Source organism: Callorhinchus milii, unplaced genomic scaffold (assembly GCF_018977255.1).
Source record: "Callorhinchus milii isolate IMCB2004 unplaced genomic scaffold, IMCB_Cmil_1.0 Scaffold13, whole genome shotgun sequence".
Taxonomy (NCBI): domain Eukaryota; kingdom Metazoa; phylum Chordata; class Chondrichthyes; order Chimaeriformes; family Callorhinchidae; genus Callorhinchus; species Callorhinchus milii.
The window spans coordinates 10,425,390-10,485,131 of record NW_024704754.1 but is presented as its reverse complement, the minus strand read 5'-3'; the positions used below and the strand labels follow the sequence as shown (position 1 = coordinate 10,485,131).

The following is a 59,742-nucleotide window of genomic DNA, read 5'->3' as shown; positions in this document are numbered from 1 at the left end:
TTGACAGAGTGAGATAAGCAGCATGCATCCCTCTGGGGAGAGAGTGCCTTTCATTCCAGCCATCTATCCCTGGGATTCCCATGTGTAGATGGGATGCATAGAAATCTCAATTTGCTTTGGATTCTCTTAAGCAGGTGATGGGTTTCCACATGTATCAGACACCTGACTGCCCAAAGAAAAATGCTACACCAGGCGATGGGCTCCCTGCCGGGATTCCCACACCGCACCATGCATCAATTTTCTCCCTCCCCACCCCCGTGTTGCCAGATTGGGTGGATTCATGCACAATTGGTTGGAATTTTTATTGTACTGTCTGAAAAAATAGCTTTTGGCAGGTGCCTAATATTTTCATTTAAACCTGCGAAAGATTTTTTTTCCTTTGAATACTTTTTTAAATCATGGTTTCAAAAGTTGTAAATTGGCAACTCTGCTACCTATAGCAGGCAACGTAATATTGATCTACTTTTGGGCTACTATTTGGTGGACTTTGGGCTACAAATGTATTTTAATTTCTGGCACCCTGGTCAGGCCTCGCACACTCCACCACACTCTAAACCTTGCTGCCAGGATCTCTATGCTCCCCTGTCAAATGTCAGTATTGTCAAATCAAATTTATTTCCAAGGAAGAAGAACCCACTGACTTTTCTGTGACAGTCTTCCTTGGAGCTAAACCTTGGCTCTAAGGTGAGCTACCTGGTAATAGAATGTCAGAATTGAGTCAACCCTCTGACCATCTTGGTTGTCGGTTTCCAGAACCAGGCTGGTCCACAGGGTATTTGGGGCCAGGGATTTTACCCACTTAAGCTCCTTTATTCTGTCTTTCATTCTCCGCAGCCTATTAGGATGTAGGATATGTGGTGCATAGATAAATACTTCTTTTAAATTGAGTATCTTGTTATTGCTTGCAAATCAGAAACATAATATTGCTTTTGAGTCCAACAAACAAGTTGATAAGAAAAGTATTGAACAATTTCAAGAATTTCCTTTATTTCTCAGAAATAAAATGCCCCATTTCCAGGAATTGGTCAATTTATTAACCTTTGTTTAAATATTTTATTACGTGTAATATTTTATCACTACTGTACATTTTTTACAAACAACTACTATATTAAACATTCACAGGTTCAAGTATGATTTAGGATAGAATAAAGATTCAATTCCACAACTTTACAATCAGCAGGCTTAGCATCTGGTCTGTGGCGGTGTCATAAGGTACATGTGGCTGGACATTTCTCATGGGAGGATGGAAAAATTGGCCAGTGAATCACCTTGGCCACTCTTTAATACCCTGAAATACTTGGCTTGATATCATTTGTAGAAGATTTGAACAGAGCATGTATCTTCCCTATTAACTAGAGAATGCTATAGGAAACATGTCGCCAACCTTTCTAGAACAAATTGAAGAAAAATGTAGTTATAACCAAGATGTAATTTTAAGATCTAAAATAAGCTTCCAAATTCTGTTAAAGGTGGTTTTCTGTGCATAATAAGGGAGGAATTTCTGCTTCTGTGATCAAATGGGCTTTGTCTTTGTCATACGAGTCTCTAGAGGTACATTGACTCTTTAAAAAGTCTGGTGTTCTCTTTAGTGTTTTTCCTGAAATACAATATCAATATAGGCAATTACTAATACAAGTAATTAATATACTATAAACAGATTTTTAAATGTGTACTGTGTTATACAGCAGGTTAACAGAAGCAAGATGTTCAGATTGGGTAGCTGTAGGCTCACATCCACAGATTCTCCACACAGATTGTTAATCTGATTTGTATCACTGGAACAAGTGAAAAATTATAATTTATCCCAAGCCTTCTTCATTCTCTGATAGATCAATCTCCACATACAACTGCAAACGCTTATGTATAAAAAAGCTACATTTTAATCATTTTAATTGAACCCTAACTTTCCACAATTCACATTTATTTTGAAAATTGTAACAGTGCAAGATAGGCTCCTTAACTGGATTATTTGGAAGCTTCACCTCAGTTTGTGGAAACAGTTTTGTGTAGCACTAAGATGCTAATGTTGCATTCCTTGTAATCTTCTTCCTCGGAATCCTCTGCCTTGGAATCCTCTCCCTCTTCCTAAGAATCCTCTCCTTGGAAAACCTCTCCCTGGATAATCTCTCCCTGAATAACTTCTTGCTGGGTAGCCTCTCGCTCAAAAGCTGCTAGCCAGAAAGCCTCTTCCCGGTTTGTGGAATCCTTTCAAAGTTGATGCAATTTTCGTTGCTGGGGTGTTGGGGACAGCCTCCACAACTTTACTTGTCTTGATCAAGTATCTACAATTTCAGCACCATGAAGATCTGATGTTACCATATTTGGATGTACTTCTAATTTTGGCAATTGGTGCATCTTGCTAAATTTGAAAAATTTCAACAGATTTTTTGAACGAAGATTGCACTGAATTTGTCCAGCTAATACAACTGATTGATGGTATGTAAGTACTGTTGACTGCAGTCTCTCTTTCAATTGTTCTGTTTTGAAGGTATTTAAACCTCATGATAACTCATCCAATTCATAATTGTGTATGGCAAGCATAAGTTGACTTACAGATTCTGCTATTTTTGACTGGATTTTACACATTTTTTCTGGCTCACCCAATGTGTTATCCAAATCCTCACCTGAACGAGTAACTTTCTTCTGAACTAGGAGTTGAATAAATGCATCATCAATATTTGGTGTTTCTAACACATCAGCACTAGGATGCCCTGTTGCGTTTCGTAATTGCCTTTCATGTTGTTCGATCATTGAAGTTTTTAAAGCATATGGTAACAATCTGTAGCATTCAAGTTGTTTTCCTTCATATGTTTGAGGATCCCATTTCTGATATACTGTAGGAACATTGCCCTCCAGTGGGATTTTGACCCAGCTGAATAGCTTTGCTGCATGACTCTCCCTAAATTCGTCTATATTTAAGGTACTCATTGATGATAAAAGGTCTCGCTGTAATTCGGTGGTATTTTTCTGAGAGACACCAAATTGTTCTTGCTCTCGTACTGCAAAAGGAGGGGCAAGACCGACAGTTGGCTCGCATTCAGGAAACTAATAAATTAAAATGTAATAAGTTATTAATACCAGCAATACTTTTTCATAAAAACATAATACACAGAGTGCAAGTTTCACTACTGCCCTGCTGTTTACTTGACAACTTCATTCTTTCTGACTCAAGGCACTTTGCACAACTGTTACAAAGTTCTGCATCTCCAATCTGGTTTTGCTTGTGCTTTTCTTAACCTTGTTAGAGTCTAAACCAACAGTGAGAAAAAGCAGCTCTTGGCTGCATACACCTTTAAAATTATGAATGAACTGAGTTAACTGATTCAGTTAACTGAATGGCCTCAGGTTTCTTGGGTTAGGGAGGAGAGAAAATAAATGGTCACCTCACAATCGAGAGATTCCTGCTGGAACATCTGCTTGGATGTTGAGTGAGGACAGGTTTGGGTTCGGGTTGAGTTCAACCAAGACTGCAATTCAAAGACTGATGTCTGTCTGCTTGCCTGATATAGAACATTTTGAGGTGGGAAATGTGGGAATTCCTAATGGGATTCCTTATAAAGGAATCCAAGCAGAGGCTTCTTCCAATGGAAGTATACAGCAAGCAGGTTGATAGGCGGTTAGGAGGTCGCAGCAGTAGGGGGGAGCAAGTCAATGGAGGGCTTTGAAGGTGAGGACCAAGATTTTGAACTATATCCTCTGTGATGGGAAGCCAGTGGAGTCGGGTAAGGATGGGGGTGACAGGGTTATGGAACCTGGTGCGGGAGAGGACACGGCTACAGAGTTCTGGATGATCTGCAGCCTGTGGAGGGAGGAGTTGGGGAGGCTGACAAGCAACAATCCTGCACCAGGATGATTACACATTCCAATGAGCTTTGATAAAACAAACAAAACACAGATTATTAGTCAGTGTTCGTGCTTACCTCACACATTGCTTTGATCAGCAAGACATCAGTAATCCCAAAGGGTTCAGCCAACTTGATTAGTTCATCATTCGTACAGTTGGTTTGTGGTAATTCACTCACATGAACTACTTGTCCAGATTCATTATCAGTGCTCTAGGAAAGAAAAATGTCAATAATAATGGTACATCTGGTGCAGTATCGATGCAATCTGCTAATTTTTTTAAATAGAAGAGGAAGTACTGGAAGATGGAAAGAATGGCAACAGGAACATGTTCACACATTCATTTCTAGTCATTGAGATCAAACAGTAAGTTCATCAGATACAGTCAAACCTGTTAAAGCAACCACCTCTATTCAGCAACCACCTGTCTAACCCAACCAATGGGCACTCTTTTTCAGTCCTGCCCATCTACTGACAACCTTTTCAGCAACCAATTCTGGTGCTCAGACAGCTGCTCAGTGCTGAGTCTAGTGGGAATCCACACCCGGCCTGCAGAACTTTTGGATGGCGGAAACAGTAATGATTTGTTATTCTAAAAAGAAAATTAATTACATTCAGTCAGTCAGAAGAACCCAAAATTGTGGATGATTAAAACCCTATGTTTTAAAAAATGTATGTAATAGGTTTATTTTGTGGGTGAAAAATCATATAAGTCTTATATTTACCTGCGTTCTGCTCGGTTTGCTTTTTTCAACATCTCTTTAATCCTTGTACTTGGTTTCTGTAAGAATGATTAACAATGACTGAAAGGTCATTGACTGAAAGTCAGGAAATCTATACAAGAGAAAACTTAGCCTCACTAACTTTTAACTCCAATGTCACGTGTTTGGAATACATCTCTACGATCATTCTTCTAGCACTCATTTTTAAAGGATTCTTCTCATAGTGTTCAATCATGTCCACAGCAGCCTTGGGCTCCATTTCCAGGTAGACCTGGTCATCACAAAATGTACCATCATTAAGAAGCACATCAATTAATCTTTTTCAATTATAACATTAAGGTTAATGACCAATTAATCTGGAGCACTGTTGTCCAGACCACACAGAGAAACTCCTCTTTTCAAAATCATGAAAACATCATCTCACAGAAAATTTCAGCTGTGGTTGCATCTGGCCAAAATAGATATTATACCCGCAAAATATAAAATTTGCATTTGAACCTAATTTTCTCTGCCTGGATTTAGGTCTCTGCTACAAGAAGGTGCATTTGCAACTCATTGTCTTCAACCAGCAGTGTTCAAAATGGAAACTGAGCAGTGGGAAGGTGATCACAACCCACAGCATTTCATCTTATTCCTTAATACACAGAACCAGCATTTCATCCTCCAATCTTGGCTGCCGTGTAAAGTCATTTTGGCTGTGTAATGTAGACATGGTCCTTTTTTGAGATACAGTAAACACCACAAATCCACAGTACAAACTATGTGCATATCTCCTTATCTATTTGTGGCATGGATGCATTGCCACACTGGGGCCTGTCCAAATTTGTGCTGATTTAATTGTCTTTCTACTATACAACAACAACTTGCACTTATATCGCGCCCTCCATGTACGGTAGTGTCTCAGAGCGCTTAACAGTGTTGGAGCCTGACTCCGATCCGGGGTGGGGGAGGTGACCATAAGCACAGTTGAAAAGGAAGGTTTTGAAGCGGGACTTGAAAAAGGGGAGAGAGGGAGCAAAAGGGAGGGATTGAGAGAGAGTGTTCCAGTTTTGGGGCGTAGTGGCTAACTGCGTGACCTCTTTCACGTCAGGAGGCTCACATGACATAGGTCATGTTACATTGGAAAATAATGCACTTCCAAGTCACTGGGATCCCACAGAAGGAATCGTATTTGGGATCTGAATAATCCTAAACTGCAGCCTGAAGCACAATCAATGTCACATGACTGGAGATGTCACTGGTCACACAGACCGCCACTCGCTTCGTCGGTGCCCAAGTGAGACTTTCAGCATTGCTGCACTGAGAAGGGTGACGGCACATTTGCAGTCTGACAAAAGCAATTCCAACTGACATTTCAAGTTCAACGTCCAAATTTTCAATTTTCAGGTAAGAAAATGTCAGGGACACTACCTCAACCTTGTCATATTCAATCCACGACTATTTGTGGGACACTGCTGTACGCAAGTAGCTGCCATGTTTTGAGGACAAATATACAGTAATTCACTTTACAATATATTCTGTGAAGCACTTTGAGATGGCTCAAAGATGTGATAAGGCGCTATATCAAATGCAAGGATTATTATTATTATAATCTGTATTGTATTCATTTCCAGATACCCAGAATGGAACCCAGATGCTTTTCCAACTCAAGTGTAAGTGCACAATCCTTGCATGATGAAGTATTTTTACAAGGATTTATTTGGTTCTATCTAGTGTTTCCTAGTGTTACAGTATATTCCATGAAGCACTTTGAATCGTCTAGAAGACGTAAAAAGCATTAGATCAAGTGCAAGGATTATTATTATTATTCAAACCTGCTATCGTAAAGCACGTTATAACAGGGCTACAAATATATGTAGTACCATATGATGGGTCAAATGTCATGATTCTGTGTTGTAACATCCTAATGTAGCGACTAACCATGGACTTTTCCTTCCAAACAACAGCAACTTATAATAATAATCCTTGCATTTGATATAGCACCTTATCACGTCTTCCAGAAGTTTCAAAGCGCTTCACAGAATATGCTGTAGGATTGGCTATATTTTGTGGGCAAAACACGGCAGCCAATTGCGCACAGTAGTGTCCCACAAACAGTCGTGGATTGAGTGACAAATTTATTATTATTTTTGGAAGGATTTATTACCCCTAGAAAAGCGATCCACCAATATACGTATGATTTAGGTGATCATACGATTGATACAGATCAGACTTATGCGAGTTTTACTGTAATATCGTCCCTGATCTTGTATGTCAATACAATATTTGTATTGTAAATATAATTTACAGCCATTACTCAAAGTACAATTCATATTGCATTCTATTCAGTCCTTCTGTATATTTGCATAATAATCAATCACTTGTGGTAATTTTATATAATGGAAATATTAAAAATGAATATCTGCTTTCACAACATAAAACATTCTACCCATTCCCACCCACATTAATAAAATTGAAATAAATACACTGGTTCAAGCAAGGAAATCCAATTCCAATATAATAGGCGCTTTATAAATGGAATCTTGTTGTTGTTGTTGTAATAGGATTATTATTAAATAACATACACTCTTTGAAGTAGCAGGCAATGTAACTTGTGCAGTGGATCAATCAAATGTTCACTCCAATTCTGCACAATATGAAAAAAAAGCTTTAATAATATAAATTATACAATTGTAAATGTGCATTTTCCCAAAGAGTAAAATAAATGATTGTAATCAATAGCATATTGAGACAGAGGACGTGATGATTTGGTAACAACACTCCGTTAGAATCAATGAACTTGACTCTTCTCAACACCCCACACCAAAATTGTGGAAACAACTGGTGCAATTTTACCTTTTAAAAATTATATCATATTCAACTGAGAAGAGAGAAAATCAAACAGTATGTAACAAAGGGAAAATTATGCAGTTAAGTGAAAATGGAATGAACAAAATCATTTAGGCCCCAGAAATGCCCACAGGTAATTAATTTGGATGTTGCCATAACTCAGAAGAATAATTAGAAGTTTGATAGACACTCGCCTTTTGAAAATGTATTACTCTGCAACATAATCAGCAAATGTGGGGGAATCCTGCTGGCAAGAAACCAAAAAGATCCTTTATATTTTGTACAACTGGAACTTTTTGTTTACTCTGAGGTGGAGATGCTTCTTTTTCTGCCGTTTCATGATCAAAATCACTAAAGTAGTATGAGGATCCTAGCGTAAAATCATCACTTTTCTGTTCGTCATCCTTCTGGTCATATAAGGGGCTCGATTCTGACGACGAATCATGGTCGGCATAACTAACCAATGGTTTCAATATTACTTTGTTTCTGTACATTCTCGCAGTGATTGTGGGAGGATTTGCTGTGTTTCATGGTTTTTCTTTCTTTATGTCTTCTTTTAATCTGTTTAAGAATTTTTGGGAAGTGTTCAAGCATAAGTTTTTCCACAGGATAAAAGCTCAATTCATCCAGATCCCTGGGTGAAAGGCCAAAAGTACCTAAAATGTTACTGATTCCTTTTGAATCAAATGATTTGGGAACATTTGATGACTGTTGCTTTTGATGTGCAATCTCAGTTATATGTATTAGGTCAGTAAAGTGTGGCTTTGAGCTCAAACTTTTATAGGCACTAAGGGCATTAGGAGACAAAGGGTCATGGACCTGAAACGTTGACTCACTTTCCTTTCTCCATTGATGCTGCCTGACCTGCTGAGTGTTTCCAACAACTTCTGTTTTTGTATTAGGATGTTGGTCTGACGCAGAAATTTCAATACAAGTATCATGAAAGTGAACCTTTTTAGTAGAAACATTATTACTAGGGCTTGTGCCAAAGCTTGACGTATTAGTAGAATGTAGTGACTACATCAAGCAGAAATCTTTCATACATAGTAAGGACCAGTCAGTTGCAGAAACTCAAGTTAACTTGATCCAAAAAAACTCCAGGGATTCAATTTCTCCGACAATCTTGCCAAACTGAAAATTAAAGAAATTCAGTTATCCAAGCATACTTTACTGACCTAATACATTTTGGATCCGATTAGAAAATAGTCCAACAAAGCATGAGTACTGAATTTTTCAATGCTTGGGAGTCCTGTAGCTCAGTGGTTAGAGCACTCGCCTTGCAAGCGAGAGACCTGGGTTCAATTCTAGGCAGTGAGAAACCTTGGGCAAGTTTCCTTACTCCACACAGAGCCTAATAATAATCCCTCCAAAACCAAAAACAATAATAAATTGGTCATTTTCAATCCACGACTGTTTATGAGACACTGCTGTGCGCAATTGGCTGCCGCATTTCGCCCACAAATTATACGGTCAATTCACTTTATGGCATATTCTGGAAAGGGGTTTGAGACATTGAGAAGACGTGAAAAGCGCAATAAAGGAAAAAAGGTTAGTTAAAGGTAGAGTGGGGCCAATCAAAGACAATGACGGCAATCTTGTTGTGGAGGCAGAGGGCGTGGCTGATGTACTGAACGAGTACTTTGCATCTGTCATTCACAACGGAAATGGATGCCCCAAATGCCGCAGTATTGGATGAGAGGGTAGAGGACATAGATCAGATTACTATAGACAGAGAGGAAGTTCTGAAAAGATTGACTGGGCTCAAAATTGATAAGTCACCAGGACCAGATGGGTTTCACCCAAGGTTGCTGTGGGAGATACGGGTTCAAATAGCAGAGGCTTTGGCCATTATATTTCAATCTTCATTGGACACAGGAGTGGTGCCAAGAGACTGGAGAGTGGCTAATGTTACCCCACTCTACAAAAAGGGGCAGAAAGACAAACCCGGAAATTACAGGCCAGTCAGCCTAACTTCGGTAATAGGAAAACTACTGGAGACTATAATCCGGGACAGAATAAATCTCTACTTAAAGGAACATGAGGTAATTAGAGACAGCCAACATGGATTTGTTAAAGGCAAATCTTGCCTAACAAATCTAATAGAATTTTTTGAAGAGGTGACTGCGAGGGTTGATGAGGGAAATGCGGTGGACGTTATTTACATGGATTTCAAAAAGGCTTTTGACACAGTACCGCATAAGAGATTAATACAAAAATTAGAGGCCCACGGTATTAAGGGGACAGTGGCAGTTTGGATTAGGAACTGGCTGAGTGACAGAAAGCAGAGGGTGGTGGTTAATGGGTGTTTCTCGAAATGGAAGGAGGTGTGCAGCGGTGTCCCCCAGGGATCGGTATTGGGACCACTGCTCTTTCTAATATATATTAATGATCTGGACTTGGGCATAGAGAGCACTATTTCCAAGTTTGCAGATGATACAAAGTTAGGTAGGGTAGTAAATAGTGAGGAGGACTGTAACCAACTGCAAGCAGACATACACAGAATGGTGGAATGGGCTGACATGTGGCAGATGGATTTCAATGTGGATAAGTGTGAGGTGATACACTTAGGTAGGAAAAATGATAGGAGGCAATATAGACTTGGTAGCTCAATCTTAAGGGGGGTGAACGTACAGAGAGATCTGGGTGTTCAAGTAAGCGAATCATTAAAGGTAGCGGGGCAGGTAGATAAGGCAGTAAAAAAGGCATTTGGTGTACTGAGCTTTATTAGTAGGGACATAGAGTATAAGAGTAGGGAGGTTATGCTTAATCTGTACAAAACACTGGTTAGGCCTCAGCTGGAGTACTGCGTCCAGTTCTGGGCACCTTACTTCAGAAAGGACATTAAGGCACTGGAAAGGGTACAGAGGAGATTCACGAGAATGATACCAGGAATGGGGAACCTTAGCTATGAGGACAGGCTGGAGAAGTTAGGACTTTTCCCATTAGAGCAGAGGTTACTCGGGGACCTGATAGAGGTCTTCAAGATCATGAAAGGTTTCGACAGGCGAGATAGGAAAAAGCTGTTTCCGCTGGTAGGTGTGTCTGTGACTCGTGGTCACAGTCTTAAGATATCTACCAAAAGAAGCAGAGGGGAGGTTAGAAGAAATGTTTTCACTCAGCGAGTTTTATCAAATTTGGAATGATCTGCCCGAAAGGGCAGTGAAGTCCGATTCGATAACAGCTTTTAAGAGAGAACTGGAGAGGTATCTGGGGAAGACGGGTTTGCAGGATTATGGGGAGAAAGCTGGTGATTAGGGTTAGTGAAAGTGACTTGCTCTGTGAAAGAGCCGGCACAGACTCGATGGGCCGAATGGCCTCCTTCTGTGCCATAACATTCTATGAATTTATGAATCAAATGCAAGGATTATTATTATTATATTTTATTTACTTGATTACCCAGCATAAAAATGATGGCCCTCGCACCGATCTTCTGGACATCTAAATAGATAAACGCTTGTTCTGAATACAATTAAGTATTTCCAAATACAATTATCATGATTTTTCCACGTTTCAATTGTTGGGTCAGTGCACTGTAGAGAAGATAACAGGACTTTGTGGACACTCTATACATATGGAGTCCTGTAGCTCAGTGGTTAGAGCACTTGCTTTGCAAGCGAGACTCGAGTTCAATTCCAGACAGGGCGAAACCTTGGGCAAGTTTCCTTACTCCACACAGAGCCTAATAATAATCCCTCCAAAACCAATTGCTGTGCGCAATTGGCTGCAGCGTTTGCCCACAAATATACAGTCAATTCACTTTACAGTGTGTTCTGTGAAGCGCTTTGGGATGTCCAGAAGACGTGAAAAGCGCTATTGGAAATGCAAGGATTATTATTATTATATTGAAATGAGGGAAAAGATGTTGTGAACAGCTGTACCGTGCTCTTGTTCCTGCCCCTAACGATCACTTTATGTTCATGAGCAAAATGGGGAAAACATACATATGGCTGATTTAAATGATGAATTCCTGTGAAGCGGTTGGTGTGTCCCTGGCTGCCAGGCTCACGCCGCATCTCTTCAGATATACCTTCAGTACAAAATGGCGACAGCGCCACGCTCGGATAAAAGTCCCTTAACCGCCACTCTGACACTGTCTCCTGACAGAAACTATGCCCTGATCCGTTGTCGCTCTGGGAATGTAATATTCTAACCGTGACATTCGCCATAAAACACATCCAGTTCCTCGTCCACCGTCACTCGGCTTTCTTACCTTGCGCAGCAAAGGCGTCCCATGACACACCACGCCATCGGCTGCCAGGACTCCCACACTGCACTGCGCGGCCTACCAGCAGCATTGGGGTGCAGTGACACAGAGCCGTACGGTGTGAGGTAAGAGCAGGTCCTCAGCCTCAGTCAGTGGGGATGACAGTGTGAGACCCCCCGCACCATGTTTTCAACGTCGGCGCTGCCAGGATGTGGCTTCACCTACAAATACACATTCAGTGCACTTTTATAGTTTTCACTTTATAGTATAATCTGTGAAGCGATTTGAGATGTCTCAAAGACGTGATAAGGCACTACATCAAATGCAAGGATTATTATTATTGCTGTGAAGCATTTCAAGATGTTTCAACAACCGTAAATAAATAATTATGTTAGATGTGATCTGGTGACCGAGAAGTTTGCCTTTTTTATTACGGGATGTAAGCTGGCTGTGCTCCTAAATCAAACCAGCTCTCATGGCCCATCCCAACCACCACATTACAACAAACATCTGTTTCCATTGCACAAGGTTTTAAGAAAACAAACATTTCTGTAACCAACCAGAAATATGGCAGGTCTGTCAAGTTGGAACCAATCAGAACTACAAAATCCACAGAAAAATACCGTTGGTAGCCTGCAGGGACAACAATCCAATGCAGTTGCACATGTAAAGTACAGTCAATCCACTTTACAATATATTCTGTGAAGACCTTTGAGAAGTCTCAACGACATAAACACTATATTGAATACAAAAATTATTACTGATGAGGATGCATTATATTGTTGGGAGTTACCATCCTTCGATTGAGGCATTAAACCAAAGTTCTATGTGCTGTTCAGGTGGAGGTTAGATTCCATGGCACAATTCAGAAAGAGGAGTTTTTCCTGGTGTCTTGAATAAAATTGCTCATTCACTTTTTGGGTGTTTGTGGGATGTTGCTGTGCACAAATTGATTGCCGAGTTTGCTCACACAATAGTCACTCCACTTTACAGTAAATCCTGTGAAGTGCTTCAAGATAGTCTCCTGACATGGGAAGGCGGTATATCTAATTATTTGATTAAGGATTATTATTGTCTCCCCAGTCTATAAATTATGCTTAACTCTTTATCTTTTGCCTTTTCGTTAAAGACAATAGATATAACAAAGATTCCAATGCAGGTACAACACGTAAATAATCTGAAACGTGGAGCTTTATTTGAACAAAAAGGGTTACAAAACTACTTTTATTTCTACTGAAACTAAAACAGGATAGATGAACAGCAGTTTCCACACTTTACTCCCTCTTGATTAAAGCTGCAGTGCTTCACACAAATTGGTTGGCAAACACACTTGGCTTCATAGGCTGCATTCTTGATACCTTCATTAGCAAACAATTCTCTGGAAGCATCTGTTACTCCACACTCATGCAGGATACACTTGCCAATAAGCACAACTCCCAGTAGGTCACACGTAAAAGGCTACTATCCAAAATACTTCGCCCACACTGCAGGTCACCACATCTAAAAGAGGTTCCAACATTAAAACATACTACCCCAAAAAACATAAAATTGCTGTTATCTGCAAAAGCAAAAGAGGCATTCAACAAATTAAACTCACATTTCCAGTAACAGGACTAACATGAGCACAATATGCCAATACATCCCAGTCCAATATTAATCCTTTGTCATAGTTATCAAAAACACAAATATGGTCTACTAAAATTATTTACAGTAAACTGGGATGGACCAAAAGGATGCATACAACCGCTTACACAACACAAGACTGACTCTATAACATTACAGATTAAGTCAGAGGTCTTATTGGAAATTTTCGCACACTGGATTTCAATAGAAGTGTGTGAAACTGTATTTTACAAAAACGGTTTATATTAGAATGGTGAATACTCTACACGGTCAGTTAAAAGCTCTGAATCAGTTCATGAAATTGTACAATGTAGTATTGATATTGACTACTTTAGGCCGGATCATAAAGAAGAATAAAAATATATAAAGATGATAACTTAACATATTACTCAAGAAGTAAATTCTGTGAATACTCAGCTGGTCGTTATACAATTTTTTTGTTTAATGATGAAAAACATTTTTACTAAATTACGAATGAAAACCTCTAACTTTGCAGTTTTAATTAAAATGTTGGTGATTCTGCAGAGGAATTTTTAAAAACTAAATCTTGACCTATCACCACATCTTGCCACATCTCTGATTATCTCCCCCAGGGCTAGCATGTCCCTTTAGATTAAGACATTAACAGTCACCACTCATGATGATAAAAAGTTGAACTTTCACCAGTTGCATCTCAGACAGTTGTAAGTTGAAGAGAGGGAAACTATTTTTTTGGAAGTACATTTTGCTCATTTCTATTTTTGGGAGTGGGAGAGAAATAGAGCCAAATGGTGAGCTGGACATTGTCATACATCCATTTACTGAAGCATAACTGAAGTGCTATTAAAACAAAGCACAAGTAAAATGGATGTTTCCCATCCCGTGACTCACACTGGCTTTTTTTAAAACAAAGCTTTTAGTGATGGTATCCATTTTCAGTTAACCCATACAACAAATTTAAACATTGAACAAAAAGAAACAAATGGTAAAACTCTTTTTTTAGTCTTTACTAATCAACTGACAGCAAGCATTTGTATCATTACCTGAAATATACTTTACTACTTTAGATTATCAATGAATATTAATATTTACATAATCTTTCAATACTACTTTGACCAAAATAATTGACCGGCACAGCTCTGCTTTCAATAAAGTAGCCCTACAGTAGTGCTGATGATACTTTTTTCAAAAAAAGGTTCTGGACCAAAAGATGTCTTCTCACAATTTTATTTGAGTTGAGTTATATTGCTATTTCCAATAATGCAGGAGGCTGTCAATCTTCATTGCATTATTACTTAACCATCTTGGTCCAATACACTTTCTGCTATTCAACAATTATCGGAAAAGGAAATGTGACAATTCCTGGGCTTCTATGTATGTGTCTGTAAGCTGCAATGTTAAGACATCCCTATAAAACAACATTAAAGGAAAATGAAAACTAAAGACATGAGCTAATAATAAGAATGACCAGCTAGTTAGTTACTGATTTTTGAAAGCTGCTCTTTGGCAATGTTGAAATGTTCATTGCTCGCTTTGTTCTTCAGTCTGTCCTTTTCCGTCTTCTTCTACTTTAACCTTCCGATATTCCTCAGCTTGCTTGTCCAAGATTTTCTTTTAAAATAAAGTTATTGTGGCAATTACCATGATGACTAGAACAAAAGGGTGCAGCATATTTTTAACACAATTGTGAACTGTAAATATTTTAATTCAGGCCAGAAAAGTATCAAACGGAAAGTATGTTGATTTCTCATTTAAAACAGATTTCTTAACTGATCAAATTAGATATGTCAAAAATGTAATTCCCATTCTTAGAATAGAATTCTTTCTCCTACTCTACTATGCACCACATTTAATTTAGTGGAGTAGGAGAAAGAATTCCATAATAAACAATGGGCACTCGGGGAGGGGCAGGAGGAAAGAATGATCATAGAATCAAAGTATTATACAGCACACAAGGAGGCCATTCGGCCCATCGTGTCTGTGCTGGCTCTTTGAAAAGAGCTATCCAATTCAACCCCACTCCCCCGCTCTCTCCCCATAGCCCTGCAAACTTGTCCTCCCCAAATATCTATCTACTTCTCTCTTAAAAGTTATTATCGAATCAGCTTCCACCACCCTTTCAGGCAATGCATTCCAGATCCAAACAACTCGCTGTGTAAAAAAATTTCTTCTCACCTCCCTTCTGTTTCTTTTAAGAACTATTTTAAATCGGTGTCCTCAGGTTACCGACCCACCCGCCAGTGGAAATAGTTTCTCCTTGTTCATCCCATCGAATCTCCTCATAATTTTGAAAAATTCTATTAAGTCTCCTCTTAACCTCCTCTGCTCCAAGCAGAATAATCCTCACTTCTCTAGCCTCTCCCGATAACTGAAGTCCCTCATTCCTGGTACCATCCTGGTAAATCTCATTTGCATCCTCTCCAAAGCCTTAATATCTTTCCTAAAGTGTGGTTCCCAGAACCAAACAGTCTCTAGCTGAGGCCTAACCAGTGTTTTATAAAGGTTCATCATAACTTCCTGACTTTTGTATTCTATGCCCCTATTTATAAAGCCTAGTATCCCGTATGGTTTTTTTTAACAGCTTTATCTGCCTGTCCTGCCACCTTCACATATTGGCTTATATGAACCCCCAGGTCTCTCTGTTCCTTCACCCCCTTTAGGATTCTACCATCAGCTTATATTGCCTCTCCTCATTCTTCCTCCCAAAAAGCATCATTTTGCATTTATCTATGTTAAAGCCACGTGTCTTCCCATTTTACCAGAATGTCTTTGTCCATTTGCAGTCTGCTACTATCCTCCTCACTGTTTACTATTTGTAGCTTAGTATCATTTGCAAACTTGGAGATTGTACTCCCTATACCCAAGTCCAGGTCATTTATATATCAAAAACAGCAGTGGTCCCAATACTGATCCCTGGGGGACACCACTGTACACTTCTCTCTGGTCAGAAAAACAACAGTTCACCACCACTCTCTGCTTTCTGTCTCCCAGCCAGTTCTGTGTCCATGCTGCCACTGTCCCTTAATACCGTGAGCTTCTATTTTGCTTTCAAGTCTCTTACGTGGCACTTTATCAAAAGTCTTTTGAAAATCCATATAAACTACATCAACTGCATTACCTTCACCAACCCTCTCCGTTACTTCATCAAAAAACTATCAGGTTGGTTAGACACAATTTGCCTTTAACAAATCCATGTTGGCTGTCCTTTATTAACCCGTATTTTTCTAAGTGAAAATTTATTTTGTCCCAGATTATAGTCTTTAGAAGTTTCCCTATTACTGACTGGCTGACTGGCCTGTATTTTCCAGGTTTATCTTTCTGCCCCTTTTTGTACAGGGGAATAATAACATGTGCATTTTTTCATTTCATCCAAACCACGGTCAAAGAGATATGGTATATGCCTTAAACTAGGGAAGGAGGGAGCGAGTCCGAGGGGCTCTGAGTTCCAAACACACGAGAAGCTCACCTTCAGCTTCTGGTAATGAGCCAGGCTGCTGCAATGGGTTTTCTTGGCCACTTCCTCCTTCGTATAGAAGAGACAGCACAATGTGCAGTAATACCCGGTCTTTGGAACTATATAATCAAGTCCTGCAACAAATAATTAACATAATATAAAAGTACAACCAAATTTAGCAACAACAATGCAACTAAAGTGTAGGTAATGAATAAAGTGGAACTTAACCTACAGGTAGCATTGTTTAGTCACAACATTAAGTTAAACATCTTCATGGAGGGAGAAAATTAAAGATTCTAATTTCTTCAACAATATTTTGATTAAGCACCACATAGATCCATAATTTCAAAAGACATATACTCAATAGCATATCACAATTCTCTGAACAGAGAACATAGGATAAGATTAATGTGAGGATGCTTGGAATAACCTTGTCCCAAAAGGGCACTCCTCAATCATTCAAGCTTCCAACTGCAAATAACTGGTGCCTGCCCTCCTCACTCCCCCACTGGAGAGTCTTGTCATTTGTTGTAAATAGATGCATCATTGACTGACTTTACTATATACATTCTGAAAAAGGAAATTATAACTCCCCTCAAAAACTGCTATAAACTGCTCCAAAACTGCACTAAATCGGGAGATAAACAACTATGCTATAATGCTAAAATAATAATGTGTGGCACGAACAATAACAGGATCTATTTAAATAACTGCAGCAAAACAAATTATACAACACATGCTCTAAAACCATGAATAAATGTATAACATTTGAAACTGAATAAACCTCAATGGGGTAGAAGCATAGAATAAGCATGTAATACAATTCTGCTTTCTATGGTGACAAATGAACATTCACCCTTTACCTATAGGGTTGTTGAGCTGATATGGGCCAAGTCTATATTCTTCTGGAGTAGGAGATCGAGACCGGGCACGCTTGGCTTCTGGTTCTGTGCAAGCTGAGACAAGCACTTCCTTAATGTCACTCTTTTCATCACAATCCACTTTTACTTCAATCTTTTCATTCACGGCAGGTTCTATGTCAGTTTCTTCAACATCGTCTTTAACTTTATCTGTTTGCTCCACTTTTTTGGCTTTTACAGCCTTTCCCTTCTTTCGACCACGTTTTCTTTTAGGCTTGTCCACATCTTCATCTTTCTGCTCACTGGCTTCATCTTTTTGCTCACCAGCCTCTGGTTTCTCGCTATCCACAGTTGTATCAGCCTCATCATTTGCCACTTTGCTATAGTCTCCACCAGACATCAGATCTTCCAGCTCTAAAATCCCAGCTTCTACATCACCGACCTCATCGACAGTAACAAATTCATCAATGTTCTCTGGGAAACATTCCTCTTTCGACTCCTACAGGGAACCAAACTGAAATTTTAAAGCTCTATTTCTCAAGATTCAAGTACATGTATATTGAATTGGACACAATTCAAACGGATGTGCCAATTCATAGCTTTGACAAACAAGGCTGACTATTACTGCTCTAAAATAATTGAGGTATTGGGTTATTGTTTAGCCAACAATGTAAGTGAGTCCTGTATCCTAATATTATTCATGACCTCCTTATTCTCATGATATAAAGGCTGTGATATACAATACATATTACCCACACAATGATTAATACTTTATTATATCTTACATTTTAAGTATTTCAAATTAATGCACAAGTTAACACAAATGGCTATGTGCTTTGTATGTGGAAAATAAATTTGAGCAACTGCACCTTGCTTAAAAAGTCAATTAAAAGTGCCTCAGCAATGATAAGAGCAGCAATAGATGTGATGTGTTTTTGGCACATGTCTAAACTCTTATAAGAAAGGTATGTTCTCCTAGACAGTTTCCCCATACACATTGAACTGATCAGATACATGAAGATCGAATGTTAGCTGAAGCTGGAATTGAAACTCAAAAACCACTTTAATGGAAGTGTAATACATCACTCTTACAGTCCACAGATACTCAGTGACAAATTTCTGTATTCCAAAGTATCTCAAGGTTGTTATTTTTTTTAACACTTCCACAAACAGCCAAAAATTCAAGAAGCCATTTATAATTACCTGGGATGTTGCTTCTTGGTGTCTTGTACTACTTTGAATATTCTGTACCTGCTTTTTTGTAATAAAATCAGATATTTTCATTTTATAGAAAAGAAAAGCTATTCCTCACTAAAAAAACACTCTGAATGAACGTATGAATGAGGAAGGAAGGCAGGAAAGATTAGGATGGGTGGAAGCTCAGGTGCAGTTTAAACACATTTCAGCCTAGCTGGGCATAATGGCCTGTTTTAGTGGTATAGATTCTATGTAATTCTATGCAAATGCTGAATAAATCTTGCAGAACCTCCATTACATCCCTTACAAGACAAATTAAATCCTGAAAACTTTGGCGATTCTTCTAAAATCACATTGCACAGAATCATAAGCAAATTAACCAAAAACTGAAATCTGCAGTACAAACCAAGTTTTGTCAGTCAAGGTTGGAGGAAATGGACATAAACACAATTTTTGAAAAACATCCCTTTCTTTCACCTTCTGAGACGTTTCCATTGTGCTTTCCACACGTGATGCCACATCAATCTTAGTTGTTGATTCTTTAGAGACTGTGTCAGTTCCCACTATATCCGGCTCCTCCTCCTTCTGCACCGTTTCACAGATAGCCTCGTCATTCTCAGATTCACCACTTTCCAGGCCTTCAACTAGATCTTCAACAAGCTCTGCATCACTTTCGATGACTGCAACAGCTTCCTCTTCTGTAGTTTCCTCTTTCTCCTCACATTTCTCTTCTGTTTCATTCTCTCCTTCAGTTTTGTCAAGCTCATTTGAAGGTGAATCTTCAGATGTTTTCTGCTCTGCCTTTTCACCATCAGCCTTTGGACAAGTCTTGGGCTTGCCGACTGGCTTTTTCTTAGAACTAGGGCTGCGGGATCGTCGTCTCTTCCTGAAAAGGTAAAATAGAAAATTGAGTGTGCAATAAATAAATGACAACATATTGTTTTGGTTGCTGTACATTTATTTTCATTGCTGAGAAGCTAGTTTATTTTATTCTTATAATAATAATACTTCCATTTGGTACAACCCCTTTCATTTCAGGAGGGTGCCTCAAAGCACTTCACAGAATATAATGTGAATATATCTGTATATTGTTCACTGTGTATTTTGTAGGCAAAAATGGAAGCTAATTTACTTATAACAATGCCTATTGTTATAGGTGAATAACCTATTTTATCTGGGGGATTGTTGGCCAGTACTCCTTTCTCTTTTCGAACAGAACCATGGGATCTTTTTAATGTCCATTTGAACAGGCAGATGGGAACCTCGGTTTACAGTCTCATCCAAAGGTCAACACCTCCAACAATGGGGCACTTCCCCAGCACTACACTGGAGTATTAGCCTAGAATGTGTGCTCAAAGTCCCGACTTAGAACTTGAATTCATAACTTTCTGACTCAAGAGGCGAAAATGCGACCAACACACCAGGCAGACACACCAAACCTTATCCACTTATCCTTAGAGAATACACACTTCACTTAAGATTGTGAATGCCACCATGCATTTAGTTCCACTTCCAGCAAGACAAGGTTGTAAGGAAAGTACCAACCAAAGTTCAATTAATAAATTAACTCTTGCTATGGAGTACCACGTGGTTTGAAAATGGCCCTTTTCAAAAAAATGTTGCCAAGTCTTACACATAACTTTAATGAGGGTAAAGCTGGGACACAAAATAGTTTTACAACAAGGCATTACATAGATCTTCCTTCACGTTAGACAAGCATAAAAAATACAACATCCACCTGTTGTCTAGATCATCCTGTTCTTTCAACAGCTCTTGAACTTTTATGCTTGGTTTCTGAAAAAAAAAAAGTGATAATTGAAATGACATGGATAAAGTTCAGTGTAACAATTAAATATTCCAAGGGACACTTTGCTTCCTGCAATGATTATTACATCCCTGGCTATAATCCATTTTTCTCATCTACTCAATTTTGGCTCATTTGCCTGCTTTAAGTCATGCTTCCTATTTGAGTCACACCAGGAAGCATCAAGATGCTCACTGTCAGTATAACCCAGCAGGAGAATGTCTCAATGCATTCAGGTTTCTTACAAATACTACTTCAAGAACGGTGGACCACATTGAACAAAAAATATCACCTGGACTTTCCTTCCTTTTTAGGATACAAGAATGGTACAAACATTTTTCTATTGTAAGAAAGATCTTCATGACATGACTACACAAACATTTTCTTATTATCTACTATTCTATTTCAATCATACGAATGATTAGGATAAATATCATTCAAACATTTGATCACAATATGAGACAATATTAGCAGATTTGTACATACCTTTAATACAAGTGTCTTGTATTTCTGAGATGCATCCACAGTCACTTTCCTACCTCGGAATATCAAAGGTGTTTTTTTGTAGTGTTTAACCATGTCCATCAGAGCTTTCTTTGACTCCATTTCGAGGAATGCCTGACAGTTGTAACATTGACAATAATCAAGGAAAATTCAATGATGGCACAATTTTTTTTTGCTTTAAATGTCGTAGGTGCAATTATTTTTCAAATTTTGCTTCCCACTGGCATACGTCTCTACCAGCTACTTTTGGTGTCCATGCGAGCCAAGTTAAATGTTCTTCACAAGGAGCAGTACCTGAATGTTTTTTTTGTGAACTTAATTACTTTTGTTACATATACACCATATTCAAGGTGAAACGAGAACAGGAATGTTACTTTTATAACCCAAAATAAGGCTACTGATCATCAAGTGCTATTGGGCGACCTCTCGATGTGAAAAGCCCTTTATAAAATGTGATTTGTATTGTACCTCAGAGCAAAAAAAATTTGCACTTTATTTCTACCCTCAGGATAAGTTGCCAGCACAATACTAAATTCATACATTGTAAGACAGACATTTGTAGTTTTTTCTCCTTTTCAAATTGAATAAAAATTCTTCCATAACAATACCTGGTTCCGAAGCCGCATGATTATGTAATTGAGAACTTTTCCAAATCCAGCTCCCATTTTCACAACATCAGCATCAGAATAACCAGAAGGAGGCAGGTTCTGGAAGAGTGCTACCCGGCCACCTGACCGATCTTGTTTTTGTTTCTGAGGAGATGCAAAGTACAACAAAAATTAGAGCAAGTTTCCGATTAACTGCTGAACCTTCCCCATAGATTGTTTCCCACGTACAGATTTTTTAATATTAAGGTTCACAACTCCTTAAGACAACCAGATACAAGTCCACCAATGGTGGAATGGAGGACACGAGGGACATGCAGAAGACTGGAGCCAGTCGAGTGGAGATAGCGGGTTGTGGGTAAGCAGGTCAGAGTGGTAGGGATGTGCCAGGCCATGAAGGGATTTGAAAACAAGTGTGAGGATCTTGAAATCGATCCCTTTGGCTATAACTAGAACTGGTGTGATGGGGGTACGGAGGTTAGTGCAGGTGAGTATGCTAGCAGCGGGGTTTTTGATCAGCTGGATCCTGTGCATGGCGGAGCTGGGGAGACCTGCAAAGAGGACGTTTGAAAAGTTGAGTCGGGAGGTGAGTAAAGCATGGATGAGTGTTTCAGCTGCGCCTGGGGTAAGGTACGGTCAGAGGCAGGCAATGTAGCGGAGGTGGAGGAAGGCGGTCCTGGTTAGGAAGGACAGCTGTAGTTCGAACCTGACGCCGAGATTGCGCACCAGTTCGGTGAGTTTGAGGGATAGGCCGGGCAGGTTGAAGGGATCAGAGATGCAGGATAGAATACTTTGATGGGAGCCAATGAGTATGGCTTCTTCTTGTCAACATTGAGTTGTAGGAAGTACTCGCTCATCCAGGCCCTGATGTCCGCCACACAAGCCGATAAACATTGGTGGATGTGCAGCTGGAGAAGTAGATTTGTGTATCATCTGCACACATGCGAATGTTTACCTCATGTCTGCGGATGACATCTCCAAGAGGGAGCTTATAGATGAGGAAGAAGAGGGGGCCCTGGAGTACACCACAAGTGACCAGCAGGGGTAGAAGGAGAAACCATTTGATGAGGTAAAGTGAAGGCGGTTTGTTAGGTAGGACTCAAACCAGGCTAGTGCAGTCCCACTGAGGTGGATGAGGGAAGGTGAGGCGGTGGATGAGGATGGTATAGTCGACTGTTCAGGAGAACAAGGAGGCAGAGGGAGCCCTGGTCACAGAGAGAGAGGACGTCGTTTATGACCGTGACAAGTCCCATCTCTGAGCTATGGGCAAGGCGGAAACCAGACTGGATGGAGAGGTGAGAGCAAAGCTGGTTAGCGACAACTCATTCCAGTGCTTTGACAAGGAAGGGCAGGTTGGAAATGCGACAGTAACTTGTGAGGTTGGAAGGGTCAAGGGCAGGATTTTTAAGGTGGGGAGTGATGACAGCGGTTTTCAACACCCGTCTAAAGACCCTCCTCTTCGACCATAGCTTCAGTTATCCTCCTTTCCCATCTGCCCTCCACGATCCTGACCCACAGCTCGGGTCCGAAACACTGATTGTCCAGCGCCTTGGGACATCCTCCTGACATGAAAGGGGCTATACAAATGTAATTTTGTTGTTGTTGTTTTAAGGGGGAGAGGAACGGAACCCGAGGAGAGCAACTGGTTGACTGTGTAGGGCAGCAGCGAGGAGGGGGGGGGGGGGGGGGGGAGTTGGGTGACTAGCAGCTGGGTGAAGAAGGGGTTGAGGCAGCAGCTGGTGGGCTTCATCTGGGAGATGGTGGTTGAGAGGGAAGTTGAAGTAATCGGGGCAAATGAGTGTAGGGAGGGGGAAGTGGTAGGGGCCATGGTGGAACGAGGGGTTGGTGTAAACGGTCTGTGGGGTGCGCAAGATGACGTGGGGGAGGAGGATGCTGCCAAGCAGATATTTTTGATCTTTGACACAAAGATGTCTAGGAACTCTTCACTCTTGGCGTTAGAAGTGAGGATGGAGGCAATGCGTGGAGGAGGTGATGGATGGTGCAGAACAGTGCGGTTGGGTTATATTTGGCATCCAAAATGGTTTTGGAGTAAAAGGCAATCTAGGCCTGTGAGAGTGAGAGGCGGGAGTTGTGGAGATCCTTGAGCCACAGCTGGCAGTGGATTGTGAGGCCAGATTTGTGCCATCTGCGCTCCAGAGTCCGGGTTTTAGTTTTGAGGGAGTGGAGGTGACTGTTATACCAGGGGAAGCAGATAGATTTGGAGCTAGACCTGGATTTCAGGGGCACAGAGGGAATTGAAGATTACAGAGAGGTGATTGTTCAGCAGCTTGATGGCTGCATCAGGACGCTGCATGTGGAAGTCCAGAGGGAGAAGAGATCTGAGGAAGAGAGGACAGGGCGTTTGTGAGGGACTCGGGTGGAAGCTTTTTCCAAGATCATAAAAAGATGGTGGAGGGAAATGAGGAAATGGTCTGAGGTTGACAGGTCAGAGATGTCAAGGTTGTGAGTGATAACGAGGTCCAGGGGATGGCCACCGTTGTGGGTTGGGGAGTTTATGTGTTTATGCCCATTATATTTACTGCTTATATTTGAAAACTGCAGCATAATAGGAAGAAACTCTAAAGCATTAACCAATTCATATTTAATATACATTCAACATCAGACCCCATACCTAGTTCTATTTTGGGCACTTCATTACATGTCTCAGATAATTTATGCACAAAGTATTTGCACTTGAAAACAACTGCAAAATTGTAAATACTGCCTTCACAATCAGCTCTAATAATTAGCAAAATGGTTTTATGGAATTCAGCTACAAACACGAAGGCGAATAAACTCCAAGTGGGTCTATATTTACTCTATTTTATTAGCATAAAAAATTGCAAACTGTTGAATTGAATTTTGTCTTTGAACCCAGCTTGCTATTGTGCTTAAGAAAATTTACAGAAAACCAGTTTGAAGATTAAGGAGATATTTAAGAATTTTTAAATGCTGATGCTTTGAAATGCTAAGAAAATATAGAGTAAATCTCAATCTATGTGGGATTTCTACCCAAAACATAATTTTCTCATCACTCTTCCAACAAATTGGTGAAGTGATTGGCTCAGTTTGCAGGCTTGGATAACAACTCTTTAACAAGCTGAAAGACTGTTAAAATCAGTACATGTTAACAAATGGGAAAACGCACTGAATATCAGTAGCACTCTGTAGGTTGAAGACTTGAAATTCTCTTAAATGAATGCTTTCCTTTTAGTTACCTTCAGATCAATCTCCTTGTATTTTTGAGACATATCCACTCGTACCCTTTTGCCATAAAGGATGGCTGGTTTCATACTGTAAAACGACACTGCTGTCTGTGCTTGGTCACTTGTGGCCATTTCTACAAATCCCTAGATTTTTTTGGGGGGGAAAAAACATTTTGAATCAATAAGCATACCATTATATAGAAGATATACTTGCTTCAAATATCCAAATCATGTGCTGGAACTGTTAAAAGCATTCAAACTGAATTACATCAGCAAAAGTGTGCAACTAACAGGTTCATTCAATGTTAATAATGATAAGAGTATACTCTCACCCCTCCCCACTCCATTCAACGTGAAAAAAACTCAGAGAGAGAAACTGAAACTCAAATTACAGTTCAAGTTTCTTCCCAAAAAGGAAGAAATTAGTGCTGGATCTTGTCATGGGGAATTAAGTGGGGCAAGTGGAGCAGGTTTCAGTGGGAGAGCATCTGAATAACAACGATCATATCATTAGGTTTAGAGTAGTTCTGGAAAGGGAGAGGGAACAATCAAAGGTGAAGATACTCAACTTTGATTGTAGAGCAGTTGTTTCTCTGGCTGGAGGGAAGTGTGCAGTGGTGTCTCCCAGGAGTCAGTATTAGGACCACTGCTCTTTTTAACCTGTATAAATGACCTGGACTTGGGTATAGGGAGTACAATTTCCAAGTTTGCAGATGATGCAAAGCTAGGAAAAGTAGCAAACAGTGAGGAGGATAGTAGCAGACTGCAAGAGGACATAGAAAGATTGGTAACATGGGCCGACACGTGGCAGATGAAGTTTAATGTGGAGAAATGCGAAGTGATGCATTTTGAGAGGAAGAATGGGGAGAGGCAATATAAGATGATGGTACAATCTTAGAGTGGGAGAAGGAACAGAGAAACCTGGGGGTTCCCATAAGCAAATCCTTGAAGGTGGCAGGAGAGGCAGATAAAGCAGTTAAAAAAGCATACAGAATACAAGGCTTTACAAATAGGAGCATAGAATACAAAAGTAAGGAGGTTATGATGAACCTTTATAAAACACTGGTTAGGCCTCAGCTAGAGTACTGTGTTCAGTTCCAAAAGAACAAGTGGGGAGGTGAGGAGAAATGTTTTCATACAGCGGATCTGGAATGCATTGCCTTAAAGGGTGGTGGAAGCCAACTTGATAACAACTTTCAAGAGAGAAGTTGATACATATTTGGGGAAGACAAATATGCAGAGCTATGGGGACAGAGCAGGCGATTGGGATTAATTTGGACAGCTCTTTCAAAGAGCCAGCATAGCCATGATAGGCTGAATGGCCTCCTTCGGTGCTGGATAATTCTATGATTCAACTGGAAAAGGGCTAATTTCAGTAAGTTGAAAAAATGGATCTGGCCCAAGTGGATTTGAAACAAAGATTGATGGGTTAAACAGTAACATTTGTGTAGCGCCTTTCACGTCGGGTGGACGTCCCGAAGTGCTGGACAATCAGTGTGGGAGGAGATTGTTAGGGTACAGACCAAACACATTCCCATGAGGGAGAAAAGTAGAGCATCCAAAGCTCGAGCTCCTTGGATGACTAAAGAAATTGGGAATAAAATGAAACAGAAAAAAGAGGCTTATGATAAATGTCAGGTTCAAAATACATTAGAGAATTAAGCGGAGTGCAGAGGAGAACTGAAAAAGGAAATAAGAGAGGCGAAGAGAGTCTTGAAGACGTGATAAAGTACTATATCAAATGCAAGGATTATTATTATTATCGTGAGAAAAGATTAGCAGGTAACATGAAAGGGAACACTAAAGTCTTCTATAAACACATAGAGTAAAAGGATGGCCAAAGGAAGGTAGGGTCAATTAGGGACGAAAAAGAAAAATTCATATGGAGGCAGAGTGCATAGCTGAGGTATAGAATAATGACTTTACACCTGTCTTCACAAAAGAGGATGCTGCCAATGTCACAGTAATGGAGGAGCAGGTAGAAAAATTGGATAGGATAAAAATAGAAGAGAGGAGATACTTAAAAGGTCGGCAGTGCTCAAAGTAGAAAAGTCACTCAGTCCAGATGGGATGCATCCTAGGTTGCTGAAGGAAGTTAGGGTGGAAATAGTGGAGGCTTTGGCCACAATCTTTCAACCCTCCTAGGATTTGGGAATAGTGCCTGAGCACTGGAGGATTGCAAATGTTACACCGCTGTCAAAAATGGGGAGAGGGATAAACCTGATAACTGCAGGCCAGTCAGCCTAACGTCGGTGGTAGAGAAATTTCTAGAGATCATAATCCAGGACAAAATTAATTTTCACTTAGAAAAACATAAGTTAATTAATGACAGTCAACACGTATTTGTTAAAGGCAAATTGTGTCTGACAAATTTAATTGAGTTCTTTGATGATATAACAGAGACGATTGATGAAGGTAGTGCAGTTGATGTAACGTATATGGACTTTCAGAAGGCGCTTGATAAGGTGCCAATTAATAGACTAGTTAGCAAAATTGAAGCCCGTGGGAAAAAAGGGACAGTGGCAGCATGGATACAAAATTGGCTGAGAGACAGAAAGCAGAGGGTAGTGGTGAATGGTTGTTTTTCAGACTGGAGGGAAATATACAGTGGTGTCCCCCAGGGTCGGTATTAGGTCTACTGCTCTTTTTGATATACATAAATAACTTGGACTTAGCTATACAGAACAAAACTTTAAAGTTTGCAGATGACGCAAAACTTGGGAACATAGTAAACAGTGAGGAATATGGTAGCAGACTGAACTAGGACATAGACAGACTGGTGAAATGGGCAGACACATGGTGGATGAAGTTTAATGCAGAAAAGTGTGAGGTGATGCATTCTGGGAGGAAGAATAAGGAAAGGTAATATATACTAAATGGTTTTGATGGGAGTAGATAGGGAGAAACTCTTTCCATTGGCAGGTGGGTCAGTTTTAAAAGGTGTACAGTAGCAGAGACCTGGGGTTCACATACACAGGTCTTTGAAGGTGGCAGGACAGGTTGATAAGAGTTGTTAAAAAAGCAAATAGGATCCTTGGCTTTATAAACAGAGGCATAGATACAAAAGCAAGGAAGTTCTGCTATCCCTTTATAAGTCACTGGTTAGGCCCCAGCTGGAGCATTGTGTTCAATTCTGGGCACCACACTTTAGGAAGGATATCAAGGCCTTGGAGAGGGTGCAGAGGAGATTTACCAGAATCGTACCAGGGATGAGAAACTTTAGTTATGTGGCGAGATTAGATAAACTGGGATTGTTCTCCTTAGAGCAGAGAAGGTTAAGGGGAGATTTATTAAAGGTGCTTAAAATTATGAGCTGTTTTGATAGAGTAGATAGGGAGAAACTGTTTCCATTGGCAGGGAATTAGATAGGTACTTGAAAAGGAAAATTTTGCAAGGATATGGGGAAAGAGCAGGCACAGGCACGGTGGGCGGAATGGCCTCCTTCTGTGCGGTAATATTCTCTGATTCTCTCACCTTTTGACACAGTGATCCCTTCTCTAGCTCCAAGCAACCTTATTTCTACTTATCACAACTCATCTAAAATCTGTCAAAATTCAACTCGCATGCAATGCAGTTGGTAAATTTGAAAGTCAGCCAGCATAACAAATCAATCTGCCTGTGCTGTAAAATGAAAACCTTAGCAACTCCTTCAACAAGTAATTTTCAAAAAAGATAAAATTTCTCTTCTTTACCTCACTCTTTGTGTTTAAAAGTAAGTACTTGGTAATGATTCCAAATGGCTGAGCCAGTTTGAGGATATCTCTCACTTTGCATTTTCCTTTTGGCAATTCAGTCATGTGAAGTACCCGGCCAGGATCATCTCCTGATTTCTAAAATGATGAAAAATAGCATAAAATTTCAACGGCAAATCAGTAACAAGGGAAACAATTTTTTCTTAAATGTTCATCCTCATTCAACTGATTAATCCAACGCAAGCCAAGGCAATTTTTTTAAAAAACAGATGATTTTTTAAATTCACCTACAAATACACAATTACTACACTTTAGAGTAAAATCTTCTGAAGTGCTTTGAGACATTTCAACAACATTATAAGGCACTATATCGAAAGCAGCAGCAAAATTTACACTCACCATGTTTCTTCGTTTGTTTTCTATAAAACCTTTTCTGTTGCCTGAAAAACAAAACATTTCAGTAAGGTCATCACAGCAGACAATTAACTCTGGGTACCTAGGACAAGTAATAAACTTCAATATTTACAGTTTCACATCCCTTTTGTCTCTATGCATTCCCAGTTCCTGCAAGAAGCCACTGAGTAAAAGGAACTGTAAAGCTCCAAATATTAGGCAGGTAAGAGAATTGTAGCCTTGACATTTCAGACACAAAACTGCAGCAATAGTGCTGCAAAAGATTAAAAATATATTAATTCTTAACCATAACAGATTATCAAGACATCACCGTGATACTCCTCTTATGAGTAATGGCATAGAGAGAAAAATAACTGCAGGAGTTCACAAACAAAAAACAGAATCAATTAAAAATTACTATCATGTAAATGTAATCCTGACCTCCATGACCATCCAATGCATCCAGTTGCCTGATGGCTGCAAGGAGGGCTGAGGCAGCATCTGGAGCAAGGTTAGACTGTCGTCCAGGTGGATTGTTCCTATTTTAAACCAAACAACAATTATTATAATTATATAGTTATGGTACAATCAATATACACGTTTACTAGCTCAGTAGCTCAGCACCACTCTTTCATTTACTATCATTCTCCAACGAGGTCATAAATCATGTATACACCAGGGAGGCCCCTTGTACCATTAACAAGAGGCAACTGGAATTTACATATCCAAACTCCAATCTTCTAAACAGAGCTTCATTTTATTAGAACCTTAGCACATTTAAACTGTCTTCACAGGATGGTTAAACCCGTGCAAAGTGCTTAACAAAATACCTGCAGCTCAAGCAGACCGGCAACAAATATGGCATGTCATTTTATTAATAAGCCACTCATGAAGTTCATAGAATCATACAGTACAGAAAGAGGCAATTCGGCTCATCGTGTCTGCGCCGGCTCCGAAAAGAGCAATCCAACTTAATCCCACTGTCCTGGTGCTATACAAATGTAATCTTGTTGTTGTTTCTTTTAACAACTAACTTAAATCGGTGTCCTCGGGTTACTGACCCACATGCCAGTGGAAACAGGTTTTTCCGGTTCAACCTATCAAATCCTCTCATGAGCTTGAAAACCTCTATTAAATCTTCTCTGCTCTAGGGAGAATAATACAAGTTTCGCTAACCTCTCCTCATAACTAAGGTCCTTCATTCCTGATACCATCCTGGTAAACCTCCTTTGCACCCTCTCCAATGCCCTAACATCTAAAGTGCGATGCCCAGAACTAAATGCAGTACTCCAACTGAGGCCTAACCAGCATTTTATAAATATTCAACATAACCTCCTGACTTTTGTATGCTATGCCCCTATTTATTAAACCTAGTATCCCGTATGCTTTTTTAATAGCTGTATCTACCTGTCCTGCCACCTTCAGAGATTTGCTTATGTGGACCCCCAGGTCTCTCTGTTCCTTCACCCCTTTATGATTGTACCATCAGCTTATACTGCCTCTCCTCATTCTTCCTACCAAAATGCAACACTTCACATTTCTCCACACTAAACCTCATCTATCACGTTTCTGCCCATTTTACCAATCTGTCTAAGTCCTCTTGGAGTCTGGTGCTATCCTCCTCACCATTAACTACTTTTCCTAGCTTAGTATCGTCTGCAAATTTGGAAATTGTGCTCCCTATATCCAGGTCCAGATCATTCATATAGATCAGAAAGAGCAGTTTCTGAGGGACACCACTACACACCTCCCTCCAGTCAGAAAAGCAATCGTTTACTACCACTCTCTGCTTTCTGTCTCCAGTTCTGGATCTATCTATCACAGTCCCTTTAATATCGTGGGCTTCTATTTTGTTTATAAGTCTCTTTGTCAAATGTCTTTTGAAAATCTAGATAAACTAAGTCTACTGCACTACCTTCATCCACCCTCTCAGTCACTTCATCAAAAAATTCTATTAGGTTTGTCAGACACGATCTGGCTTTAACAAATCCGTGTTGATTGTCCTTTATTAAACCATATTTTTCTAAATGAGAATTTATATTGTCCCGGATTATAGTCTCCAGAAGTTTCCCTACTACTGATGTTGGGCTGATTGTCCTGTAGTTCTCAGATTTATCTTTCTGCCCCTTTTTGTACAGAGGAATAACATTTGCAACCTTCCAGTCCTCTGGCACCACTCCAGTGTCCAAAGAGGATTGAAAAATTGTGGCCAAAGACTCCACTATTTCCACCCTTGCTTCCCTCAGTAACCTAGGATGCATCCTGTCTGGACCAGGTGACTTATCTATGTTGAGCACCAACAGCCTTTTTAGTACCTCCTCTCCGTTGATTTTTATCATATCCAATTTCTGTTCACACACTTGCGATATTGTGGCATTGGTTTCATCGTCTTCTTTTGTGAAGATTGTTGCAAAGTGCTTATTTAGTACATCAGCCTCCTCTGCCTCAACAAGAAGATTTCCACTTGGGTCCCTAATTGGACCCACCCTACCTTTGACTAACCTTTTCCTCTTGATATGTTATAAAATACCTTAGGGTTCCCTTTTATGTTTCCTGCTAATCTTTTCTCGTACAATCTGTTTGCCCTTCTTATTTCCCTTTTCACTTCTCCTCCTATATTCTATTTGATTATCTTGTGTGTTTTGGACCTGACATTTGTCATAAGCCTCCTTTTTCTGTTTTATTTTAATCCCAATTTCCTTAGTCATCCAGGGAGGTTTGACTGTCCTCCCTTTCCCCTTTATCACCAGGGGATGGGATTGAGAAGGAAATGGGAAAAAGGACCCAACAGGAAGGTTCATACTGGGACTCATACCAGACTCCAATACTTTTGTAGCAATTCCTATGAGCAGAACTGCTTTGAAGCACAAGGCACCAGGTATGTTACACGCAAACTCAAACTTCACAAACTGCTATTAGCATATGGACCATACCTTGGAGGTGGCACATCTTCAGGAACCCATTGTGGGTAACTAGAAACAACCAAAAACAATCTTTAATCATAACAATCACCTTCATCAATTCTTGGCATCAAAGAAGCAGTAAATTGGGACAATACACATTAAACAAAGGGTATTCTTCCCAAGCACAACATGTTTAAACCATTTACACTGTGATGCCTTGTTATAACACAGTAAATGCATGCGATCCATAATATCCAAACAGTACGATGAGTTGCGATTACACTGAAGGCACATAGCCTCTCAGCTCATTTCCCTCATGCCAGCGGGTCAGATGGAGGTAAAGCGCAAGGTTGGAGATGAAAGAGAGAAAAAAAAGAGATTCAGAGACGCAGTGAGAAATGAGAATAGGCAGAGTGTGTGAGAGCAACAGAGATAGCAGTAGCGATAGTCATATGCAAAAGTCGGAATAAGTGACACAGAGAAAGAGTGGCATTGTGGTATTGTAATCATCATATAACTACTGGTGGAAGAAGTTTTGGTTCAAACTGTAATTGAATTTTGTGTGATGTCCTCATTCTGGAGTAATATAAAATAAAATTAAAATGAATAAAATAATATTAGTAATAATAAAATTGGTCACTTCAATCCACTACTGTTTGTGGGACATTGCTGTGCGCAATTGGCTGCCGCGTTTCTTCCACAAATATGCAGTCAATTCACTTTACAGTATATTCTGTGAAGCGCTTTGAGACATCTAGAAGATGTGAAAAGCCCTATATCAAATGCAAGATTATTATTATTAATATATCATATCTATGATGGGGACAGTCCCAATTCTTCAAAATTGTTGTTTGAACAAAGGTAAACCAAGTTGACCTAACCCACAAATTAAGACTCAATGTTGCGGTTCATGCAAACCTCACATGTCGAACCATAGATGTTGAACCAAATCTTTTTCGAAATACACTTCAATAATATCACATATGAACGAATCTACTGAAAACTATTTAATTTTTTGATGGTAAATCAAGATAAATTGCATACATTTCCAGAAGTAGCAGGCACCGTCGCTTGTGTGCTGGCTCATTCTTATGCTGGTGCCAATCCTGCATTGGGGGGGGGGGGGGGGGGGGAGGGGTGAATCACAAAAGCCATTAACAAATGTGTGAAGCTAAGTTTTCTGCAATCATGTGAAACCATAAATGTAGCACATTACTGCTTTATGAAGCAGAAAGATGTGAAAATACAGCATCAATTAGATACATGGAAAATGGATACAGCAATGGATACAAAAACAGCAAATCTTATCCAATTTACAAATGAGCATTTTAATAATTACAGTAATAAATATTAATTACCTACCATAGGCATAGGAAGCAATTCTTCTAACATAGTAGTCTTCACTCTTCCAATTAAGCTTTCCCAATATAATGAGTATTTACTCATGCCAATACAACATATAAACTGAACTTTCTTTTTAGACATTTGGCTCTTTAAGAGTTCATCACACAATCTCATTAAGTGACTCTCCACATCCTAAAAGTACTTCAATCCCAACCAACTCTTCAGTTATTTTCTTCCATTATGCATCTAACAAATCTATATTAATAAAGACGAAATGTCTGTCTGTGTGTGTGTGTGTCTGTCCACGAAGAACGCAATAACTGATTGACGTAGAGACATGATTTATACTTCATCGGAAAGGTCTTGCATGGGGGAGCGTCATGGGCATTGTTTTTCGGAGATCTTCTATCGTTAATGAAGTATATTACAAAATATATTTAAAAATGCTTTAAAAGGTATGCATGGTATTAGAGATACTCTTCTAGAGAGATACATCTATACTAATAAAGACAAAATGTCTGTCGGTGTATCTGTCTAACCGATTGACGTAGAGACATCAACAGGAGTCCTCCCACTGACTCCTCCCGACAGGAGTCCTCCCGACAGGATATGTGTCTATCTGTCTATCCGCCAAGAACGCAATAACCCTGTGACATAAGGACATGATTTATACCTTATTTGAAAGGCCCTGTATGGGGGAGCGTCATGGGCTTATTTTTTTTCGGAATCTCCTATAGTTGAGCTATATTAAAAAAAACAAAATATGAGGCACTAGCTGTACCTGATGCATGGTATTCTGCAAAAAAGTAGCGAGAGAGGAAATCACACATCCTTCTAGAGAGATTCATCAGGAGAGTGACAGAGAGGAAAGGAGGGAAGTGGTGAAAAAAAATTCAATACTACATTTTTAATATTAAATCTCTCCCCCCACCCATAAAAAACCACGCTGAGTCCCATAATCTCTCGAGGGACAGAGTGAGGAGGTGAGAGAGGGTTTTTGGGGGGAGGGAGGGGGGAGCGCGGAAAGGTTATATGAGTGTGTGAGTGAGTGAGGGAGTGAGCGAGTGAGTGAGTGTACCAGGAGGGAGGGGAGAGGATTAAAGTAAAGCCTTAGGCTTGCTCAGACTGACTGAGCCGAGAGAGAGAGATCCCAGTACAGCTCACAAACTGCATGTGTGTCTACCCACCAATAACCCAATAACCGATTGATGTCGAGACATGATTTATACCTCATCGGAAAGGTCCTGCATGGGGGAGTGTCATGACCATATTTTGGGGGGAATCTGCTATCGTTGATGAACTATGACCTAAACAAGCTCATCACACATATATGGCAGTTTTGATTAAGGTGTACACACAGTGATTATGGCATGTTAAATGGTTTGTGAGTGGTATCACTGAAATCTACATTCTATATTGGATCCTTTGGTTGCAAGCATAGATGCAATGGGTACAGCTAGTAATTAATAAATGAACAGCATTGACTATTATCAGTAACATACTGGGCAAATATTTTAATTTTAGAATATTTATTTTTGGTAAATCATTTTTGCTTGAAGTTTGATTTGGAAACACAGAACTCCGCTATCTCAAACTGGACTATGATCTAAGAGTAACACTTGTGAATGTGTTATGTGAATAATAACAAATTTTGCGCTTTGCATAATAAGTCAACTTTGTAGGAAGCAAAATTTGGGAAGTGAAAGGGTAAGAAAGAGAGGATTGTTATATTAAAAAATCAGCCTGGCTAAAAACAGTGAATCATCAATGGTAGCCAAATCCAAATAGTAGTCATTCAGCAATATAGATTACTGCATTTGGGCACTGCAATAGGATTCTCAAAGTAATGAAAACTTAAAACTAATCCACACCCAGGTATTGTTCATGACAGACGGCCTTTAACAGTTTCTATTCAACTGTTCTGCTCAGTCGGAATTTTCCATCATATCTTAAGCAGAAACTTGAAATCAGTGCTCCTCCAGTTAATACTCTTCAGTCTTTCCTCATTACAAATTCACTATGGCAGATTTTTGTACTGGGCAATTCTGGAAAACTAACACAATTTCCTCCACTCACAAACTGTGAAGGATTAATATTCTATTTGTACTATGAGAATTTGCTGCTGTCCAGGGCAGACCACTCAGCAGAAGTTGTCAAGAGGCCCCTTTTTAATTTTAAAATCAGAGAAAGATGTAATCTGAGTAAAATATACCCATTTTAAAAAACACATTCAAGTGTCTTCTTTAAGGGGATAGACACTCTCAAAAATGAGCTCTGCTAATTTCTGGCATTTGAAGCAAAGGCTCCTTCATTTTCTGCTACAACAGAGATCTGTGTGTGAATATAACCCTCTGTAGAGTACAAGACCATTACCTGCTTCAACAACAACAAATTACATTTTGTATAGCGTCTTGCACATCAGGAGGATGTCTGCAGCTTAGGATATCCACAAGTTTCCCCTCTTCAAACTAGATGTGCTTTTATGACCTTCCCCTTAAAATGGTCAGTTTTGCAGAGAGCTACAAAAATGCTTTTGAGTACCAGCTCCAAATCTTTTGCATATCATTTCATACTTTTTTCCCCACCACTATTTTTTACTTAAACTGGACATAAATTTGTTTTTTTATTAGGACCGAAATGTAAGCACTATTGATTCAAGTATTTTTCCTTTTACCCTCCTCATACATTGTTCCCATCGTCAGTTATACCCAGCCCCTGGTGATCTTTCCTCTCACTAATATTCAACACATTTCACTTTATTTTCCTCAATACTGCATATCATTTACTTTAATATATTCCTGTCTTTTAAACATTGTTGGCACCCCAATGATTTTTCTAATAGCATGCAATTTGTTTCTACTCATTAGTGCTACCCAAGGTTTACAAGTTTTAAACGAATCAGCTATATTTTACTGAGTTTATTCATAAATGTAAACCTTCTATCAATCTGACCTTTTATAAAATTGCAAAGCTGATTTGTTCAAGCAATGTCTCTAGTGCAAAACATGTTTTGCAGTCACAATTGGGTCATCTGCAGAATGTACCCCACTGAAACAATCTTATTGTTGTCTATAATGGGACTCATTATAGTGGTGTTATCTATATCAGATTAATTGTAGTGGTGCTGAAAGAAGTAGAACTAACCAAATAGCTTCCCAGATTAACTCAACCCAAGTAGATAATGAAAGAAGCTGGCACAACAAGATAACTTTCTGAATACTGATTTCATTCCACTCACTGAGAAACACGAGTATTTGCACCATCTATCAGGGTTGAATCAGGGTTGAATGTTTGGAATCAGCAAACTGTTGGGATGAAAATTTAGCTCTTCCTGATTTAAACTGGAAGACATTTTGCACAGTGACATTTTTAAAACTTTGTTGTGAACCCTACTTTACACTTACAACAACAACAAAATTACATTTGTATAGTGCCTTTCACATCGGGAGGACGTCCCAAGGCGCTGGACAGACAAAGTTATGGACCCGAGCTGGAGTTCAGGGTGGGGGATGGGGGAGGGCAGGGGGGGGGAAGCAGGGAGATCGAAAGCACGGTCGAAGAGGAAGGTCTTGAGGTGGCCTCGAGGGTGGCGAGGTGGTGGGACTGCGGGATGGAGTTCCAGAGGGCGGGTGCAGAGTGGCGGAGGGCCCGAGCAAGACAGGCCGGAGCTCGCTGAGCGGAGGGAGCGAACAGGGTGGTAGTTGGGAGTGAGATCGTGGAGGGCTTTGAGGCTGCGGACCAGGATCTTGAACTGTATCATCTGTGTGATGGGCAGCCAGTGGAGTTGGGCAAGGATGGGGGTGATAGAGTTGCGAAGCCTAGTGCGGGAGAGGACATGGGCTGCAGAGTTCTGGATGATCTGCAGCCTGTGGAGGGAGGAGTTGGGGAGGCCGACAAGCAGTGAGTTTGCATAGTCGAGCCTCGATGTAATGAAGGCGTGTACGAGGGTTTTGACGCCCTGGGGTGTGAGACAGTTGCTGAGCCTGGCGACGTTGCGGAGGTGGGGGAAGGCAGAGCGAGTCATGGCACAGATATGGGGTAGAAAGGATAGTTGAGGGTCAAATAAGACCCCAAGGTTCTGGATTGGCTTAGCAAGATGAAGTGTGCAACCATGGATGGTGATGCTGTCAGCGTCTGAGGTGAGGAGGCGCTTACGGGAGCCAATCAGGGGAGCCTCGGTCTGGTTGACGTTCAACTGAAGAAAGTTAACTCTCATCCAGGACTTGATGTCAACACAGCAGTGGTCCTAGAGTCAAGGGTGGAGGCACAGAGGTAGAGTTGGGTGTCATGTTAAAGTTGATCCCATGTCTGCGGATGATGTCACCAAGAGGGAGCAAATAGATATTGAAGAGAGGGGGACAGCCCTGAGGAACGCCACACGAGATGGTCCGGGGGCTAGAGGAGAAGCCGTTTGAGGAGATGAAGAGCAGGCGGTGTGAGAGGTACGATCTGAACCAATCAAGGACAGCACTGTGGAAGTTGAGGTGAGAGGAAAGGCAGTGGATGAGGATAGCGTGGTCGATGGGGTCGAAAGCAGCAGAGAGGTCAAGGAGGATGAGGTGGCAGAGGGAGCCCTGGTTGCAGATGGGCAGAATGTCATTTGTCACTTTGACCAGGGCAATTTCTGTGCTATAGGCGGCACAGAATCTCAATTGAAGGGGTTTGAGAAGAGAGTGGCGGGAGAGGAAGGAGCGAAGCTGAGATGCAACAACTCGTTCCAGGAACTTGGAGAGGAAGGGGAAGTTGGAGATGGGGCGGTAGTTAGGGAGTAGAGAAGGGTCCAGGGAGGGTTTTTTAAGGATAGCAGTGATGACAGAGGTTTTTAAAGGGGTGGGAACAGCACCAAAGGACAAGGAGAGGTTAACAATGTCAGTGAGTAGAGGGGCAAGGAGGTGGAGCTGCGAGGTAAGGAGAGGGGGGGGTAGGGATGGGGTCGAGGAAGCAGGTGGTGAGTTTCATACGAGTTATGATGGTGATGAGAGAGGAGGGGGAGACAGGTTCAAAGGTGTGGAGGGAGAGAAGGATAGGGGCCAGAGTGGGAGGAGGAGATGGGGACGGGGTAGCAGTAGCAGAGGCAACTGAGCGAATCCCTCGACTTTGGATTCGAGGAAGTCCAGCATCGCCTCACAGAGGCATTTGAGGTGAGGATGGGTGAGGCGTGAGAGGGTGGGCAGAGGGTTTAGTTCATGATGGAGAAGAGGAGTCTGGGATGGTCCTTACCCTCCAAGATTGTCTTGGGAGTAGAATGACGATTTAGCGGAGGCGAGGGCGGAGCAGTAGGATTTGACATAGTCCAGCCAAATCTGCCGATGGACAGTTAGGTTTGATTTAAGCCAGGTGCGCTCAGCGGAACGCGCCTGGGCTTTAAGGGAGCGGAGGTGGCTTACATTCATAACTGACCTAAAATTTGACCTTTCAAATCAAGTACCATTAGAAAAGAGAAACTTTTGTGATCCTTCAGATAGTGGTGTTAAAGTTCAGATTTAAAAAAACAAGTATCTAATGATTTTATGTTGTATAATCACCTTGATGATAGAACAATATTTTGTGATTTTTCAAATCACATGTTGTCCAGTGCCTTGTGACATCCTCCCGACATGAAAGGCACTGTACAAATGTAATTTGTTTTTGTTGTTGTACAGTTCATGTAGAATATGTAGAAAGCACAGTCTTCAAGTACTATGCTACCGGTCATCAAAATTATAAAGATGTTTGCATTGTTCTATTAATGTGCTCAATTTAATTTAAATTATAGACCAAAAATAGTCCACAGGCATGTCATTCCAAATGATAGCTTTGCACTTCAATGTGAGCTGCATTCAAGTGTACCAATGTACATGCCCTCCCCACATGAAGGGCACTATCTAGATGCAAGTTGTTGTTGTATGTTAACAGGCATACACAAAGGAATGACGCACTAGTAGCACTGTAAACTTCAAGGGCGGCCTTGAATCAAAAGCCTTCCCACGTGATCAATCGCCATGTAGTACCTCTTAGGAATTTAATTTGGACTTTTTATTTCTCCTCTTCCTATTTAAGTTTGAATCCATGAACACACTCCTGAGTAACATGCGAGGTACTTTTCTTTTTGCAGAAAGAAGTTTTCTGACATGCATTGGTACCAATGTATCACTTGGTAACAAAATTGGGATTTAATTCTGTATGTATACCTTAATAATGGGAATATCTGCACTGGATATAGTGAAGAACTGTATGCTCAAATGTCACAAACACTGAAGCACATAAAGTGAACAAGTCTTGAAGACGTCATTAATAGTTTCCCACTGCACCTGACCTTGATATCAGCGTCATCCCAGATATGGCTTCTTGGGGTGGGAAGAGAAAGTATGGGTTAACGGTAATATTCCCCTCACAGCTGTCCAAAGAACTGAATGTATCTTTCACCTGACCATGCAAATTAAAACTCATCAGTGTCCTATGAAGTCAATGCTTTGGAATTGTTCCAAAGTGTTGGCTGTTGGTATTATTAAGAGTTTAACCTAGCCTTTTAAAAACACTAGGACAGTAAGTTTAACAGGAGCTAGTCCTTTTGATCTTTCACATTTGTTCCATGCGAGTATATTCAGGCAGATGCACTGACTCCAATAAGACTGGCTGTTTATTGAAGGCATTTCTTCCCATGCCGGAGGAAATGAGGAAAGAAAAATCAATAGAATGACATTAAGCATTTTGCAACTATGGCAAAGCCACAAGGTTAATGCTTTAATCATTCATTCTTTGATCAGATTTTTCAACTTCTGCTTCTTTGTCTTTTCCGAAAAGAAATAAGATTTGCCATGAAGTCATGGAAGATACCAGTAATGACTGATAACAAGCAAGACTGTTGCTTCAACAAACAAAGTTTAAACCTGAAACTTTGTGCACGTTTGACTTTATCAAAAATCAACCAGTTACTCAATCGTATTAATAATAATACTCAAAAGTCTGTACCAAACTTGTGAATAAAATAGAAAACGTAATGGGACCAAGAAACATAATGCATTGCACCAACAATAACTGAAAAGCTAAGGCATTAGGATGCTACAAAGGCCATTGGAAGGGAAGTCAACTAATGGGATAACAGCTTTGTCTGTTCAAAAGAAAGGCCCAAAATGTACTGTATGGGCAACAACCTGCACCTTGTAAACATCTGTGCTTCTATGATATATGATGGGGTCAGATGAAGAATTGTTCATGTACTTAACATTTGTAGCATGGCCAAATTTAATTCACCTAGGCCAAGTGATTATTTCTAGTGCTATCTACCTTTAGGTGAAGCTGGACTTTTCAGAAACATTTCTACAATACCCTTCTACAAATGGTAAAAGTGTGCTAACATTAAAGCTACGTGGCTGTGCCAACTGACACAATACTTCTATACCTACATGATGTTCTACTTACCAAATACAGTACCTATTTACACATGAACTCGCAACAAAGTGTTCTGTCTAAAGAAAACAAGTTTCTTCAACAGTAACATGAACCAAAATTATTTAATTCTCAGCTAATAAACTGCTTGTTTGATGACAGTCAGTTAACCAAATCAAATGTGTGCACAGTACCGTAACATTTGTGGCGACAAAACCCTTTGTATGTGGGAATTCAATTATCAAAACCACACTTTTAAAAAAATATATAGTAATGGGCAATAACATTATGGAGTAAGTCAGACTCCATTCACCTGTAAATACGAATCCCAAGCATAAGTTGACAATCTGCTGCCAAACAAACTATAAGGTGGATTGATGGATATTCAGTTCAAAAATCATCGTTGAGACTTCAACAAGGTATAGATCTGAACTTGAAAATTATATATTTTTTACATTTCTCCCTTTGTATCCTTAAAGTTTCACCCTATAGTTGACATGATGTGAATAGGAAGATATTAAATTTTACCTGCTTTTTTCCATAGTTTGGAAAGAGAACAAAACATATTGACTATTGATAGGAAATGGACAATACATTGTACCCTCAAGTTCTTGGGAGCCAAGCATTTGATATGCTACTGCAAAGTACACTATGTACTGATGTTCCAGAAAAGTCAAAGCTGGTTTTGAAACTAACTAAATTAAGTAGTATGGGTGTGGGTAAAAAGGTAATTTCTGGTGATGCTGTAACTGTCAAGTGCACGCAGACATTTCTCTCTTCTTTTAACCAATAAGCAATGTTAATGGGTTACAAAGTACTGCACACCCTTTTGATTTCACTTAGCCACAAATGTTTAATCATTTGCACCAGCAATCTGTTCAATTGTAAATGCCAACTGCTTTTCAATGAACCTAAAATGGGTGCCAGTTGTCAATATACTGGCAACAAAAAGATCTTGTGCACTGTATCAGGCTGCTAAGACGTTCCAAAGATATCGGAACAAATTAAAACCCAAATGAGGTCTCCCCAAGTCCAACAATAGCTGTTGATTGGAAGAATTACAAAGCAATTTTGAAATTAGAGGTCACTCACCTTCACAGAATGAACTGTTACATCACACAGCGAACACAAGTGGGGGAACATTGATGGCATGAAACCATGGTAATCGTTTATGTTGCTCAGTGAAGGAGATCCTCGTTTTCTCTCAAAGAGGGACCTTTCTTGTCCACGAGGAGAGGGACCCATTTTTCCATAATCAGAATCAAATTTATATGGCTCAGACATACGCATCTCATCTCTACGAAAGTCATCATTTCTTAATCGTTCATGCTCATAGTCCTTCCTGTCATAATATCTAGAATTCGACTCTCGAGAAGAACCATGGTCATAGTTGACCACTGGGTCAGCATCAGAATCTCGACCATCAAAATTACTCCGAAAGCGTCTTTCGTCCTCCCAATCACCACGGGAGGGCCTAAAGGAACGATCTTCCCGAGGAGAATTCTCACCTCTGCTGTAATTCAAAGATGGTCCTTCATCAGTTCTTTTCCTTTTAAGCTGCATAAGAATATCAGGCAAGGATTCAGGTGTAAGTTTTTCCTCAGGATAGCGGCTCAATTCATCCAAATCTCTGGATGAAAGGCCAAAGGTAGCTAATATATTGCTGGCCCTGTCCGCATCAATCCGTTTCTGAGTGGCAAGTGAGGGCTGGTTACGACTTCCTACATCAAACAAAGAAGGCAAACCACTGGATCGAGAGGGACCACCACCTGAAGACATCATATTTTGAGGTCCTTGTCCCACACCTTGTAGGCCCATTCCCTGACCCCGTCCAAAGTTCATAAAGCCACCCATACGTGCACCCTGGTTCATTCTCCCAAGATTTCCAGCAACGTTTGCAGACTGGGCTGCAGCAAAGAATCCAACATTATGATTGTCTTTTTTGATGCCACGACCTTGATCCTGCTGGGCCCTACCCAACGACATTGTAGCGCAAGAGAGAGAGTGTAGTTCAAAACTGGTAAGAGTAGAATAAAAATTCTTCAGTGGTTACCAGAAAACCTTTGCTGTCTGTAGAAAGTTGTTTCACTATCTAACTTCCTCTAACAGATGGCTGATGCGAGTAATGACACAGATTCCTCAGAGAACTTTGCCAGGCTGAAAAGTTAAAACAAAAATGTTAGGTCAAGGATCTCAAGGCCTCTAAAAGGACCATGCTTCAAGATCTGTCTTCAAAGTTGCAAAGCTGGTCTGTAGAAAGACAGTTTAAACAAGATCCAATGCAACATTTCAGAGTTGCATGCAAAGTCCGAGGGGTCATTTGTCAACATTATAAAAACCTCTTAATGAGAAGCGATAGGAATCTCAAAAAGTGTGTCAATAGGAAAATAGGAAGATCAAAAATGGTAACTGTCACCAAATTGTTTCAAGTAATCGAAAGATTTCCAACGTAGGGGTTATATCTGTCTTTAATAAAATTTATTGTATATGCAACATTTCAAAAATATATCTTTTATGTAAATCATTTAAGGCATTGCAATCATCGCTGGCAAGGGAAGCAATAATTGGACTGGATATATTGAAAGTCACTGAATAAGAGCATTTGTGTATTACAATAGTCACTTCTGACTTTTCATAAAATATGCAATTTGGAAGTTTATGAGGGATTTAATGACTAATCCAGCCAAGGATATTGCTCATGAACATATTTTATAAGCAAGTCAGCAAGTTAAATTAAATGAACCCCAAAAAGGATTGCATAGAACTCAAGGGCTACACAGTAAGCTGCAAACTTTAAACTGGCAAGCAAAGAATATCAGCAAACGCTGAAATGTAACTGTGTATCCAACTCAAATCAAAATGGTTGTTGGATAGTTGCAAATATGGCATCGTAGATGGACAGGGCATCAGATATTGCTTTAGTGTCCAATTGTTTGCTTAGTGTGTGTTCCACCATGAATTTATCAGTGGACGTTACAAACAGGAATATATAATCTAAATGTTACCCATTGCAGATAATAATAATCCTTGCATTTGATATAGCGCCTTATCACCTCTTCGAGACGTCTCAATGCGCTTCACTGAAAATACTGTAAAATGAATTGACTGTATATTTTGTGGTCGAAAAGTGGCAGCCAATTGCGCACAGCAGTGTCCCACAAACAGTCATGGATTGAGTGACCAATTTATTATTTTTTTTGAAGGATTACTCCCAGAAAAGCGATCTGCCAATCGACTAACAAGTGGGTTCCTACTTACTACTAGGTAAGCAGAGGTGTCTGGAGTAAGGAAACTTGCCGAACTCGCCCTGCCAGGAATCGAACCCAGGACTCTTGTTTGTGAGGCGAATGCTCCAACCACTACAGGACTCCACAGTCCAACAGATGTCCAATATCAAAATCTTACCTCCTCTAGAGAACTTCATACCCTGATTAATTGCTCAAGAGCAAACCACATATTCTATCTTGGTCTATGCTCTTAAGCTCCAAAGCATATATACCAAAAGTAAGATGGTTGATCGAGCAATGAGAAATAACCAGCAGTCAGCATCATTCTGAACCATTGCAGGAATGACAGAGGTTAAGAACCCAAATACCATCATGTTAGAAATATGGTCAAAACGCAAAATACTACAGATGCTGGAAATCTGAAACAAAAACAGAAGTCACTGGGAACACTCAGCAGGTCAGGCAGCATCTATGGAGAAAGAAAAGTGAGTCAATGTTTCAGAACCACAACCCTTCATCAGAACGTCTGATGAAGGGTCATGAACCTGAAACGCAGACTCACTTTCTTTTCTTCAAAGATGCTGCCTGACCTGCTGAGTATTCTCAGAAATATGGTAGCCTATTTCGAGTATTCTCCATCAGAATATGATGTAATCTTTACTGCAGGATTGGAATTTTTGTAAGAAAACACAACATTCCTGGATTTGGAATACTTGATATATGGTGATCAAATTTTTTAAAAAAATATTTCAGGAATTTTATTCAAGGATTTTATACTTTATCTTCCACGGAAAGATATACAACAAACATTAGTTGTTTAGATTTCTGGAATAGGATCCTACTTCCAAAGCATAGCAGCAGAAGACAGAGGAATCTTGTTGTAAGTAGAATATCAAAATGGGCAAAAATGGCTGTGGATAAGATTGCCTGATTAATACCGGCAAAATCACCAGCAATCCGGGACAAAAGCAGAATTTGATCATTTGCCCAGGAAACCAAAGAAACAGTTGTAGAACACCTCTTTATCAGTCACCTGACCAATGCAGGAATGCAACTTACAGATATTTAGCAAAGGGAAACTATGAAGAATAAACTGTAGGATTGTTAATTCTTAGTAACCCCGAACAAAAAAAACTTTTTTTAAAAAAAAAGCTGCATACCACAATGTACATTAAAATATATAATTTGCCTAGAATTACCCTTCCTGCTGAAATTCTGTTCTAGATTTTTTGCAGTTGATATACTATTTATTTCACAATTATATGCCCAGAAGCTATTTGCATCAATGCTCTGATAGGGAGGCGGGCGAGGGGGGGGTCAGAGTACTATGATTACTGTAATCATATGTTTCTTGTATCATAGTTTTAAGAATTTTTCTGGGAAAAGGTAACAGAACTACTTTAATTGTAAAATATTTTACCCTTCAACGCATGCTTACTGAAAGTGTTTGGCATTTATCCTCCTACCTCTTAGGATACATTACAAATTCATCACTGCGTTGGTTGTACCTACTGGAAACTTTCAAATCTCTTACCTGAAAATAAGCCACTCAAATATGGTTCATAGAATTGTAAACAAGCACTGTGGGAGCAGGAAGTAGCAATTAGGACCAGAAAGGAAACCATTCATTTTTCCACGACGACGACTGCTTTCTGTCATGTCCACAGCCTCTGTTCAGCAGGAAAAGTTTGATACAGAAAGGTATTTTCCAGACTACCTCAAATTAGGAGATCAAAATGGGGAGCTCTAATGAAGAATCATATCTGAAACAATCTTTCATTTCAGAACCTGATCAACCAGTGCATGGGCAGCATGAGAGGCAACAGACACAAACCAAATATTACAGAGAATATATTTTATTGTCATGCCACAAGGATATTCGTTAAAATGTGACTCAGTTAAGTTCAGTGTAGCATGTGTCACCGGAATCTTTTTGGATGTACACAAAGCTAGATAAAATGCTTTCCACAATTGGCCCTGGACCAATAGAAAAGTGCAGAAATATTTGCGAAAATTGTGGGGAAATTTTTAAATTTTGTGTTAAATTGTGGGGGTATTTGACAAATTTTGTGGAAAATTGCAGAGTGTTGATTTGTGCATTTTATGCTAACCTATANTTTTTCACTTATTGATAAAAAACTAAACATAAGGAAATAACATGAGATATTAATTTCTTCTTCAACAAAAACTGGGTGGTTCATTGGGGAGTGGGTGGAGGGGAAACACCAGCGCAGGCCCAAACGGCCTGGAAATCCACCAAAAAACAGATACTCAGGAACAGTGTCCCGACTGTGCGGCTACAGGAGCTCAACACCTCCTGCCTCTCAAGGCCAGGTACCACACACAGATACAGAAAGACAGACACATTTTCAGAGGGAGAAACAGGCACACTCATAGACACAAAGAGACATACACACACACACACACACACACAAAGGAGACACACATGTACACATTCACAGAGACACTCATAAACATACACACATAGACACACTCTCATAAACAAACATACATAGAGGAGATACAGACACACTCACACAGACACTCACAAACAGACACATACAGAGAAGAGAGGCGATTGGTCACATACGATTGGTGATCTTTAATTCCTACATATGTTTTGAAACAAATTCCTTTTGATTTAGTCAATTTCCAAATCACTAAATATTTAAAGTGCAATTTACGACTGTTGAGTGTGAATATCTAAAGCTGTTCTAAATGCACCTTTTAGTATCTAAATAATTCCTTACCATACTTAAAACTTCACTCAAACTAGGTAACGACACAGAAATTAATTTTGGCCAATGCCAATATCAAATTGAATACTAGGACAGTTATTTTCCAAACAGTTTCAGCAGGAAATAGAACTGTTTCCCATCCCCAAGTTAGCAGACATAACAGATTGGATTTCCTTGAAACCCGACATAAATGTCAGTCATATTCAAAACACTGTCACCAACAAGGGTAGCAAAAATGAGATGAAACATGAAACCCTATCAATAAAGTCTGTGATCATACCATTTCAATACATTTGCAAAGCGTGAGCAAAAATGGCAGAGCATATAAATGTGAATTGTGCTACAGTGACCTCCTTGTCCTTTGACCTCATCTGAACTCCCTCCCCTAGTTTAGATTTGTACACGGTTTATTTCATTCTCTCTCCCTTTGTCTCACAACCTCCCTGGCAGGTTTTCAAATCATGCTTTCAATCCTACCTCTTCCACTTTTGTCCACTGCTACCTTGCCACTGTAAAGTGGTCCAAGATATTGTGCATAACAATAATGCAAGTTATTGTCCACCACCCCTCCCTCCATACAGTTTACTCAATACACTTGCCCTTTCCTCTATCGGATTCCCAACCCTCTGCCATTTTAGATTAATCCCACCTTTTCACTTTCTCATTTGCCTGTATTAACTTTGAATTACCCTTTGTAAAACTATTTAGGACATTTACATGGATTGTCCTCTCTCTGCTTCCTCGTTCTCCTGGACCTCCCCGCTGGGTTCGACAGAGTTGATCACGCCATCAAGGTATTAAGGGATATGGAGAGAAAGTGGAAAATTGGAATTGATAGGATTAGTTGAGGTACAGATCAGCCATGATCTAATTAAATGGAGGAACAGGCTCAAAGGGCTGAATGGTTTACGCCTATTTCTATGTTCCTATCCTCGTCCACTGCCTCAACTCCCTCATTCACCTTAGTGGGACCGCATACTCATGGTTCCGAGTCCTACTTAACTAAGTGTCAACAATACATCTAGCAAATGTTTTTTTCTCACACCCCCGCCCGGTCACCTGCAGTATACCCTAAGCCTCCATCCTTGGCCCCCTTCTTTACCTGATCTATATGCTCCCTCTCGGCAATGTCATCTGCAGTCATGGAGTCAACTTCTGTATGTATGCGGATGACAAACAAATCTACTTCTACAACTGCGATTCCCAGTCTGCTGATGTCATATAAAGAAGAGTAGGCCATTTAGCCCCTGGAGCCTGCGGGGGGGAGATTTCCTCTATCCTTTGGATGAAAAACTGCTTCCTAATTTCACTCCTAAATGGTCCAGCACTCATTTAGATTATGCCCCTGTTCTGGATTCCCCTACCAGAGGAAATAGTTTCTCTGCATCTATTCTATCGAATCCCCTCATTATTTTAAAAACCTCAATCAGATCACCTTCCAAAGTCAAGGGAAGGGAATAGAGACCAAGTTTATGCAACCTCCCCTCGTAATTTAACCCTTTTAGCCCCGGTATCATTCTGGTGAATCTGCGTTGCACCCCTCCAGAGCCTTCCTGAGGTGTGGTGCTCAAAACTGAACGCAGTACTCCAGGTGGGTTCTGACCAAGGCTCTATATAATTGAAGCATCATCAGCTCTCCTTTATATTATACTCCAGCCCCCTTGCGATAAAAGCTAACATTCCATTTGCATTTATTAAACTTTTTACACCTGTGAGCTTATTTTTAGTGATTTGTGTACGTGGACACCCAAATCCTTTTGCTCCTCTTTAGTTCTTAGTTTCTCACCATTTAGAAAATATTCTGTTTTGCTGCACTTGCCCACACTGAATTCCATCTGCCACAGTTTTGCCCACTCACTTAATCTATCTCCAACAACAACAAAATGACATTTGTCAAGCGCCTTTCACGTCGGGAGGACGTCCCAAAGCAGTCAGGGATCAGGACCCGAGCGTGGGGGAAGGGTTGGGATGAGGGAGAGAGGCTGAAGGCACAGTCGAAGAGGAAGGCTTTGAGTCGTGCCATGATGGAGGCAAGGGAGAGAGCAAGGCGAAGGCATTGTGGGATGGAGTTCAAAAGGATGGCAGCAGAAAGGCTGAAAGCCAGGCTGCAGATGGTAGGGCGGGTCAGGCGGGAGCCATGAACCAGGCCGGAGCCAGCTGAACAGAAGGAGCGGATAGATTGATAAGGGATTATCAGGTCAGAAAGGTAGGAGGGGGCAAGGCCATGGAGGGCCTTGAAAGTGAGGACGAGGATTTCAAATTCTATCCTCTGAGGGATGGGGAGCCAGTGAAGCCAGGCGAGGGTGGGGGTGATGAGGTTACGGAGCCTGGTGTAGGAGAGGACACGAACTGCAGAGTTCTGGATGATCTGCAGCTTGTGGAGGGAAGAGTTGGGGAGACGGACAAAGAGTTTCCATAGTTGAGCCTTGAGGAGACAAATGCATGCATGAGGGTTTCGGCGGCCTGAGGAGTGAAGCAGTGGCGGAGTCCGGCAATGTTGCGGAGGTGGGGGAAGGCAGAAGCAGGTCATGGCACGGATATGGGGGAGAAAGGACAGCTGAGGGTTGAACAAGACACCCGGGTTCCTGATTGGCTTGGTGAGGTGGAGTGTGCATCCATGGATGCTGATGTGAAGCTGGGAAGCAACGACTCTTTCAAGGACGAGGGTAATTATAGCTGTTTTTAGGGGGATGGTAACTGTGCCAGATGTTAGGGAGAGATTGATGGTGTCGGAGAGTAGAGGGGAGGAGGCAGAGCTGGGAGATAAGGAGAGGGGTGGGGTCAAGGGAGCAGGTGGTGTGTTTCATGCTGGATATGGTCATGATGAGAGGAGGGGAAGACAGGTTCGAAGATATGGAGGGAGGGATGGGTCAGGGTCAGAGTATGGGGAGAGATGGGGCGGGAGTGGCAGTTGGGAGGGCAGAGGCAGCTGATTGGATCAGCTCAATTTTGGACTCGAGAAAATCCAGCATCTTCTCACAGTCAGTTTGAGGAGAGAATGGGCGAGGCGTGAGATGGCAGACGGAGAAGTTGGTTGGTGGGGGAGAATGGGGTTGTCCTCCACCTCCAAGATTATCTTGGAGTAGAAGGACGATTTGGTGGAGGCAAGGGCGGAGCGGTAGGTTTTGATATGGTCCAGCCAGATCTGCCGGGTGGACTGTTAGATCAGATTTGAGCCAGGTATGGCATGCTTGAGAAAGAGGAGGTGGCTGGTGTACCAGGGTGAGGTTTGTGATTAGGAGGCGGTACAGGAGGTGAGGGGGGCAAGGGCATCAAGAGTGGTGGAGAGGGAATTGTGGAGTAGAATGAGCAAGGATAAATCAGTGCGGGAGGTAGGCCAGAGGGGTAGGCGTTCTGATGACTCCAGGCCAGAGGAGAGGGATTGCAGGGAGATTTTTTTCCAGGGGCGGTAGGTGGCGGTGGGGGTGGCGGGATTGAAGAGTTACAGGAGATAAAATGGTAATCGGAGAAAGCTTTGTCTGTGATTGTGATATCCAATACACTGAGGCTGAGGCCCCAGATTGTCTTTGTAAGCCCCTTTGTAACTTCCTGCTCCCATCTACACAATTTACTGTGCCTCCTACTGTGTCACCTGCAAATTTGGACATAAAACTCTTTATTCCTTCATCCAAGTCATTTATATTTATGGTGAAAAGCTGAGGCCTCAGTACAAATCCCTGGGGAACAACACTTGTCGCATACCGCCAATCAGAGAACTTTTCTTTTATGCCTACTCTCCATTTCCTGCTTCCCAACCAATTACCAAGCCACATCGCAAGGCTACCTCCGATTGTATACGCTTTTATTTTTGCGAATAACCTCTTGTGTGGAATCTTATCAAATGTCTTCCAAAAGTCCATGTAGACGATATCCATAACAACAACAAATTGCACTTGTATAGCGCTCTTCACGTCGGAAAGACGTCCCAGGGCCCTGGACAATCAGGGGTTTTGGAGCCGAGCTGGGAGTTGAGGTCAGAAGGGGAGGAGGGCTGGGGATGGGAGATTGGATGAAGGCACAGTCGAAGAGGAAGGTCTTCAGACGGGACTTGAACAAGAGAGGGGGTGCGAAGTAGAGTTCCAGAGTGTGGGGGCAGAGATGCTGAATGCCCGACCCCCAATGGTGGGGCCAGAAGTGCAGGGAACATGAAGCAGGCTGGTGTCCACCAAGCGGAGGGATCGGACAGGCTGATATTGGGTTATGAGGTCAGAGAGATAGGGTGGAGCAAGACCGTGGAGAGCCTTGAAGGTAAGAAAAAGGGTTTTGTACTCTATTCTCTGAGGAATGGAGAGCCAGTGAAGCCGGGCAAGAACAGGGGTGATAGGTTCCTGGAGCCTGGTGAGGGAGACGACACGAGCTGTAGACTTCTGATTAATTTACAGCTTGTGGAGGGAAGAGTTGGCAAGTCCAGTGAGCAGGCAGTTGGCATAGTCAAGCCAGGGTGTAATGAAAGCGTGGATCAGGGTCTCAGCGGCCAGCGGTGAGAGGCAGTGGCGGAGGCAGGCAATGTTGCAGAGTTGTGAAAAGGTGGAACGGGTCACGGCACACACGTGGAGTTTGAAGAATAGCTGAGGGTCGAAAAGGTCACCGAGGTTTAGGATTGGCTCGTTGAGGTGAAGAGTGCAGGTATGAATGGTGATAGTGTCAGTGCCAGAGATGAGGAGGTGCTGCCGAGAGCCAAGAAGGAGGGCTTCTGTCATCAGACAGACAATTAGCCAGGACATTAATCGTCCTGGGGCCAGGTGATGGAGGAGGCGAGATAGAGTTGCATGTCATCCGCATACATGTAGAAATTGTCCCCTTGCCTGCGGATGACATCGCCGAGCAGGAGCATGTATAGATTGAAGAGGGGGGACCGAGGACAGAGCCCTGAGGTACACCACACGTGTCAGTGCGGGGGCTAGAGAAGCCGTTGGTGACCACGAAGTACAGACCTACCGACATGAAAGGTGCTATACAATTGTAATCTTGTTCTTGATGTTGTTGCAGACAACAACAGCAAAATTACATTTATAGATCGCCTTTTATGTCAGGAGGACGTCCCAAAGCGCTGGACAGTCAGGTGTCGGGGCCCAAACATGGGGGAGGGGTGGTGTGGGGGTGAGGGAAGGCGGAGAGGTGCGAGGGAGACCAAGGGCACGGTCGAAGAGAAGGGTCTTGAGACCGGCCTTGAAGGAGGCAAGGGAGGAAGCGAGGCGAAGGGACCGTGAGATGGAGTTCCAGAGTGTGGGGACAGAGGCTGAAATCCCGGCTACTGATGGTAGGGAGGGTCGGGCGGGAGACATGGAGTAGGCCGCAGCCCGATGAACGGAGGGAGCGGGCAGGTTGGTAGGGAGTCAGCAGGTCAGAGAGGCAGGAGAGGGCAAGGCCATGGATGGCCTTAAAGGTGAGGACGAGGATCTTGAACTCGATCCTCTGTGGGATGGGGAGCCAGTGGAGTTGGGCGAGGGTGGGAGCGATGGGGTCACGGAGCCTGGTGTGTGAGAGTACACGAGCTGCAGTTTTGGATGATCTGCAGCTTGTGAAGGGAAGAGTTGGGAAGGCCGATGAGGAGGGAGTTCCCGTAAACGAGCTTTGATGTGACGAATGCGTGGGTGAGGATTTCGGGAGCCTGAGGGATAAGGCATTGTCGGAGTCTGGCAATGTTGCGGAGGTGGTGATAGGCAGTGCCGGTCATGGGGTGGATGTGGGGGAGGAAGGACAGTTCTGGGTCAAACAAGATACCCAGGTTCCTGACTGGATTAGTGAGGTTGAGTGTGTAGCAGTGGCGGCTGATGCTGCCAGCGCCTGAGGGGTAGAGGCGTTGGCGCGAGCCAATCAGGAGGGCCTCAGTCTTGCTGACATTGAGTTGGAGAAAGTTGTCTCTCGTCCAGGACCTGATGTCAGACAGGCAGGCGGTCAGGACGCCAGTAGTCCTGGAGCTCAGGGTGGAGTCAGAGAGATAGAGTTGGGTTTCATCCGCATACATATGGAAATTTACCCCATGTCTGCGGATGATGTCACCAAGGGGGAGCATGTAGAGGGTAAAGAGGAGGGAACCAAGGTCAGAGCCCTGACAAACACCGCACGAGATGGTGGGAAGGTAGGATTGGCAAGTACAGAACCACCGAGGTGGAGAAGAATAGAGTGGTCAACAGTACTGAAAGCAGGAGAAGGACGAGGAGACAGAGAGAGTCCTGGTCGCAGGTGGGCAGAATGTCATTTATCACCTTGACCAGGGCTGTCTATGTGCACAAAACCCAGATTGGAGGGGTTCATGGAAGGAATGCTGGGAAAGAGCGAAACTGGGTAGCGACGACTTGTTCCATAAATTTTGATAGAAAAGGTTTGAAATGGAGCAGTAGTTGGATAGCAGAGATGGGTCAAAAGATATTTTTTTTGAGGGTAGGAGTGATGACCGATGTCTTTAGGGGAATGGGTACAGTGCCAGTGAACAGGGAAGATGTTAACAAGATCTGTTAGTAGATAGGCAAGGAGGTGGAGATGGGAGGTGAGGAGAGGGTTAGGGATGGGATCAAGGGAGCAGGTGGTGGGCTTCATACGGCAAATTATGTAGGTGAACGAATAGGGGGAGACAGGATCAAAAGTATGGAAGGAGGGATGGGGGCCTGGAAGAGGAATGGGAGGTGGAGTGGGGGCGGTAGAGGGGCTAGCGGCGGCAGAGCGGATCCCCTCAACTTTGGACTCAAGGAAATCCATCATCTCCTCGCATTTGGTGTTGAAGGAAAGGATGGCAGAGGCATGGGAGGGTGGAAAGGTTGGCTTATGGTAGAAAAGAGGAGTCTGGGGTTATCCTTAGTTTCCAAGATGATTCTGGAATAAAAGGATGACTTAGCTGAGGCATGGGCAGAGCGGTAGGTCTTTGTGCAGTCCTGCCAGATCTGATGGTGAACCGTTAATTTGGATTTGCACCAGATGCGTTCGGGAAAGCGCACCTGAGATTTGAGGGAGCGTAGGTGGCTGGTGTACCAGGAAGATTTGTGCGAATAGGAGGTGGTGCAGAAGATGACGGGGGCAAGCGTGTCAAGGATGGCCGAGAGGGAGTTGTTTAGCAGGGTGACCATTGCAAGTAATGTAAGTCATTGCACGAGGGCCAGAGGGGTAGAAGTGCAGATGCCTCCAGGGCTGTGGAGAAGGCATGGAGAGGGATTTTTCTCCAGGGTCGATAGGAGATGCACGTGGGGTGGGTGGCAGGGAGGGGGATGGAGGAGTTAAGGGAGATGAAATAGTGATCTGAAATGTCTCTCTTATCCGTCACGTTAGTGACCTCCTCGAAAAATTAAATTAGATTTGTCAGACATAACCTACCCTTCACAAATCCAAAAGTCGCTGGGTTAACTAATTTTCCTCTCTAAATAGTTGCTGCCTGACCTGCTGCGTTTTCCCAGTGACTTCTGTTCTTATTTCAGATTTCCAGAATCTGCAGTATTTTTGCCTTTTGTTTTCCCTTCACAACAACAAGATTACATTTGTATTGCGCCTTTCATGTCCACAAAACTCTCTTTGATTAGCTCATACTTGTCCAGGTGCTCAATCACTCTGTCCCTGATGAGGGATTCCCACAACTTTCCCACAACTGAAGTTAAGTTGACAGGTCTGTATCCCTTGTTTCTCCCTCCCTCCCTTCTTAAATAATGGAATGACATTTGCAGTTCTCCAATCCAAAGGCATAATTCCGGAATATAGAGAGCGTTGGAAAATTATGACTATTGCATCTGCAATTTCCTCCCCTACTTCTTTTAATACCCTGGGGGAGAATCTATCAGGTCCTCGAGATTTGTCTATCTTTAGTCCCATTCTTTTCTCCATTACCAAATTTTTATTTATATTAAATCCATTTAGTACTTCTCTTTGGCTTATTTTTAGATTCTCCTTGACCTCCCTACTGCCTTCGACCCCATTGACCACCCTATCTTCATCATCCCTCTCCTCTCACCTCAACCTTCATGGTGCTGTCCTTGAATGGTTCAGATCATACCTTTCACACCGCTCCAATTTATCGCCACAAACGGTTTCTCATCTAGCCGCCGCACCGCCTTGTGCAACATTCCTCAGGGCTGTCCTTGGTCCCTTCCTCTTCAATATCTATATGCTCCCTCTTGGTGGCATCATCCGCAGACATGGGGTCAACTTCCACATATATGAAGATGACACTCAACTGTACATCTCTGCCTCCACCCTTAACTCCAGGACCACTGCTGTCCTGACAGAATGTCTGTCAGACTTCGTGTCCTGGATTGGAGCTAACTTTCTTCAGTTGAATGCAAACAAGACCGAGGCCCCCTAATTGGCTCCCATCAGCACCTCCACAGCTCAAGCACTGACAGCATCACCATCCATGGATGCACACTCCACCTTACTAAGCCAGTCCGGAACCTTGGCGTCTTGTATGACCCTCAGCTATCCCTTCTACCCCTCACCCGTGCCATGACTCAGTCTGCCTTCCCCACCTCTGAAACATCGCCCGGATCTGCCATTGTCTCACAACACAGGCCGCCGAAACCCTCAGACACACATTCATAACATCCAGGCTCAACTATGCAAACTTCTTGCTTGTCAGCCTCCCCAACTCCTCCCTCCATGGGCTGCAGAGCATCCAGAACTCTGCAGCCTGTGACTCTGCCGCACCAGGCTCCATGACCCTATCACCCTCAACCTCGTCTGACTCCACTGATTTCCCATCACACAGAGGATACGGTTCAAGATCCTGGTACTCACCGTCAAAGCCCTCCATGGCCTCGCTCCCCACTACGTCTTTGACATCATAACCCCCACCATCCTGCACGCTCACTCGGCTCAGCGGGCTCTGGCCTGCTTCACGTCTCGCACATCGCCCACCCCACCATTGGCGGGCGCATCTTCTCCCACCATCCTCTGAAGCTCCACCCTGCAGTCCCTCTGCCTTGCCTCCTTCAAGACCAATCTCAAGACCCTCCTCTTCGACCGTGTTTTCGAGCACCCACCTTTACCCCCTGGCCTCTCCAATCCCAACTCCCAGCTCGGGTCCTAAACACTGATTGTCCAGGGCCTTGGGACGTCCTCCCGACGCGAAAGGCGCTATACAAATGTAATTTTGTTGCTGTTGTTGCCTTGTACCACTGGTATTTTGTCCAATTCCTCTACTGTGAAAACGAAAGCAAAGTATTCATTCAACACGTCCTGTCAGCTTGTTTCACGGACATCAAAGCCTGGGTGAGTGCAAATTTCCTGCAGCTGAATGTCAGCAAGACAGAAGCCATACTGTTTAGCTCCCGTGAATGTCTTCTCTCCTGCGGTCTGAACACTTCAACCTCCCAGGGCTCTCCCTTAGACTCTCCAAACTCATAATAATCCTTGCATTTGAAATAGCACTTTTCACGTCGGGACTACGTCCCAAAGCGCTTCACAGAACACACTGTAAAGTGAATTGACTGTATATTTGTGGGAGAACGCGGCAGCCAATTGCGCACAGCAATGTCCCACAAACAGTTGTAGATTGAAAATGACCAATTTTTAGTTTTGGTTTTGGAGGGATTATTATTAGGCGTGTGGAGTAAGGAAACTTGACCAAGATTTCGCCCTGTCTGGAATTGAACTCCGGTCTCTACCACTGACCTCTAACCACTGAGCTACAACTCGTGCACAACTTAGGCGTCAGGTTCGATCCCCAGCTTTCCTTTCTACCCCACATTCGTTCCCTGACCAGGACCGCTTTTTTTCACCTCTGTCACATTGCCCGCCTCCACCCACACTTCACAACAAAAGCAGCCAAAATCCTGGTCTACGCCTTCGTCACTTCCTTGCTGGACTATTCCAATGTTCTCCTCTCTGGTCTCCACAGTGCCACGATACACAAAATTCAACTAATTTAGAATTCTGCTGTCCAGATTCTCACCCACACAAATCTCTGTACCCCGATCACAACCCTAACTTCCTAACTATCCAATTTGCTTACCCCTCATTTGCCTACCCGCTGCCTCCGCTGGGCTGGCTCCATCCGCCTGTTTATCCCTCGTCCCCTCCACTCCACCATTGGTGGCCATGCCTTCAGCCACTACACCCCAAAACTGTGGAACCCTCTCCCTTAATCCCTCAGCCTCTTCCCTCCCCACCTTCAAATCCCGCCTAAAGACCTTCCTTTTTGATTCGTACTTATAATGGTCACCTCCGCCCTCCCTCTCCTCCTGGCTTGGGGTCAAACTTTGCTCCTGTCAAGCACTCCAGGACCCCACCCTATCTGAAAGGAGCTATATAAATACAAGTTGTTGTTGTATAACCGCAAGTTATTATTTCTTCCCTGGTCTCTCTCGCATCAGACTTTCCACCCACTTTCAAAACCTTCACTGTCACCCCATTTGGTATCCCTCACTCTGCTTTTTATTATTTACCACAAATTATGTTTTGATTCTCCCCCTCTTCCCTGTATCTGATTATCTTCCCCCTCCACCGTTTGCCATCCCAGTTTCTATTCTGTGGTCTTTTCTCTATTCCAGATTACTCATATAATTTTCTTCCAATCCAATTTCACTTCTCTCGGCGCCTCTTTTCTTATTCTTCCAATATCCTTTTCTCTGTAATGCCTTTCTCCTCCGCCCTTAAATTTAGTTTCTTCGACTGTTTGAAAACAAAATGGCGGCATCCAACCCTCCCCCCACCGCCCGAATTACAAACTCGCGGCTCAACGCAGCAACCGACACTGGAACTCCCCCTTCATGACAGGATTGTGTCTCAGAGTTCGTCTTTCTGACAGGGATTGGCTGTACCCCAAAAGCTCGGTTAAAAGGCCAATTTCCCTGGATTTCTCCCCATTTTCCCTTCCGCCATTCTGCTCCCGCTTTCTTACCTCAAGCAGCGCGTCCCTCCGCGGACCAGCAAACCACGCGGTTTGCGCATGCGCTCCGACTACCAAAGCGCCGCCGGTGTACGCATGCGTATGATGGGCCCTGTTTCCCATGGTGCATGGCTCCCGTACGGCAGCTTCAGCTCCTGTCCAACTTCAATTCCGTACAAAACCGTTTCTAGGAATCAGAATTATAGAGCACAGAAGGAGGCCATTCGGCCCATCGTGTCTGTGTCGGCTCTTTGAAAAGAGCTTCTCAAATCAATCCCACTCCCCCACTCTCTCCCCACAGCCCTGCAAACTTGTCCTCCCCAAATAATTATCTGCTTCTCTCTTCAATGTTGTTATCGAGTCGGCTTCCACCAGCCTTTCAGCAATGCATTCCAGATCCGAACAACTCAATGCGTGAAAACATTTCTCCTCATCTCTCCTCTGTTTCTTTTAACAACTATTTTAAATCGGTGCCCTTGGGTTACCAACCCACCTGCCAGTGGAAATAGTTTCTCCTTGTTTACCCTATCGAGTCCCCTCATCATTTTGAAAACTCTTATTAAGTCTCCTCTTAACCTTCTCTGCTCCAAGGACAATAATCCCAGCTTCTCTACCTCTCCTCATAACTGAAGTCCCTCATTCCTGGTACCATCCTGGTAAATCTCCTTTGCATCCTCTCCAATGCCTTGACATCCTTCCCAAAGTGTGTTGCCCAGAACCAAACACAGTCTCGAGCTGAGGCCCAACCAGTGCTCTATAAAGTTTCATAACTTCCTGACTTTTGTATTCTATGCCCCTATTTATAAAGCCTAGTGTCCCATATGCTTTTTTATCAGCTTTATCTGCCTGTCCTGCCACCTTCAAAGATTTACTTATATACGAAATTGGTGAATAGAATGCCACAAGGATTTCTCGCAAATATTTCCAGTTTTAAGCAAAGAGGACTTTTCTAATCCATGCAATGTGCCCATTTTTTGACTGGCAGCAAGTCCAGGTTTCCAATGTTTGTTGAAATTTCTGAATGCGCTAAACAACTTGCACTTATATAGTGCCTTCCACGTCTTGGAGCGCTTAACAGTGGCAGAGCCTGACACTGAGCCGGGGGGGGAACAGGAAGGTCTTCAGGCGGGACTTGAAAAAGGGGAGAGAGGGAACAAGGCGGAGGGATTGAGTGAGAGTGTTCCAGAGTTTTGGGGCATAGTGGCTGAATGCGCGACTTCCAATGGTGGAGCGGAGGGTGCGAGGGACAAGCAGGAGGCCGGTGCCAGTTGAGCGGAGGTGGTGGATTGGGGAGTGAGGAGGTCAGAGATGTAGGGAGCTACCAGGGAGTGAAGGGATTTGAACATGAATGTGAGGATCTTGAAATCGTTCCATTCGGTGATGGAGAGCCAGTGGAGCCTGGCCAGAACTGTTGAGATGGGGTTAAGGAGTTTGGTCCAGGTAACAATAACAGCCACAACTTGCATTTATATAGCGCCCTCCACGCCTGGCGGTGTCTCAGAGTGCTTAACAATGACCGAAGTCAAGGCTGAGCCGGGGAGGTGGGAAGGTGACCGTAGGCGTGATTGAAGAGGAAGGTCTTCAGGTGTGACCTGAAGATGGGGAAGGAAGAGGCGAGGCAAAGGGGTTGAGGGAGGGAGTTCCTAAGTTTTGGGGCGTACTGGCTGAAATTACGGCCACCGATGGTGGAGCCGAGGATGTGGCATACACGGAGGAGGCTGGACCCAGTAGAGCAGTGGCTGCAGGTACTGCTGTGGGGAGAGAGATAGGGGGTGCCAAGAAATGGAGGGATTTAAACACTAGAGTGAGGATCTTGAAATCGATCTGCTCTGTGACAGGAAGCCAGTGGAGTTTGCAAGGACTGGGATAATCGGGTTACGAAGTTTGGTATGGTTGAGAATGTGGGTGGCGGAGTTTTGAATTAGCTGAATTTTGTGAATAATGGAGGAGGGGATCGTCGAGGAGGGTGTTAGAGTAGGAGAGGAGGGTGTTAGAGTAATCCAGCCGAGAGGTGACAAAGGTATGGACAAGGATTTCGGCATTTTTTGGGTGAGGTATTGTCGGAGACGGGCAATGTGGTGGAAGAAAGCAGTGCTGGTCAGGGACCAGATGTGGGGAAGAAAGGATAACTGGGGATTAAATCTGATGCCTAAGTTGCGCACGGGTTTGGAGAGTTTTAAGTACAGGTTGGGTAGGTTGAGGAGGTCAGAACCATGGGACTGAAGATGTATGGCTTCCATCTTGTTGACGTTTAACTGCAGGAAATTTGCGCTCAACCAGCTCTTGATGTCCAATAGACAAGCTGACAGAACATCAGGGGACAGGGGGGCGCAGCTGGAGGTGGAAAAGTAGAGTTGAGTGTCATCCACATACATGTGGAAATTAACCCTGTGTCTTCGGATTACATCACCGAGAGGGAACATAAAAATGAGGAAGA

General features: G+C 42.1%; 1 protein-coding gene across 3 annotated transcripts; it reads right to left on the bottom strand.

The window, feature by feature from the left end:
• Positions 1-12,771: 12,771 nt before the first annotated feature.
• On the bottom strand, positions 12,772-57,360 carry LOC103177265 (matrin-3). Of its 3 annotated transcripts, none has more exons than XM_007891350.2 (16): positions 57,318-57,360; positions 41,623-42,687; positions 32,863-32,924; positions 31,849-31,887; positions 29,357-29,454; positions 28,922-28,962; positions 28,523-28,660; positions 24,843-24,974; positions 21,628-21,771; positions 21,002-21,133; positions 20,450-20,505; positions 19,189-19,597; positions 18,718-18,768; positions 17,518-18,013; positions 16,667-16,788; positions 12,772-14,811 (listed from the first exon to the last, which is right to left on the bottom strand). In XM_007891350.2, exons 2-16 carry the CDS (start codon positions 42,514-42,516, stop codon positions 14,722-14,724), a joined length of 2,904 nt encoding a protein of 967 aa, XP_007889541.1. In that variant the 5' UTR covers positions 42,517-42,687; positions 57,318-57,360; the 3' UTR covers positions 12,772-14,721. The 3 variants fall into 3 exon arrangements, with proteins under 3 accessions (XP_007889541.1, XP_007889542.1, XP_007889543.1); XM_007891351.2 differs by having other exon boundaries at positions 18,718-18,765; XM_007891352.2 differs by lacking the exon at positions 18,718-18,768.
• Between the last annotated feature and the right edge of the window lie 2,382 nt (positions 57,361-59,742).

Excerpts from the sequence above, each read along its gene's own strand:
- LOC103177265 (XM_007891350.2), bottom strand. The coding sequence starts at position 42,516 with ATGTCGTTGGGTAGGGCCCAGCAGGATCAAGGTCGTGGCATCAAAAAA. Across the intron at positions 21,772-24,842 it reads ACAAGGAGATTGATCTGAAG|AAACAAAAACAAGATCGGTC; the intron begins GTAACTAAAAGG and ends GCATCTCCTCAG. Across the intron at positions 16,789-17,517 it reads TCAGCTCAACAACCCTATAG|GACTTGATTATATAGTTCCA; the intron begins GTAAAGGGTGAA and ends TATTTGTTGCAG.